Source organism: Nesoenas mayeri (assembly GCF_963082525.1).
Source record: "Nesoenas mayeri genome assembly, chromosome: 2".
Lineage (NCBI taxonomy): Eukaryota > Metazoa > Chordata > Aves > Columbiformes > Columbidae > Nesoenas > Nesoenas mayeri.
Window position 1 is genome coordinate 25974554 of NC_137543.1, and position 66776 is coordinate 26041329.

Below are 66776 nucleotides of genomic sequence, written 5' to 3' on the forward strand. Positions count from 1 at the left end.
AAAACAGTTAAGAAAAAAGGGGGTCATATAAGGAAGACAAATTTTAAAGGAAGGAAAGATTGCAGAGTACTTTCCCAAATTTTCAAAGACTTCCGTGTACTTGCTCAATTGATATAAAAATAGCTATGGAAAATCTGTACCATTATTTATCAATGGTGGTGACTATAGTGTTTTAAATTACAGTTGTGGTACTATCTTAATATAACTACCACATAACAAGTTAAAGTGAATGAATATCACCCATCCCTGCCCATACACACACGTGTGCATACCAGCACACACATGGGGTGGACCTGAAATGCAGAAGTCTCAGTAGCAAACCTCATTGTCCTGCTACACCTCTCTAAAAACAAGTCTGGTGTACAGTTGTATACTGGCCCATTTTACTGGCTGCTCAGACACATATGCATGCACACATACACATTTAGGCATGGAAAAGTCCTGAAGACAAGTTATTTCCAAACTGAAGATCTGACCTTATAAATTCCTAGGTCTAAGTCCAAGCACTTCCACCAACATCTCCAACATCAGAGATCAGTGCTTTAATCTATGAAAGTGTTGTTTAAATAAAATCTTCCTTATTTGATCTATAAAAACACTCTACCTACACATAAGATGTACGAATGTGTGTTTGATAAATACAAAAAAGTTTACAGTGGAAGACAGGAAGAATTAAAACAACAAAAAACTTAAACAGTTTTACTTGAAAAGACTCAGGGTGCCAACCCCTTTCTTGACAGAAAAGCTCTATGACTTAAATGAGATCTTTAAATATTTTTCTGCATTTACTGGTCTACCCACATCAGTTCTCTAACACTAAAGTTAGAAATCTCATCTACATGCAGATAATAGGATTTGTAATGGGAAGAAGAATGCAAAAACATGGAAGACTGTCCCACTTTGTAGAGAGCATAAAAATAACAATTTTTTTCTCTTTGCTTCAAGGATGGCATCTGTGTCTGTTGATCTGTAGTTCAAAGGATTCCAGGTTGGTAAAATAAAGTTGTCAGTACACTCCATGTGCGCACATGTATCTCCAAAAATAACTTTCTTGATCAAAATGAACTTTTCCAACTGAAATTCATTCACAATCAATCCTCGGAAAGAAGCTTGTATGCTTTTTCACGACTGGAAGGATATCACAGTGTTGATTTTATATACAAAGTAGGACCTATTCCAGTATACTCGAGTAAAATAGTTCACATAAGGAGAATAGTTCATTTTAATTTCATGACAAAATCGTCCATATTTTGAGGAGGCATAACTGTCGCCTTCCTCACAAACCACCTGCCAGAAAAGAAGAAGATCTAATTAAAATACAAAGATAAGGGGTTACAGAACGTAATTCTGTACATTTAATTTACTTCTGTATTCTGTACATTTCATTTACAATAGACTTAATTTCCATACTGTATAATTCCAATAAATGGAAAACATACTCCCAAATAACTTAACCATCTAAAACAGCCTTTGTGAACAAATATCTTTGTCAGGATAGCAGACATTAAAATGAGTGTACTTTATTTGTGTAATAAAGAACAATGTCAGTGGAAATTATCCACATACCCCATTTGCCCAGTACTTCAAACCTGACCTACACATAGGGAAGAAAATTCCCAGTAACCTTTCCCAGGCCAAGTAAATTTGACATACCTAGTCAGACTGAAGACACACACATGTATTGCCCTATAAATTCCAAACAATTGACTCAGAAGCAATTTGCATGTGCCTTTTAGCACCTGCTATCTGATATACTTGAAGAAATCCCTTCTCTGCTCCTTCTGATGGCACAAGCTGACATGGGTTTAAAAAAGGTAGTAGGGCAAATTCATGGAGAAAAACCTATTGGTGGCTACCTAACACGAAGGTATTTTTCCTGAGCTACAGTCCTTCAGCAACATACTGCTGGAAAACCTCTCTGTCCTGACTTATCAACAATCATATGCTCTCAGACAGTGCCAGAAACAAGGTATCAGACTAGGACTACGGGACATAGTCCAAGCTAGAAAGTAACATGTACTTCTTAAACACAGCAGTTCGTAAAACACATCCACAGACCTGTCAACAGCATGACAGCTTGTCCACTGTCTCACTTACTCTGGGAATGAGTAAATGCTGCAGTCTCCAACTACATATGCAGTAGCTTTCACTGGTTTGGAAAGTCTTGATAATTTTTCAATACGACTTAAGACCATTTTTGTTAGCAAGCAAACCCAGAGTTTTGTTTCAAAGCTTCCTGAGACAACACACTATATGAAGTTTCAAGAATAAGCCATGTAAACTTTCTGAAAAAACACTTTATTCCTGTTGGCCATTCCAGTACTTTTTCCTCCAACTGGCATTTTTAGCATCCAACCCAGGACAGACTCAGGCCCAGACATGAAGCATAAATGATGTTCATTACTAGCCAACCACTGATTTTAAAAAAATACTGAACACTCAGTTGTCTACATTTAAATCTATATACCAGTTGGTTTGCTACAGATTTAGACAACAGACATTCAGCAGAACAGATTTTAACTGAAACTCTTGCCGTGAACCTTCTTTTCCCGTTTTTAATCTCTCTACTATAAATAGGACAACCCTTGTCACTTTGACAATCCTAATTACAGAAAACAGTAAATGTCCGGTTTTGTGTACGGACAGTGTTGTGGGTGGCATTTATCAAAGACAGGCTCCTTGAACTGGATACTATGTTTTTGTCCACCTCCTTTGATTGAAACGATCATAACAAGCAACAGCTGCTCTGAAAAGTACTGGGAAGTGTTCCTTAGGATGAACTGCTGGATAACTGGGTGTTCGGAATTAAAGGAGGAAGAAATTAATTCTGATACATGAATCAAACAATATCTTAAAAACCTGGCAGTAAAACTGTCCAGCTGAAGTTAAGATGAGATCAGGATTATGTGCGAGAGAAGTATGCAGGAAGCATGGAGATGAGAGATGCAGGAATATGAGGGAATGGAATTCTGAAATTGTGGTTAATTGTTCTGGCTTACATCCTAAGTGTGAAGAGGGAATAGGAACTTACTCATGCAAAAACAGATCTGGGAAGAAACAGAGATAACACGTGCCAATTATCAATTATGAAGGTTATTCATACACACTGTTATGGTATGGTATATTCGTTACAACGTGGAATAAACATAGCATCTGTGATTTTAGCAGCAAGGCAAAGAAAGAAAAAGGACATACTTCAGGAATGATAAAAAAGTGAACAGAAAAAACAAAGGCAATATCCTCCATAGATAAACTGGCCAGGAAACGTACAAGTTTGTAGGGGAAATTAAAGAGTAATCCACTAAAAACATATCAGGCCTGTAATTACTTCCCATAAATGAAAGCAGCTACAGAAATGAAATGCTTGCATTACGAGTTATTTTGAGACATGTAAAATTGTACATGTAGAGCTTGTAAAATACCTAACACATATGAACAGCTTGAATTTTTCCCCAAGAAGGGAACATAAGACTATATACAAGAAACATATGTATCCTTTCCATTAAAAAAACAAAAAGCATTCAAACCAAGGATTAGTTTTGTATCATTAATACACAAACTGTAATGTTAAACAGATATTTAAGTTCTTAGTCAGGAAACCAACTAAATTAAGATAACCTGTGATTCTCAGAAATAATTGGTGACTCTCTCTCCCCTGTTGACCTAAGAATAAGCAACCAAATCCTAAATTAGTTTAGGGCCGCTCCTTCCTTTATAAAATCAAAACTTTTGTTGGATTCCCAGGAAGCAGATGAACAAGTGGTAATGAGATCATGTTATAAACCCCACCTCACTCCCTACTTCAGCAGCAAGAGCAGCACTATCAGCATTTGGAACAGACACAGCATGGCAATGACTGAAGTAGCATTCCTGAATATCTTCATAAGTCTACAGCTTGTTCAGCCAACCTTTCTACCAGCTGTGGCTTAAACTATCTATTGGGGTGCTAACCTATCTGCAAGGGTGAACTGAACAGACTTGTAGCCTGCTCAGTACCAAACAGGCTGCACTGAACTGAATGGTCCTTGTCCCAGGTGGAGTTTTAGAAGAATGGAGTTTATCCATTTCAAAATTTCATCTTTAAAGCTAGTAAAGAATTGCCTCTGAAGCAGAGGTTTTACGCTTTTGTAATAACCAGGTGTTACAGTCTTAAACATTTATATATAAATGGTATTTAATGATTGGTAGAAAAGCAGAACAGCTAGATACTAACATATTAGGAGGGATTAGGGCAGTTAAAGATTAGTATGGGGTAGGATTACAGGTGTACAAGAAACAGACAACCCAAAACCTAATTGATCATTTCTGAAATTTATGAGTCTTTGTCTACATGTCAACTGCAATTAGGAAAATAAGATCAGCATTATAAGAATATTTTTAGATTAATTATTTATGCATTCAAACACGAATTTTTTCTTACTGTTACTTACATGACCATTAGCAATATCCAATAGATCTTTAACTCTACATCCTCTTACAGGTCCCACTTCATTGCAAATTGAATCTTCAATAATCAGAAAATTGGCTTTGTAAGACGTGAGTATCTTATAAATATCCTCTGCTGACCTCTTTGAATAGATCTGATAAATCTATAAATTAAGAGAACATATTCAGGCAATGCAAAAATCAGTGAAAAATTAAATACTTGGGGCTCACAGTACTTGGAATGCCACTCCCATGTAGTGGCAAATAATTTGCATTGTCTGATGGCCTGGGGGGCACAGAAGAGCTATGCAAATGCATGTGTCATGAGGAATGTTACAAGGTCATCTTCTCTGTAGCATTAACATTTATAGTACTCCCACACATTTCAATCAGGCACTTCAGTATTACATGATGGAACATGTAATGGAACATGATGGAAATCACTGATGATACACACATCTTTATGGAGCTGGATACTCACATTTTCATTTCTTTTTAGAAGATCATCATCATTATATAAAGGCAAGCTCGACACCATCCATCCGGTACAAAGCTTAATCACACCCATTAACTGTGGGCTGCCTGCAAACACAGCAGCCACAGGAGCCTGTCGTCTGAAAAAAAACCCAATGTTTTTAATTTTAAACATGGTGAAAATCTTTTAAGGTGCTATGACATGAACTGGAGTGCATGAAGATATAATTAGGAGTCCAACTACAATTGGTGTTAACGCTGCAGTGGCAGTAGTTTCCTTGCCAGGAAAAGCTCAGACCTGCAGCAGTATGGAGTTTGCAAGGAAGGTCTCTTGCGGAGGCAGGGGATTGTGGCCGTTCTCCTCCCCACCCTGCAATCCATGGAGCACCATTCAGAGTGGTCCTGGAATGAATCCAGCTATTGCTTTTCTGAATGGTTGCTGACTTGTGACAAAACAAGCTTGGGAGGGAGGGCAGGTAGAAGGAGAAAGAACACAATATTATCTTGTAAAGGAAAGATTTGTGATTATATTAATTTGATCGCTAGAACCATCTATTTCATCATCTAAGAGTAAATACTGTCACGATACAGAATAACATCTACAGTAATTATGTTTCTGCATTTGGTTTCGTCATTTGAGCATTTGTATTCCCGCATTAGTGAAAGAAAACAGTTACTGTCACACTTTATTAGAGACTTCAGGCAACTTTTCCTGTGGAGAAAACTCAAATTTATTTTATCATAGAGAAATTTTTTAAAAAATATACTATAATAATGACATTCAATTAAAATTCCAATATGGGTATCTAGGTAAGTCCTTAAGAAAAATATCCTTATTTTCATTAAAAATATGAACAGCTGCTACAAATAAGAGTAGTTGAATTGCTCTTAGCTGAGTGAGTCTCAATGCAATTCACCATGATTAATTATGTACTTGAAGTGTAATACATGCAGACTAATGTGAAAGCCATTAGGTACTTGGCATTATTCCACTTGCTGCCTTGAAGAGCTACAGCAGTGACAAACAACATACGCTACTATTAACAGAAAGTAGAAAACGTCTGGAACACCATAATTACCAGCCTTGTCTTTTCTGAAGATGAACACGTTGACATTAAAGACTACATAAATACAGAAAACAATATTCTAAAAAATATATATATATAGTTAAAGGTAAGCAAGTTATCTGAGCACATAGGATATAACTTTCAGAGAAGTGCAGTTCCTAATGACATAGTTCAAAGTTAGAATAAATGAGGCCTGAATCCAGTTCTGAAACGTTTCGTGAGAAGAAAAACACACCTGTGAAAATAGCCTGACTCAGTTTTAACTATGCATATGGCTCAGTATGAACTATGTAACATAGGCCAGTATTTGCTATGCCCTGCCCAACCAGTCAGATAAGAACATCTCCAGTCTCCTGGTCAAATGGGGAGTTTAAATCACACTGCATGTTTCTTGACTGAAGTCTCTAAATCCTCACATTCTGGCATTTCATTTACTGACTCAAACACACACAAAAATGAGTGTTTCTGTCCCCTGAGGAATTATGATCAACACGAATCCTCTGATCTACTGAGAAGTTAGCAGGCAGAGAACCAAGTACTAAGATGTCCACCTTCATCTGGAAATTAGGTCTAATAATAATATTAAACATGATTTGCTTGCATGTTTCAGAATCTTTACCTCCTGTAATCAATGATAAATTCTTGGTTCTTTCCATGGGAATAAAGTCAAACTTTAAATACACATTTCTCCTCTCATCTCTCCCTACATCATGTAATGACCTGGCAAGAGAAAACTCAAGATTCATAGAGGTAGCTTCACAAAATGCTGAGATAAAAACACCCTGTCATAAAGAAGTAAAATAGAAATGTAGGACTTCATACTTACTTTATCCATGTCATGAGTTCTACTGTATCGGGATCATAGAATTCTTGTAGTTCAGAAAGCTCTGTCATTATCCTAGGGAAAAACTGATGGAAATATATTTTTGGTTACTTACAGTTAAAAAAATTAAAAAGATCAACCAAAAAAAAAACCCCAAAACCCAACAAAAACCCCCACAAAATCCAAACCCACAGCTATGTGGTAATAACATTCATAAACTTTAACTGGCCTTAAATGCATCAACACCACAGTGCAGGTTTTGGCATGCAAATACATGCAAATAAGGGCACCGAACCAATAAGTTGACAAATCTCTCATGGTAAACCTGTTAGAGCAGGTGAGGGGTTGGACTGATGTGACTTGATGGAAGGGTGCTGTGCAAGTGGGAAAGGAGAAGAAATTTCCAGGAAGAGCATTATGTGGGTATTCTGACTTCCCTCTGACTTTTACTTCAGTTACCGCAGTGAAAGAAAGTACACTATACTGTATGAAGTAGGATATCTCAGATTATATTCTTGAAAAACATTTTGGGAAAAGGAAGGATTCTGGGAAGTCAGAGAGAATGCCAACTCCTTGAGACCAGCCCAGACTGCAAGCCTGCCCCACAGCTTCCCTGGTCTGGCAGGTTTGGGGGTGAAGGAACAACAGGTCCTTTGGTAAGATAGGCAATTTTAGAATCATAGAAGCATTTAGGCTGGAAAGGACCTTTAAGATCATTGAATCAAATCATAAACCTAGCACTGCCAGGTCTACCTCTAAGCTATATCCCTAAGTGTCACATCTACATGTCTTAAATACCTCCACAGATGGTGACTTAACCACTTCCATGGGCAGCCTGTTCCGATGCCTGACAACACTTTCATGAAGAAATTTTTCCTAATATCCAATCTAAACTTCCTTCAGCACAACTTGAGGCCACCTTCTCTTGTCTTATCACTTGTAATTCGGGAGAAGAGACGAATATGTTCCACGCTACAACCTCCTTTCACTAGTTGTAGACAGTGATAAGTTCCCCCTCAGCCTCCTTTTCTCCAGGCTAAACAGCCACAGTTCCCTCAGCTGCTCCTCATCAGACTTGTGCTCCAGACCCTTCATCAGCTTTGTTGCCCTTCTCTGAACTCTCTCCAGCACCTCAGTGTCTTTCCTGTAGTGAGGCGCCCAAACTTGAACACAGGATTCAAGCTGCAGCCTCACCAGGGCTGAGTACAGAAGGATGTACTAGTTCTGCTGGCCACACTATTCCTGATACAAGCCAGGATGCTGTTGGCCTTTTTGGCCACCTGGTCACACTGCTGGCTCATGTTCAGCCATTTTGTAACTCCTAGAGCCATTTTGAACATTTATCTGAAGATGACTAGAAGCTGGCCAGCCTTGAGGGGCTGGAGCATGTTCATGCTGTTGTAACAACCAAGTGAAAGGTACTGGATGCAGCTCTTTTTGAAAAGGATAAAGTTTAGAGGTTATGCCACATTAAAGGAGCAGCTTACTTTGAGACAGTGACAGTGGACAGACAGATGGAAATGGGAGCCTGCTTTTAACTGAGGAGCTTCCCCCACCACCTGGACAATCCAGCTGTCAAGTGATAGCAGTGTACAAGCAGACATGTTAGGACAGCACAAGAACAGCTGCCATATGTTTGGATCAGGGCAGAAAGCCGTAGCAGTGTTGTTACACATAATGCCTGAACTGTCACCAGAAGGGACAACGACAACAGAAAGAGGAACCACTACTGCCACCCCAAGGAGAACCAGCTTTGGTCATCCATCAGAGCCCTTGAAAAATCTAGTTAGGTGAGGGACTGCACCAGGTTGAGCCAGAAGGCAGCCAAGCAGAAAGATGCTGAGATGTACACTGAGCCGTTTATAGCCACAGTAGCAGATTAAAACCCTCAATGCATTTGCACTGTCCATTTACTATTAATCAAAGTTTCCAAGCTCAGGGATGAGTTATAAATGTGGAGAGCAAACGGTTCACCTCTGCTTAAATTCTGCAATGGATGAAGCCCTCTAGAGTTCAAAACCCCACACTGCTTATATTAAAAAATAATCTGGAAAACAATTATTTGGTCAACTAAACTAGTTCCCTCTACTGTGATATATTTTGTAACTCTTTTGAGCAACTGTACTTTTTTTTTTTTTTCAGGGGAATACCTATTCTTTGGCAGAAATGTGTAAAGAGTCAGATTGCATTGCAACTAAAATTTATCTTATAAGATAGATGTTACAAAAATCTATTAAAATACTGTTGGTCAAAACTGGCTTTTATATTTGCATGCTTTTTCAAAAAATAATGATTTGAGTTCTTATAAAACTACTCTATTTTGAGGCTATGTCAGTACAGCAGAGGCTTATACTTTATGGGATATTTCTTATATTTTTTGTGCTTACAGAAGTTAAAAAAAAATAAAATTCCAAATATCCCAGTCTGTCTGTGACTTGCAATAAAGAGCTAAGTATTTATTTTAAACACTGAAACATATGTAGCTTTTTTCCCTGTATTGTAGTATATACACACCTCTGAGCAGTGCTCTGCACAAAGCGTTTAACTCCATTATAATTTGATGAGAGTTTTTCAAACAGATTATTTGTGTATGGCCTCCCATAATTTTACCTCCATCTAACCTCATTCCCACTCAGTAAAACTAAGATTAGGGCAACACAGTTTTGAGTACCTTGAGTTTTTATTTGGCAGTATATTCTTTGCTGAGTCAGTTTACATATCCAAAGCACAACAGCTGAATATAATAGGCTTCATTTAAATTTAAACATTTCTTAATCATAATAAGTGATTGTTAACAAATTAAATTGTCAAATGCCTCATGCTGAAAAATGTAAACAGTTCTGCTTAAAAAACCAAAATATTTTCAGTGGATGACAGCTTTTATTTCATCATATAGTCAAGTATATTTATTTCCTCATCATTTTGACTCATATTGTGCCTACATATAAAACAAAAATCACAGAAGTACTTTTCTTACCTCTTTCCACAAGCTGAATCCAATTATTGTGGGAACTGCCATGCTCAGAGTAAGAGCCTAGAAAAAACATGTTTAGAAGAAATAGATTATGGACCGTTCTCCAACCTTGGACTCTCTGTTGATTCTGTTTATACAGTAGGCTACTTTTATGCCTGAAGCTGAAAATTTGTGGGTTTGTATCAGCCAAGAACTCTCGGCAAACAAGAATTTTGCCTAATTTAGCATGAAAGAACTTGTTTGACCCATGATAACTTCACCGTCAATCTTAGGGATAGTTAATTACTACTCAAGTAACAATGATGCAATGTGCACATGATGTAGGGAACAGAAGAAAATTAAGTACCTCACATACAAACGCAGTAAGATAATCTGAGAAAGGAATTAAAGTATGAAACAAGCATTTCAAACCCCTGATCTTGTTGATGCTTATGTTCAGATTAGCAATATTGATATGCAAATCCCAGAAACTCATTCTTCAGCACATCATCATTCTAGCTGATATAAGTTTTGCTTTGCAAAAAGGAGAAAATAGCTCATGTGGTACAGGAAACATTTGGTACAGGAAACATTTGGTAAGGAATGTACACAACGCATTCTCTTGATAATAAGCTATTAAAACATCTACTGTGTTAACAGTAAAAAAGCAGGTGTATATAGCAGAAAGCATGAGGTATATAATGTGTTTACCATGTACATGAACATTGTTACTCCTTTATCAGAAGAACACTGTTAATGTTTCAGATGTAAAAATTTTTTTCCTATAAGCCTCTTGAAATTAAGGTAATGTTCTATCCTTATTTTATTAATAAAACAAATGCACAAAGCTGCTAAAAACTGCACAAGCAACTCTTGGCATATTAAGAATAAAGCTCAGGTTGGAGTGGGGGAGTTGTTTGCACTGTAGCTCATCTTTAGTCACACCACTTCCCTGTAATGGACACACATGAACAAATCTTATGCAAAGTAATTCCATTTACCATTTCTTATGAAACAGCTTGACTCTCAGAAATTAAATACACCTAACTACCACATTTTTAGCCTAATTTCCTAATGAAACAAGGCCTACATCAATGCTTGCCTACATGTCTGCACTTTTTCTCCTGCACTCCTCCTAAAAAGTTCATGACCTTGGCCAATCTCAACAGGACAGAGAGCTTTAGGTCTCAAAGATTTGTTAAAAGAAGTTAAAAAGATGAGTGAAAGAGAGAGAGACAAATACAGCTCTGATTCTTATGAAGAAAGGCTGGAGTGTGAACAAAATATTATTGTACCACCTACCAGAGAACATGTGAAAGTGTGATATTAAGAAGAACCAGAAAAAGCAGACTATATGATACCCACTGCTCGCAGAACTACATGTTCTTTTAATGGTTTTTTTAATATATTTTAGGTAGTAGTTTGAAAAGTTACATGCTTGCTATCTGTAATTCACAAGACACTGGCAACAGCAACTCACCAGCAACATCGGATGCACAGCTTTCAGTCGAAGCCACTTGAAAAGCGTCATCCAAAGTTCAGGAGAACACACACCAAACGCAGCAAGTGTGCAAACATAAGGTGTCCATAGATATTTCATTCTGAAAAACATTGCAATAACTTAGTTGGGACCCTGCATGCCTCTGTATTCAAGCTATTTATAAAAATATTCAGATTTTTTTTTCTTATGTTAAATAGTCTGGATGTTCAAGTAATCTGAGATCAAATCTGATGGCACTGAAGGGCAAACCAATGAAATCTCTAGCAGAAGAGCAGGCACCTGATTATCTGCTGCGAGATGTAGGAGCAAGATCCAAGGTCAAAGATGACAAAATCCTTCACAGAGTTCAGGGGAGGATGAAAGGAAAACAAAGAGACTAGTAAAGTCACTTGGCTGTTGCGGTTTTCCAGCCAAGCAAGGATAAAAAGCAGCTATTCAGCAAAGCTGTACAGACACTGTACTATAAGGGAGTTCCTGAAGAAAGGAAAGGAAAATATTTAATAAACAATTTATGATTTGCTGGTATTGTCTGCCTCTTAAGGATAGACAAGTCAAGTCAAGACAACCACATAGTAACACAACAGTCTGCTCACTTTAAGAATTTGTGAATATTCAGATTTTAGGGTGATAAGCATAATACAAACACACAAGGCTGCCACCTTCAAGCTGATTTAGCTGAGAGCCAAGATTAGAACAATAATGTCTTCCAAACATTAGCTTCTGTAGCTTTAAGGACTAACACAATAACTTTTAGAATAGTTTTGCTATTGATTTAACATGTCATGCAAAGGTATACTTGATAAGCAATCTTCTATGTCTCAGTATGCCAGAACATACCCTGTTCCTCAAAACACTATACAAGATCTTGCAAGAATACAATATTAAACAGCACAGTTCTACACTTAAATACCACAAAGAAAGTGATTAAAATTTGCTTCAATTACCATCTCAGATTCTGGCTGCATTAAAGCTTGGAAAATGTGTTAAAAAGACAAAGCACAATTCATCATGTACCTGTGTCCCACTTCTAGTCAAAATCATCTTTGCTCTCTCCCCCACTAACTCGTACCACTATTTGCCAAATATATTTCTGAAAATGGGTGAACTTCAAAGAGGTGAATGGTGTATCATGTCCAATTAGGAACTCACTATTGCTTTCAAAAGAGATACATCAAAATCAGACTTACCCTTCCAAACACATCGCTAGACAACCAAGTAAAATTGTGTGAATTACATGATAAACTATTTCTGGCCTCTCTCCAATGCGACCATCCTCAAGATTAACTGTCTCTTTCAGTGGTTCACCACTGTAGTTGGAGAAAATGAGACATCAACTTAATTCAGACATTATCTCAGGCAAAGGTGCCAATAAAAATACTTTAATGACCGTTAAGTCAGCAGTACACTGAAATCATTCTGTGCCATATGATACAATATTGTTGCACTGCTTATTTGTTTTTTGTACTTCATCAACGATCTATCAGTACCCACTCTCTCTCATTTTAGATCGTAACCTCTCTGGAGAAATGGCTGTGAATGAATACAATGGCATCACTGCCTATGACCATAAATGCTACTTTAAGGTAATTCAGCAATAAGAGACAGTCTAATTTAGGAGCATGCACACTCTGCAAACATTTAGAGGAAGCATGCTGTACACACATTCTAACTAAGTTTCTTCATATCATTAGCTTAGTGAAGAATTATGGAATCTGTAGGACAACAGATGTGTATAGAATGTGTACAGCATATTATGACAAAGTAAGGTAACAAAAACAGGTTTAAGTCACAGTTTTATAAATTTTAGTGATACATTACAAATAAAAATCGAAAGCAAAATCTTACAACAAATGTTTTTCTACAATAAGACAGCAAGGCAACAGATAACATTTTATTCAGCCATGATGTGATTTCAGGATACAACTTTATAATACACTTTTTCATGACAAATGAAAAAATATCTGAGATTATGAACTCTTTCAAAATTAAAAAAAAAAAAAAAGAGGGGGGAGGAGGTTTATTTTAATGCTTTTCTTTAAAAAGCTGTTGGACATATTGGAGTCGTTGCTCATTACAAAGTAGTAAATAGCTATTTCAACCACTAGCAACAAAATTGAAGTTTGTTTTGTTGTTTTGAATATACTATCATACATCCAACCTGACAACATTTTTATTTATAGCAGTATCATCCTTATCTATTAGGAGTCTTGTTCATTTTAAAAAATCTATTGATTTTTTTCTGCAGACAAATGAGAAATTTGCCCTAATACCTGAGCCATTCATTTTCTACCAGGAGGAGATAATTTCCTAGCCATTGAGTTCCAAAGACAAGTTACGCTAGGATCTAGTGCTCTATTCTTAGTCTGTAAACAGACAGCTCTCCCAAGGGAACTGTGAATCATCGTGAAACTAAAAATAATTGAGTCAGTTTTACTTCAGCTCTGTTCTGAACAGCAACGGCTGATGGACCTTATCACAGTAAACAACAGTTACAAAACCCCAAAAGCAAACCCAAAACAAACAACAACAAAACCCCAGGGAAGCACCAGAAATCTCAAATCCTCACAACTGCATCCATCTCATCCATCACAGTAGGTAAACTTGGGAAAAACAAACAAAACAAAAAAACCCCAAACAAACCAAAACCAACACAACAACAACAAACAAAACAAGTAACAAACAAAAAAACAAACCAAACAAACAAAACCCAAAACCCAACAAAACTAAATCCAAACCTCAAACAGAGAAACAAATTATCTAGCAACCATCAGATAACTTTGCTGTTGGAAAGGGAAAACTGACAAAGCATCTTTCTCCTTTGCAATGGGAAGAAACATATATCACAAAACATTACCCAGAGCTCTGTAGCAATTGCACCCATGGGGAAAAAATAAAACCAATGACAACTTCCTGTCTTGGCTGGACAGATGGTCAAGAAGCTCATCGCTAAAGGACTTCTTTTAGAAGCCTCTGGTGGGCCCTTCCACTGGTGCTTACACCCTGCAAACTCAATGGTGCAACAGATTTTGGAGCAGCAAACATCATGACCGTTCACTTAGACATTCACAAACCACTTATTTTTAACTTCTTATTTTTCAGTATAAGTTACTTACCAAATTCTCCTAAAAATGACCTGAGTTACAGAAAAAAGGCAGATAATGAATACAAAAATATAGAAAGGCAACAGTGATGACTGTGTTAGTCGCAAAAAAAAGTCTTGGGAGGGTGTCTGAAGAGATTCTTGACAAAGGAGCCAATTCATTGTAAAATTCCTAGTAAGGCAAAAACATCACATTAAAAACAATAACAATATGCCATAGATTAGGAAAAAAAAAACAGCACACAACCAATCACAGTTTAACCTATTCATATTATAAGAAACTATTTGAAATTCATCTTTGAAAAGTTATCTTTTTATCATTTGAAACCACTTTGCAAGTACTCTTTAGAGTAACTGTCAAAAGCTCATCTTCCAAAAAAGAATCTGTGATCTGAAGAGACCAGACTACAACTGTGTCATATCACAAAAACCCAACCTCCCATATAACTCCATTATGGGGACCACAAAGCACTTCATTGTCATAGTGGATTAAGATTTTGAAGATATTGATGCAAGGTATGCTTGTCCTCATTCCAAACGAGGAGATGAGGATGGTAAAGTGGTCGTACAAGATCATAAACCTGCCTGAGGCACTGCCAAGAATAGAATCCTTATTGCTGAAATTCTAGTTCTGTAGCCAAACCCATTCAGTCATTTTTCTTTCTCAACTAACAAGCAGAAAGATTATATAATCTGCCAAGAAGCACTATCAGTGTGTATTCTCGACTGGAATTGGTGCAGTACATGATGCCATGAATGCACTCATCTTATTTGTTTTGCTTTCCTCCCAAGGGAAAACCAGAGAACTGAACCACTTTCAGTTAGACAGAATTAAAGATTAACAGCCGGGCATGTCCAAACTGGCCTTAAAAGATAGATCTTGAAGCTTCTGTGCTGCAAACCATAATTCCAACCTACAGCTACACAATTTTCTAGATGTAGTTCCACCCAGTTTGTCTCAATCACTGGCTTCATTGCAGAGTTTGACAGCCTGGAAAGTAACATGTAGCAAGCTCCTAGGAAAAAAAAAAGTCCATAATACCTGGCAGCTGAATAAACTGAAATCCTGACCAGAAGCAGTCCTTTCTTTTCTTGCAAAACACTTACGAATGTGCGTGTATGTGTGTTAAACAATGCATCTTAGTCCATGTAACTACATCTTGTCTTTCAAAAATTCCCCAACAATTTCAATTATGTGTGATGTCATTTTACACTTCTTCCCCTGAAAGGCTACAAAGTAGTTTTTTAAGAGAGATGCAGTTCCCAGGAGAGAGTCTCAATTACTGCACAGAACTGCAAGTGTTGGCTTGGGTCCAGGAGGTGTCTCAGTCCTTATCAATACACCATTTTCAGTTTTCCAGAAAATCTGTAGCCATCACGTCTTCTTGTAGACCAACATTCAACTCTTTTACAGATGGAAACAGTTTCTTAGAATCACAACAGCTTCCTCTGACTTTTAAGTTGTTCCTTGTCCCAGTTTCTTCCAAAACATACAGGATATTTTGGGGGGGCTGTTATTCTTATAAAACTAAAGATACCTCCCACCAACCCTGTTTCAAGATACTATTGATAGCTCATTACTCTCTTCATAGCCCTGTCTTTCCCAGGCTATAAAATGTTAGTTCCACCACCTTTACTCTATTATCTTTGCTTTCAAGTCTTATTAGAAACACTAGACAGGGTATAGAAAGTTTTTACTCTTCAACATCAAAAGAAAACAAAAATCTACAAAATGCTTTCATCCTAAGGCATGAAAAATATTGAGGTGCCTAAGAAACCTCAAAATCCTAAGTAAATTCTGTATATGTCTTTTTTTTTAATTGAATCTTAAAAACAGGTGACAGATAGAAACTGCTTCCCTAACTCCTCTATAAAATTCTCACAAGCCACAGAAATTTTATACTTCTCAGAGCAGTTTCAGTTTGGTTATCTTAGAAGGTGTAAAGAGTTTAAGAACTTACTTAGTTGTGTTTAAGCCAAGTTTTACTTCAATGAACTTCAGCAAATGTTCATTTTCTTTATGGGGAACAAACATCTGAAAATTAATTTAGCAGAGAAAAATCTTATAAAGTGCTGGAAGCAGCTTTCACAGTCACTACATTCAGATGACAAAATGGCAGGGAACAATCAACTATTCCAGATTTAGGTAAAACTAACAAATTGGATTAGGTGTGCCAATTATGGTACTGCTATAATATTGTAAATCTTCACTTAAATGAACCTATATTTTGGGTTTCCTTGAGAATATCACTCGCTTAATTTCATTCACATACCCCAACAGGAAGGTAAGTGAAAAGCTGTCAACAAGTTGTCAAAAAACTACTGAGTGGTGTACAAAGGATCATGAAAAACAGACATAACTTACCCCCAAGCAAGCCAAAGAACATTGCATTTGGCTCCACTAAATAACAGGTGTGCAGCCTAGCAAAAGTTATGAGCATCTGTAATCTTCACATAAATTGTCTGAGCAGCCAAAAGTTCTGTGTGCTGTCTATGTAATTTAACTGATATTTTTCAAGGTTAGGTTTTATTTTCCTGGAGATACAGCAAGGCTAGCCAATCTGAATAGCACAAGAAAACAACCATTTCTGAGCATTCTCTCAAATCTTTTAGGCTTCACTAGGTTATATACTTTTAAGTCAACACAGTTAATTAACACAATCAGAGTGAGTTCGAGTCATAGAGGAAAATCACAATAAATTATATAAAAGGCTAAAGCCAGCATGAGGCAGTTGCTAATTAAAATACAAGACCAGGCTGAAATCCTATTCTGTAACCTCAGCTCTGAGCTGACTCCTACATTAAGTGGAGGTTTCTGTTCTCATGTTCTAGTTGAGATTTAATTGAAAATTAAAGCCTACCCTGAGACTACTCAGGGTAGTTTCTGGCTACTAGGTCTTTTCCATGCAGAATATAATTTTAATATTCAGGCCAGTTTGTAGAGGCCATCCAAGTTATAACAAAAACCCACATTTATGAAATAGCAAAAGTGTGATTTAAAGAGTACTTCAATATACTATGCTTTAACCTCAGTCCAAAAGACCAAAACTCCAACAAAAATCAGCTGCTGGAGTTTGTAAAGAATTTTTATATAGATATAAAATGACTCAATTTTCAGTATTCCAATTCGCTATGAATTAAGATATGAACTCTCAGATCAGTAAGATGAGCAACACTTCAAAAGATTTTTCCAAGACACATCTGCAGCTTTCTATTTCAATTTTGACAATTAAAATTACTTTTTACAGAGGAATCTTACCTTTAGTAAGAAGTTTAGTGTCACTGTTATTGTAAGAACCAAATAAATGTACATTATTTTCAGCAATCTTGACATAAATGTACCCTTTTTCATATTCATCTGCAAAAATATTTTAAGAATGCCATATCATTTGGAGTTCAGTTTAAATAATAACAACCACACTTGGAGCTAGAGAAGAGTCAAGTTACCTGAAGGCATTTAGAGAGCATTAAAACTGCTACAAGGCTCAGTAATGGTGACACCAGTAAGGCTGAATTTTCAAACTGTAAAAGGTACCCCAAGAAGAGAGAAAACAAGTAGATTTTGTATACTTCATGCACCTATTGAAGAAACAAAACACAATAATATAAAATTACAGTGGGTATACATCTTGCTTTTTAGAGCAGTAGATCATTCACTCCATCCCTGTGTTCACCTGGGGATTAAGGGATCTCTACTCCCCACCTCACAAATTTAGCAGGGTGCCACCTGGCTCTGAAAAGTGTTCCACATCAAAATGATCCTGGTCAGCCTCAGTAACTACTACACAATTACTTCACAAGAATACTGTAAAAATGCCAAGTAGTAGTATTTTACCAGGCCTTCCCATTCTGTAGCACCTCACTGTGTTGTAGCATGAAGCACTGACCACAATGCAACAGTATGAAAACATACAATTTCTGTGAAAGAGCTGACTACTGTAAATGTGCTTTCCTTGCCCTCACAGTAACTTCTTAATTTATCCTCTCTCAGGAATACACAAACTGTTACTGATACTTTCTGTTATTTATAAATTTATAAGCACATCTTATAAACCCTGAGAGTTGATTCTTTAGACTTTTACCAAAACATCCATCTTTTTCTCTTATATTTTAAATACCTTGCTTTGAACTAAAATTAATCAAACGTTTCCTACTACTGAGGAACAGAAAAAAAGCAACTGAAAGAAGTGACGAATTAGTATTGCACACAGTTTGAAACGGAAGTTACATCTAATAAAACTACAAGGTACACGTGTACAAAGTAGCATATATACCAATGCAAGAGGCAGAGTTAAAATGCCTTATTGTCGCAACATTTTTAAAAAAGATTTTGCAGAATAAATTCAAATACTTTCTTGCACTGAAAAATAAATTTGCCTTCAGAATCTGTCTAGCCTGTTTATTGGCTAAACCAGCACAGGGTAGGCCATTCAGAGTGAAAATGAGCCCCTTAACTGCACAGAGCAACAGAGCAGTTTTTTGGTCAGTCCCACATTACTCTGAATAGGGAAAGGAAAAGAAGACGCAACTAGGCCAAAAAGGATGCATGACTGAGACATGATATTCTTTCATTCATTCATTCATGATACTCTTTCAGGTCTCCAAGGTCTCAGAAGCTTTATTTAGCTTCTGACTCTTTTGCTACGAAAGCTGTCCCAAACACAGTAATCCAAAAGAGAGTGAGTTTAAAGCTGCGTTATTCTTCAGATGGACGTGACATGCACCTCAGCTGGACCCAAGCTGCAAGACATTCAAGTCATCGCTCAGTCTGCGCCCTTTGGAGCTCCTGCCCACTTATGGCAGGCATCTCTGAGGGTGTATTTAAGTCCCCAACTATCAGTAGGTTGAAGAGTTCCAATACCTTCTCTGTCTGTGCCAGGGCAAAGCTGTCTAGTAGAAAAAGAGAAACAGCCTGGACAAACAGGAGATAATGACTGTATTCCCACATCATCATGAAGGTATATGTTGAAGCACTCACCAAAAGGTAACAAAACTTCTAGAGAAAACAAACAAACAAACAAACGCATTAATTTCATACCTATGCATCTCTGTCACTAAGTAACTGACAGGTCATCAAAATAGAAACTATGGAAATTAATTATTATTTTAGGAAATAATTAAAATACTGACTTCATTCATATTTAAAATGTTCTCAGATGGAACAAAGCAATTACTGAAACCTCCAAAAACATTTAAAGCCAATCAGAAGAAAAGCCAATCAGGGAAAGGAAGTTACCACCATCTTCTGTAAGCAACAGGAAGAGCAACAAATAGTTTATATGGTGAGAAAAATTCTCATCAGTTTATTTTAAAAAGACAGTACACATCTAATTAGAACACTGTTATCTCTGAACCATCATGAGGGCATAACAGGACAGGGCACAAGTTGCTAAGCAAAAAGTGCACAGGCCTAGGTGACATCCAAGTGGCTGTTTTGAGAAAAAAATGGAACACCTACTGTTTTCTGACTAGTAGGGCAATAGTGACAGAGGTAACTACTCTAGAGCACAGTTCTACCAGCAACTCTTTATTAAGAAATTAATTTTGCTTTACCTCAGCAGAACAATTTAGGTTTTTTTTTAAATAGCCTGTGAGAGCTGCTACTTGACATGCAAAATATGGCAAAGCCCAATTTTCCCTTGATGGTATGGAGTAATCAATTCTTGTTGTATCTGTCCTAGAATAAAGTACAGACAAACAAAATTATTAAAAGATTTATGGAAGAAAAATATCAAGGAAAGCCTAAATGTCACTTCTAGTTATCAGTGTCGCCTTGCAAGGAAACTATTCCTCTATTATGTGTAAAGTAACAGTGAGACAATTTTGCTGCTGATACAAGTAATAAATTTAATATCAGCACAGAAGGTCCAATCTTTACTCATTTATTCAGCAGGTCTGCTTACTAGGTGACATTTATAGGAGTGAAGCCAAACAGCATCCGCCTCCAACCTTTTCTGACCCACTACAACAACACTGGACACATCACATGCTGCTTCTGCCAACCTGCACTGACAACGGAGCCTTCTTTGGCTGAGAGCAGCACTACATGGTCTCACAGGCAGGGGAACACTGCCATAAGAACAGCTTTCTACATTACAATGAAAATCAGCTCACAGGTGTGAGAAGAAACTCCTTCCAGTTCTCATACAATATGTTTTAAATAAGTGATTTAGGCAGTCGAGCACAACATACTTAGAATCCAAAGTAGTGCTCTCTCATAGCAGCAGCACCAGCAGATACTCTGTCTACAGGGAAAATTCTGCCCAGCAAAACAAGAGATTAAAGATGGATGGGAAGCATGGGCCAAAACAGCAGCAGGGTCTTCTCATGGAATGACTTGACAGTATCTGCACAGTTAGAGCTGTAGGAGAAAGTTTTAAAAAGTGCTAAAGTGACTTAGAAGCACAAGTCACACTTTCAAATGTGATCAAAGGCATAAGTTTCAGAAGTGCATAGTCTTCTTTGTGTCTACTATGCTTTTAAAAAACGAACCACAAGCTCCTTTATAATTTAGATATTTGAAAGCATCACCTTTCATTTTTACCTCTAAAGCCTCTTACAGAGGCGTATTTGGAGCTTTTTAACTACTGGACCTTTCAATTTGTTAACATTGTTTAATCTTTGCTGTTGAAAAGAAATACAGATTCATTCACTATTTTTCCTACTTTTCACTGTCCACACCAGCTTGATGAACAGTATTTTTAGCTACTAATCACAGATTCTGTCACAGCGACTTCACACTCCTAAAAGGCGCTTCCCAACAGCTCAGCTTTAAAGGTACATCTCTAACATTTTGCTTCTCCACAGTTCTTTTCTTTCAAGTGCTCTCAAGTTCATAGAAAGCCCCAAGAGCTACTTGGTGACAAACTAGGAACCTGAACACAAATTCTCATTGCCCAAAGGAGGGTCCCTATTATTCCGGTGTTTCATAAAGGGAAGGGACATTTTCTTGCAAGTGAAATGTTTTTAAATAAATAAAAAATATTTAGATGGGAATCATTGAAGATTCCATTTTGCACAAAAACCCACCACAAAAAGCAGATTAAAAAAATTATCAAAGACTCTTTACAAGAAAAATGGACATGGTCATTTCCTTCTAAGCGACAGAACAACCATCACAATATTCACAGTTGACCACAGACAGCAATTCTGTTTTACAGCAACTTCAGAACTTTGTTTTCATTCTCCACCAGCACAAAACTAAAACCTTCTGAGGAATGTTTTTGCAAAATAGAATGGTGTGAAAATACTCTTATATTCACACACATACATAAAATCAGTTCAACTGGCAGCTGGGCTGGTTTGGACAACAGGAGGCCTTTCCATTAATAAAAGCATCCTGAGAATCAGTGCATCTCTGGGAAATGTTTTGTATTTGGCATAAGAGCTTACCCTCACAATGAGAACACGAAGTTTAACAGAAAGCATTTCAATCCGCTCTAATATTTTAAAATGCCTTATTGACAAACTAGATGGTAAAAAGATGGTTTTCTTACCTGTTAATAATGAACCATGCTACAGTCAGCATTCCTGCCAGCCAAGTCCCACTCATAACCCAACTGGTTACAAACAATGCAGTCACATAAATTCCCTGCAGTCCAAAAACTATACCAATGTAGAAATACACTGGTTCAATAACTTCCTGAAATTACAAATAAAAACGAAGAGACATAGCGGCAACCGAGCTGAAGCTGGAGATTATTACTATTTACTATTTGCATCCTGCTAACAGTGTGCTAGGTGCTTTGCAAACAGGTAAGAGACAGCCCCTGTTATAGAAAAGTATTGAGCATGCTTTTATTTTGAGCTCAGGGAGAACAAAGCAGTGTGAGTTAAGAGCACAGTTCAGGACTCAGCTTGCTAGTGCCATGATTTTTGTATTTGCTTTAGCACGAACATTGTATGTGTCAGATTTAATAGATCTATACTATAGTGAGATACAAAGTTCACAGGACTACTGGAAGAAGCTATGTAGAGAAGGAACTTGGAAAAGTAAAGATGTGGCAAAAAATGGTTCCAAACACACAGAAGCATACAGAGAATAAATAAATAGTAAATTAAAAAAAAAGAAAGATAAATGAGAGAGGACACAAGTATGCAGCATAAGCATAATAAAGCCTGAGTGGAGCTGAAACAGACAAAAGGTTTATGTACAAAAGTGTTTTGCCCATTTATCTATATGGGAATGAGTAGAGACAGCTAGTACTACAACAGACTTCTGTACTCCAAAGGAGCTAACTTCCCTGTGTTTAACAAATAGCACAGACACTCTCCACATTTCTAAGCCCTTTGTAGAAATAAAGAATAACAGATAGAAAAGTTTAGTGCATATAAACCCCCAAAATCCTACACCAGAGACTGCTCAGAATTGAGAAGAACCCAGACCTGGTGAGAGCCTTAGCTGAATTCAGTCAACAAAAATTGCATGTATTTATTGTATACAGCACAGGAAGTCTCATACGTACACTCACATACACAACCATAACCAAAGCACAGAAAGTAGGAGAAATGCACATACTTCGCTACCAGACGCTTGATATAAAACACTGGCAATCAACTCAGGGTACAAAGTCATTTGCTGGACTGCATTTATTGTCTTCAGTGATATTGTCTTATTGTTGTGTGTCAACTCATAAACACCTATAGATTAAAAAAAAAAAAAAATAAAAATCCTGGAATCACTTACTGTTGCTGTTCTTAAATGACGTGAAAGTGTATTCAAAGGTAGGGAGATTTGGTCATTAAAGCTACTGACTGATTCTTCATTCCTAATTTGAAAGGAAGGAGAAATTTCTGTGCCAGATGCCATTCCATCCTACTGATTTAGCAACAAAGTTATTACCATTTTTTGATCTCGTCTATAAAAAGAAGGCCCAAAACTAACCAGCTGAAGCAGTGTCTTTTCAGTAACATACTGATGCTGCCCTGGAACCAGCTACCTACAGATGACCTTCACAGGAGGTTCTTAAGAAATGAGACAAAGGTCTAACAGGATGAGCAGGGTGTATTAAACCTGTCTCCACAAAGAGGTCAGATGTGATGGCCTCGTCACCCTTTTCAGCCTTGTGTTTCTGAGACTTCTAAGAATTACTCAACACAATACGCCTTTGTATGGGATTGAGATGAAACTGAAGCTGGCATATTTGAAGGATACATCTTTCTGAAATGTAGTTAAAGACTTGCTGTTACTTAAGACAATAAAGAGGAAAAATAATCCAAATTAGAGAGGGGAGGAAAAAAAAGAACAAAAATTCCAACAACAATGGAACAGCCAAACAAGATAACCATTTCCAGCTCTGAGCATATCTTGGTGTGTGGTCTGCAGCTGGTTCTCTGCAGGCTAAACCAAGTCTTGAAGGACTTACAACTGGGTTCAGCACAGCTATGATACACCTTTGAAAACTGGGTGCCCTCATCATACCTAACAGACACAAGTCTACCTGTTTGCAGAGGCGGCATACCTGAATGTGGCAGTCCACCTATCCACAGCACAGGTAATCTCCCCAGAGATAATGAGGAACTAACTTTACTAAAGACCTATTATATGTTGCTGACAAGCTACACATCAGCTGCAAAACTCCTCAACCAATAAAACTACACCTACAAAGTTTAACTGGCTTCGGATGAGGTTTCATGAGGTGACTGATGTAATTCAATGACTGCTGCAAGACAGGGCTGTTCACCCCATCTTCTCTCCTGGACTTCTTGTGTTTTCCCCATGCCAGCCCAGGTGTCCTTCTGAACTCACTACACCAGCACAAAGGTGTTCTGTCTTCTTTTCATTGCTTTACTTTTCTGCTGGTCCAGGGACCCAGGGTCAATGAGCTCCAGAGGCAGGATAAAGAGCCAGCCCACAAAGGGAGGACAGACCACTGCCACCTCGTTTGTTCTCCTTCCTTTTGGTTTCTGTCCCCATCACTCAGTGCTCATAAACACCTATTCATCACAGCTAACAGGAGTAAAAACCTTTGGCAAGGGTGGGATCAAGATCAGCTCTTGACAGAAACTGTTCCATCTTCTGACAGAGGATGAAAAACAGCAACTTCCATCCCCCATTCCCAAATTAAACATCAATTACGCTTACATGAGAGAAAATCTACTATGTAGCAGAGGAAAATCCTACGATAGCTTCCATATGGGGCAATATGAGAGCAATATTAATCCTATTCCAGAGTATGGATCAAAGGCAACCCGCTGGAATAGAGGATAATTACATATTGTTTTTCAAAAGGCACTGAAAAGTTAGGACAGCGTGCAGTTTTTAATTAATCTGACTGATATACCTACATAAGAGTATAAAATCAGTCTCTCTGGTCTGCAGGAGTTTTTTACTGTCTCCAAATGGAATAGGATTTTTCAAGGTTAATAGAATAAATGGGTTTTGTACCTCTTTCAAAGGAAGGAGCCTTTAGCAGTTCTTTATAGAATGAGTAATAAATGGCGCTGTCACCCTGAAATGTAATTTCTCGTTCAAGTTCCTAGGGGGGGGGGAAAAAAAATATATATATATTCACCTCCTGCAATACTTTTTCACATAGACTATATATTTCAGATAGACTGCTTTTGTAATACAGCACACAGTTATGACTCCACTGTACATCTTCAAAGTATTCCACAAAACATTAATTGTCACCTCTGTCAGGTATGTAATACTCCATATAACTTAGCAAACATGCTCAGAATTCAGCACAAGCTCCACAGGATTCTTTCATATTCATAAACATGAATTTCATTCAGCTTTCCATACTTCACTAAACAATACAATTCTTAAAAAACAAAGAACATCCATACATTGCTGTTGTTTAACTTATGCAACCCCAGTATGCTTCAGTTTTTTCTCCAGATTTTAGAAAAATCTTTCAATGACAAAGGATGACATGGAGAAACATACAAGGCCTAACAAGATTACTGTCAGTAGGAATTACACTAAAAAAAAAAAAAAAAAAGAGACTATATCAAAGACAGAGGCCTGAGTAGAATGTCATGGGATTCCACAAGCAAGTAGTTCCAACCTGACATGGATCAGCTTTGATTTCAAGGACACAATTCAGCTTTTGTTTCAGTAGTTTAGTCTTTTTCTTTACCTGCCTGCTGGAAAACCAGAATTTCCGTTCATGATATGTTGAGAGGTACACAGCATACATCATTCCACTAGTGACTGCTGCAACACAGCCAAAGAAAAGTTTCGCAAAACGCTGAATTAAGATATCTGAAAAGGAACAGTGAAAAAGCTAAAATAGTCCAGAGGGCTTAGAAACAAACAGTATGCCTTAAATATGACTCACTTCTGAACAGCAAATAAGTTTACTGGCATCAGAATTATCACACCGTCATCAGTACACACACATCAAGAATTGTTTTGGTGTTCCTGTCCTGCAGTTTCCTTTCCCAGATTTTACCACTGCTTTGTAGGACTCTCAGATAAAATACACACTGTACTGCAAATTTCTCTCCATTCTAGTAAGCTTCATTTTCAAATGAATTCCAAGAAGGAAACGTGTCTTCCAAATAAACAGAGCAAACTCTAGATTTTAGCCAAAACACCACAAACTTCTTAAAGACATTAACAGAAAGAAGTGGCAATGTCACATCTAACACCAACACTGAGACATTCTATCCTCCATTCTGTTTTCAAATATAAGGAACTAATCTCAATTTTACAAAACTCTTTCAATCGGTGTCTACTTCACCTGTAGCTTTCTCAAGTTAGCATGCACTTTCAGCATAAAAGGTTTTGGTAGCATAGTGAGCACTTGCCTAAAATTACATCTGGTTTTAGTTTTGTTTCTTGAAAAGCTGTAAGGATTTTCAGCTTCTCAACTGAAAGATCATTCCAGGCACAATTAAAATATATATTTGAACTCAAATAGTAACAACACTAAGATTCTTAACCCCTTTGCCTCTTCCCCTTCCCCTCCACCCCAACCTGAAACAATTCAGGACTACCATTTTAATCTGCAATACACAAAATGTCATTATCAAAGAATTGTAATGTACGTGCCTGTTTTTTCTTGAAATATTCAGAGACCTAATTCAAAATAAATCTGTTGCAAATTACTGCGCTACAAATATCTTCCCATAAAATGTAAAAAAAATAATGAAAAAATATCATAGGTTGGCTAAAATTCTGTAGCTTACATTTTGGCGATCTTCCCAGCTTTGAGTTTTCTTTGTTTCTCTCCTCTGGAGCCATTTTGTCAGATTCTGTGCAGTTTTGATTCTTTCTCTGTCGCAGGTCTGCTGCCCCTGAAGACATTTTTTTTTAAGTTACTGCAACACAATACCTAAAATTGCACTCTGAGAAATCCACACAGCAGCAGCAAACAACCAGTTATTGCTACTGTATCAACCCCACAGCAAATATATTTGACAAAAAGACTCAATTAAAGTCGTATGCATAACTAAAATAACAATGTAGAAATCAACTCCTTAGAAAATCCAATAGATTTTTTCTTGACACCATAATCTGGGATTACCCAGAACCCAAACTAGGAGCTGATTTATTCCACGGTGAATGTATTGCACAAATGAAGTAAAGCAGTAGTTTAGCTGATACCGACACTGTGAGAAACTGGTGCCAATTTCATTCAACTCTCATCCTGGTTTTACATTGCTATAGTACAGTAGTGTACTAGGCACATTATTTTTAATTAAGCTGCCTGTTATCCATATGGTGAAAGCTTTTATAAAGTAAATATAATGTCACTTTTTTCTTCCTGCCAGCTGTACTGGAACTTGCAGATTTATTAATTTTTAATCGAAAATATAATTAAAAAGCCCATTCTGCTAGGCCACATAGATTGCTCCAGTGCTTCTTTGGTTTCTGTTAAGTTTTCTGTAACAAACAACAGCAGTTCTAAGCCCTGGTCCATTTATTTTACAGCCAGAAAGGCAGCCAGGCTAGTTCAGAGTGCAAGTCTCCATACAAAAAGACTCATTGCAAAAACTCTGTTATGATTACTATATTAAAGATGACATCCCACAACATCTATGTCATTTTAGAAGTGTGATGAAAAGGTACAACTGTAACTCACACTCCAGAAATTTTAGCTCTCTGATTTGAACTGCTACACAACATGGTTTGAAATTTTGTAGCCACTGATTTCTTCAGCTCTTTCATAAAGCCATTGAACTTCAAACTTGAAGTGTCAATCTTCACATCCCACAAAGCAGCTTTTAATTACTCTGGTTGTACATTACTTCAAGCCTAAATCAGTCTACTTTTAACTTGCCACTATTAGATTTAAAAGTTAGAAACTAGAGATAGTTAAATAAATAAAAGTGGTGTATGCCTGTATCAGGACACCTGTATTTGTGTTTTAATAGGATTTTCAAACCAATTTATAAATTATTCTGAGCAAACCAGGATCTCAATCATAACACTTTTCATGGGATGAACAGAAAACATCTACCTTGTTAAAGGAGACAAGAATCGGAAAGATATTAAAAAAAGAAGGTTTAAGGTGTTCAGTACCACCTTTATCATTATGTCAATCCATGAAATATACGTCAGTATCTCTTTATGTCATGTATATGAAGTTAATCAGCAACACAAACACCAAGTGCACTGCAATTTAAAATCATTTGTACCACACAAAATAAAATGGAGGGATAAAATAATCTAGATCACCAGAATAGGCAGGTATGTGCTTGGAAAGACAACTGTCTGCCCTTGTCATTCTAGTTATGACCAAAGCAACAGCAGTGAGAACCCTGAAGGAAAAGGCATTTATTTCATTTTTCTGCCAGACAAGTGAGCCACAGTAGAAGTTTAACACACTTATAAAGTCTAGAATTAGCAGCAGTAATAGAAAACTCCCAAAGAAGGAACAATTTAAAATTCTAATTGTGAAACAACTATGTCTCAGTCAGCAAATGATCTTCACCTTGGTTTTGAAGACTGCTCGACAGATTCCTCCCCTCAAAGCAATAACAAAGAAAGATCCAAGTATGCTAACTCTGTTTCATTTGCAGCTCCCTCAATCAAGAAAAATGCTGTTTCTACCTTGGTGAATCCTTTATTTCGGGTGAAATGAAAGTCAAACAAGGTGACAACTAAAAATAATCTACGATTTTGAACTAATGACACAGCCTCTAGTACCTCTCTATTCAGCACACAATTTTTCATCTGAGATTGCTTTCTAGCTTACTTTAAGGTCCTGGTGCATTTTTTTCAACTCTTGTTCAGACAACATGCATTCCACTTATTTTTGTGTACCTGTTGCAGAAAAGCGTAACTCACCACTTCTGTGTGCCACTATATTAATCCATTTTTCCCCTGCAAATTGAGCACTGTCTGCAATTCTTGTTCCCTCATATAAAGAAGGATAAGACAGAGCTGGGAAATATCCATAGAAGGGCCATGAGGATGACCAAAGGTGTGCAATGGTTCCCATATAAGGAACAAAGAAGCAAGTTGAGGATGCCTCAGTCTGGAAAAGAGGATTACCAACAGGAACATGCCAGAGGTCTACAAGCTGGTGAAGTCTATAGACAGGCTGGACAGAGAGCAGTGATTCACCTTCTTTTCTACAACTGGAACAAGAAGTTATCAAACAGACCCAGTGAGTCAGGCTAAAAGGAATGGTTCATCACATGTCACCTTCATGTAGACCACTCCTACTCAAAGAATGTTCTGTAAACAAAGTGTTTACATAGAATCAAGAGAAGATGGACACATTTGTGGAGGTCAACTAAGCAAAGACTATTAAATACACAGAAACCATGTCCAGCTCAGAACAGCCGAGAACGGTTGGGAGGCTGGAATATGCCATGGGACAGTAATGGATGTGTTTGTGTTCTTCAGAGAAGTGCTCTTGCGTTTCTGTGGGTGCCCACTTACAGATATGATTCTGCTAATTTCCCTGAGAGAACTACATGCCATCTCCTAGTCCCTACAAAGGGGATTTAGCACAAAAGAGACCTGGAGAGGAATAATTGTGTGTGAGAGGCTAAATGTGAGAGAGGAGACAGACTAAAACATACAAACTAGGAAAAGAAGGGATGCCAAAGAAAAAGGCCCGGGGGCGCTGAGCACAGGGGCGATGCCGGGCGAGGGAAGGGAAACACCCCAACTTTCTGGGTTCCTACCCGCCCAGTCTCCTCCCGCTCGGTGCTGCAAGCGACGGGCTGCCCGGGGCGGGGAAGCGGCCTCGTCAAGGGGCCCGAGGGGCCGCCGAGGAGGGGTCGGTCAGGACCGAGCCTGCTCCGCCACCAGCCGCAGCAGCGGCGGGACCAGCGCCGTGTCCTGCCGCGGGGGCTTTACCTTCGCACCTGCGGTACTGTCCCGGCGCGGAACGGACAGAAACTCGCCAGCCGCAGCCGCACTGCCGACCTGCGCCAGGGGAAGCGGCCCCAGCCCGGCAGGGCAGGCGTCGGCCGGGCCACAGCGACCTCCCTGCCCGCCCCCCGGCTCCGCGGCCTGAGGCGGCGGCGGCCCGGCCGAGGCGGCCGTTGGGCGCGCGCCCCCTCACACAGTCGCGCCGGGCGCGGGACGGGGCAGCCGCGGCGGAGGGGGATCAGGGTGACACATGCGCCGCCGCCCCCTCACCTTCCTCCATCGCCAGCCTGCGGCCGCTGCCCGCCGCCGTGCCCCCCCGCCGCTCTCTCCGCGGCGACACCGCCCTGCCCGCGCTCCTGCCGCCGCCCGCCTCTCGTCGGCCCCGGGGGCGGGAGCGCTCTCGCATAACACGGCGAGCGGAGCGCAGCGGCCCCTCACTTCCTGCCGCCCCGTTGTTGTTCCCGCCGTCGGGCGCCTTCTCCGGCGGAACTGTGACGGCAGAGCGAGCAGGGGAGGCCGGAGCGCAGCCGGCGCGTACCGAGGCACAGCCGGCCGGCCGCGCTTCCGGCGGGGCGGAGAGGAGAGGGGAGGGGAGGGGAGGGCCCTGCACCCGGCAGGGAGGGCTGGGGAGGGCCTACAACCCTTGCTCGAACTTGCTGTGCAGAGAGACGGTCAAGACAGGTGGTGCAGGACCCAGCCCAGGAGGAAGGGTGCTCATGAGTCAACAACGTTCCCTTGTGGCCAAGAAGGCCAACGGTACCTGTGGTGCATTAGGAAGATTGCGACCAGCAGGTTGAGGGAGGATTTCCTCCTCTACTCTGCCCTGGCGAAACCGCATCTGGAGTACTGTGTCCGTTTCTGGGCTTCCCATTTTCAGAAGGACAAGGAATTACTGGAGGGAGTCCAGCAAAGGGCTATGAAGATGATCAAGGGTCTGGAACATCTTTCTTATGAGGAAAACTGAGATACTTGGGTCTGTTCAGCCTGGAGAAGAGAAGGCTGAGAGGGGATTTCATCAATGTTTATAAATATCTCAAGGGTGGGTGTCAAGAGGATGGGATCAGACTCAATTTCAGTGGTGCCCAACGATAGGATGAGGGGCAACGGGCACAGACTGAAGCATAGAAGGTTCCATCTGAATATGAGGAGAAACTTCTTTACTTTGAGGGTGACAGAGCACTGGAACCGGCTGCCCAGAGAGGTTGTGGAGTCTCCTTCTCTGGAGACATTCAAAACCCACCTGGGCACATTTCTGTGCGATCTGCTCTGGGTGAAGCTGCTTTAGCAGGTGGGTTGGACTAGATGATCTCCAGAGGTCTCTTCCAACCCCAACCATTCTGTGATTCTGTGAAAGCATTGGGGGAGCTTTCAGAGTAGTTTGTGGGAATCGCCCCTTGGGGACTGCATGTCTTTTGACAAGTCTTCTGACATGCAGTTGGGGCAATGGCTGATGAACTGATTTGGTTACTTGTCTAGCAGCTGAAAGAAAGAACTAAACTCATTTGTGTGTCCTATTGTAGCATAAAATTAGATTTATAAGTTTCCTGGACTTTTAAATAAAATCTAAAGTACTTCCGTAATTGTTGATTTATTGGATAGTTAAAAGAGTTTGCTTATGTTTTTAATGATCCATAAATTATCCATTGCATTTTCAATGTAACTGGTTTTGATCTAGTTTATTTTTTACATAACTCAATTCTCTTGTAAGTTACCAGAATAAGCACAAATAATCATTGCAATCAAAACAGCAATAATAATTTTAAATATTTGTACTCAGACCATCAATACATGGACAGGAATAAAACAAATGACTGCTCAGCTATGCTCTAAATTTTGTTTTTCTGAAGCCTTCTTTGTACCTGCTGTTTCATAGTGTGCCTTGTTATATTTCTTGTGCAACTCCAGTTTTCTACTGATGCTCCAGTGTGTGGATCATTCCACACCTTGAATTCTGCAGAACTATAAATGCACATCAAGTTATTTACAGGCGCAGCTGTACTGGTAACAGAAGAGAAAAACCTAGCCTGCTCACTTGGTTTTCATTTTTTTTCCAAGGTCTTCCATGGAAAAATTGCACATTTGAAGGTGGGAGAACCAAAAATAATCTTTTGTGCAAGTTTCTTCCAGAATAAATATACTGAAATAATTTTTAGAGCAATGTAGAAAGTGTTATTATTGCTGCACCTCAATCTTCAAAAATGCTTTCTGTAACTAATACTGTATGAAAGTTATTTCATTTGGCAGCTTATAATGTGCCCTAAACATTCTGCTGAAATACATTACAATTAATAAATACAGGGATGTTGTGTTCCTTTTCCAAGCTTTCTCTGTACAAACATGAATCATGTATCTGCATAATGGCATTTGTTCTCTGTTTACATATTATTTCTAAGCCCTACAGACATAACTTTCCTTTTTGTTTACAAGTCTGTGATATTGATGCTTTCTAGTTTAACAATCTTTTTTTCTCTCTTTTAGAGAAGTGAGAAGGGAAACAGACACAGATGTACCTTAGTGCAAAGCATTAATACTGGGCATATTTGTCATTACTCAAAAGTAAAGTTGATGTACTTGTTTATTTTGTAAACAAACCAAGTTATATTTTTTTGTATGTTAAAAATGCCATATCTAAAAAATTATGTAAAATTTAGTTTCAGTTTTCAGGTAATGACTGCAGATATTTCACCCATTGTCCCAATTTCAGCCTGTTTTGGTGTTGATTTTCTGGCTTCTGACTTGTGGTTTTGGTTTATCAGCATCCCAAGGTTTTGCTTATTTTAATTATTTCAAATCCTTCCCTCCCCAAAGCTGTGTATTTTCTTCTATGATGTAAAAAACTGTCTACATAAGTGTTTGTGAGACTAAAATTTTGCACTGTGTTCTCCCACTTAATCTGGAGGAAAACAAGAAAATACGTGAGGAGGGAGATGGGGGTGACGACAATATGGAAGCGTAACTTAAAAGTAGACTTAAGAAGTAAAAAAATTAAGCTATACAAACCAAATAGAACCTTTGGGATTTTTCCATCCATTCAATTCTCTTCCTACTTTATATCAGCACAGCTTTGAGTGCTTTTGATCACTTCAGCTCTTGCCTGCCTTGCCCAGGATATAAGCAAGTTAGGTTCCATTGTCGCCAGCGTCATTGTAAAACTCAATTAATATCAATTAAATCAGTGAATGTTAGGGATTGAAAGGGACCTCAAAAAGACCATCTAGTCCAACCCCCCTGCCGGAGCAGGAACGCCTAGATGAGGCTACACAGGAATGTGTCCGGGCGGGTTTTGAATGTCTGCAGAGTAGGAGACTCCACAGCCTCCCTGGGCAGCCTGTTCCAATGTTCTGTCACCCTCACCGTGAAGAAGTTTCTTCTCATATTTAAGTGGAACCTCTTGTGTTCCAGTTTGAACCCATTACCCTTTGTCCTACCATTGGTTGTCACTGAGAAGAGCCTGGCTCCATCCTCGTGACACTCACCCTTTATATTTTTATAAATATTAATAAGGACACCCCTCAGTCTCCTCCAAGCTAAAGAGACCCAGCTCCCTCAGCCTTTCCTCATAAGGGAGATGCTCCACTCCCTTAATCATCTTTGTTGCCCTGCGCTGGACCCTCTCCAGCAGTTCCCTGTCCTTCTTGAACTGAGGGGCCCAGAACTGGACACAATATTCCAGATGTGGTCTCCCAGGGCAGAGTAGAGGAGAAGGAGAACCTCTCTTGACCTACCAACCACCCCCCTTCTAATACACCCCACAATGCCATTGGCCTTCCTGAACACAAGGGCACAGTGCTGGTTCATGGTCATCATGCTGTCCACCAGGACCCCCAGGTCCTTTTGCCCTACGCTGCTCTCCAATAGGTCATTCCCCAACTTATACTGGAACTTGGGGTTGTTCCTGCCCAGATGCAAGACTCTACACTTGCCCCTGTTGTATTTCATTAATTTTTTCCCCAGCCAACTCTCCAGCCTGTCCAGGTCTCACTGGATGGCAGCACAGCCTTCTGGCGTGTCAGCCACTCCTCCCAGCTTGGTGTCATCAGCAAACTTGCTGATAGTACACTTCTATTCCCTCATCCAAATCATTGATGAATATATTGAGTAATACCGGCCCCAGTACTGACCCTTGAGGCACTCCACTAGATACAGACCTCCAACTAGACTCCGCCCCATTGACCACGACTCTCTGGCTTCTTTCCTTCAGCCAGTTCACAGTCCACCTCACTACCTGATCATCCAGACCGCACTCCCTCAGCTTAGCAGCAAGGATCCTGTGGGAGACTGTGTCAAATGCCTTACTGAAGTCAAGGTAGGCCACATCCACCGTTCTGCCATCATCTATCCACCTTGTTATGTCCTCATAAAAGGTGATGAGGTTGGTCAAACACGACGTGAAGCCATGTTGACTGCCCCTAATGACCCTCTTATCCTTGATATGCTTTGAGATGGCACCAAGAATAAGTTGTTCTATCACTTTCCCAGGGATGGAGGTGAGGCTGATCGGTCTATAGTTACCTAGGTCCTCCTTCTTGCCCTTTTTGAAGACTGGAGTGACATTTGCTTTCCTCCAGTCCTCGGGCACCTCTCCCATTTCCCAAGACTTGGCAAAGATGATGGAGAGCGGTCCAGCAATGACCTCAGCCAGCTCCCTCAGCACCCGTGGGTGCATCCCATCTGGACCCATTGATTTATGGATGTCCAGATTGCCTAATTGCTCCCTAACCCAGTTCTCGTTAACCGAGGCAAACTCCTCCATTGTCCCGACTTCCAAATCAGTGAAGATGATTTAGATTTGTGCAACGAAACTGAACTGGGGACATGGAAACATGCTTTAGCTCTCTTCTCTCTTTGCTTCTATCTGCTGGCAGTAAATCTATGTTTTGATTCCTGCTATGTCCTTTGTAATACTTTTTTATGCTTTTTAGCAACTTTCCCCCGAAATGGAAGACACGACTGATGTGATTTACCACAACCACCTTCCTCTTCTCTTTTGCCTTCTACTCTGCCTCATGTATTTACCACGTCTTCAATGATGCATTTTCCAATGATGTCATTGAAGCAGCATGAGATCTTGCATGTTCACTTTCTTTAGTTCTTCCTGTCACTCCTGATGCTTGCCTGTAATCTAGAACTAACTCATGTATCAACATGTGTTTAGATTTGTGTGATACTGTACAGCCTCTCATCCTGTCCTCTTTTGCTTTTGCTTCCCTCTAACACTCCATCCCTTTTCTGTACCACCTTAATAACTCCTCACCCTTCTTTGTGTTTTTGTACTCCAAAACTGCATTGATCCTTATCACAGTTGCCTTTATCTGACCTGTAATTTTCTGTACTTGTTTCTTGCTTTTCATCTTTCTTCATAAGACCAAGTCACGTCAGCTGGCTAACTGCTGTATTGCTCCTCTAGCTTGAGTGCCTGTGGAGTATTATATCATTAATGAAGTCATGGTAACAAGACTACAGGAGAAAAAGATATATATTTATTTGTTTGTGTATTTAAACACACATACACCCTTAGTAATGTAACTTGTTTCTGTACCGTTTTCTTCTTTCCACTCATGCTCTAGTTCTTGTTTGTGCTGTAGACAAGGTTCCCCAGGGCAGGAGCGTGACCCTTGTGTTTGTAAAACATGCAGTGTATTATGTGCTGGGCCAAAAATAGCTGTAAGGGAGTGTAACTGGCCGATAGCAGCCTTGCCCTCTGCTTGGCCTCTGCTCTGCAAGGGGGCCCCATGCTCTGCCATTGCCTCTGTTCTTTCCTGCGCTCCTTTTTCCTCCCTGAGCTGCCTCTTTGACTTTCATCCAAGGATAAAGCCCTTTGAGGTGGATGACTCACTGCTCAGCACTTCCTTTGACTCACGCTTTGCCACCCAGGACATTGGTCAGCTCTTACTAAACTACAATTTGGTTTTTTTATTGCTTATGACGATATCCCTTGCAGCTCATGTCTCTGATTTCACTATCACTTCTGCTGGGGCAGAGCTACGCATGTTTTTCTCTGGTTGGTCAAAGCTGTATTTTTCCCTTTCTCCCTCCCCTTGGGTTTGATAGTCTTTGCTTTTTAACCATCCCCTGCAGGTTTTGGAGCCTGGAGGCTTTCTTGTCTCCAAAGCCTGGCTGTTGGGACTGCATTTCTAAGGAAGAAGGTACTGCCCACTGCCTCAGGCTGCCCTGCCAACACAGAAAGGCAGCCTGGTCCCTTGCCTCCCCGTGCAGCATCCTCGCCATTAATCAGCTGCTTGGCCATGAGCAGCGCAGCCTCCCCAGCTCCCAGCGCCATCCCCAGTGACACTTGTGCGATGACGATGCAGTTGGTGGCGTGGCACAGGTGTTGACGATGAGGGCTTAGCAAACTCTTCAGCTGGCGCAAAACAAGTGCCAGAATACAGGTCACTTCCCAGGCAGTGTGTTGTCCCCACGGGGCAGGGCCAGCGTGACTGGAAGTCTCTGAAGCCCCGCCCCTGGCACTGACATCAGCAGGAATGACTGATCACATCCAGGAAATGCCTCTTAGAATATCATGCTTGGTTTTTTTTTCACAAGTACATTTTCACAAATACGTAAGGTTTTTTTTTTTTTTGAGAAGTGGTGCAGTGCTGCCATTAATGTATCTGTGCCTCAGTGTCCTACTAAATACACTAGTTGGGCACATCTCCCTGTCCCAACAGAGCAACTCCCACTCTTAGCCCCAAGCTCTTGTCCGGTCATGTTACTGCTGGCAGAAGGAAGGGCAATATTTGCTTTTGTTAGGTTTTTAACTTTAAGCAGAAAGGAGTTTGGCATGATGCTTTAAGAAATGAAGCAGAAATACAGGCTGAGTGGAGAATGGATTTAGAGCAGCCTTGGAGAGAAGGACTTGGGGGTATTGGTTGCTGAGAAGCTCAACATGACCCAGCAATGTATGCTTGCAGCCCAGAAAACCAACTGTATCCTGGGCTGCATCAAAAGAAGCGTGATCAACAGGTCAAGGGAGGTGATTTGGCTCTCAGGAGACCCCACCCGGAGTGCTGAGTCCAGTTCTGGGACGCCCAACATGAAAGAGGCATGGACCTCTTGGAGCGAGTCCAGAGGAGGACCATTAAAATGATCAGAGGGCTGGAGCACCTCTCCTGTGAAAACAGGTTGAGAGAGTTGGGGTTGTTCAGCCTGGAGAAGTCTCCAGAGAGACCTTCTAGCAGCCTTTCAGTACCAAAAGAAGGCCTAGAAGAAAGCTGGAGACTTTTGACAAAGGTGTGTAGTGATAGGACAAAGCGTAATGGCTTGTAACTAAAAGAAGGTACATTTAGATTAGATACAAGGAAGAAATTCTTCACCATGTGGGTGGTGAGACACTGGAACAGGCTGCCCAGATAAGCTGTGAATGCCCCATCCCTGGAAGTGTTCAGGCCAGGCTGGATGGGGCTTTGAGCCACCTGGTCTAGTGGAAGGTGTCCCTGCCCATGGCAGGGATATTGCCATACTTTCACTTAATTCCCAAAACTGACAATCCCCAAGCCTCGAGTTGTCTGAATTAAACTGCTGCATATTAAATTACTACTTTTACTGGCACCTACATCAGTCCATATAATTGCATTTATGAGACATAGCGTGTTATGAAAAATGCATGGAAAAAATAGACGTAATGCTTAAGCAAAACATTCATCACTGAACAATTATGCATAACTATACCATTACATAAATGCTTTTATTGGGGAGTCACCACTGATGGCAGCAAGCTTTGCCTGTCATGTTTGGGCTAGTTAAAGCACTGATTCATCATACTTTGTTTCCTGCTTGCTCCACAGTAAGTGGATTACTGTCTGCGATATCAATAGTAATTAATGAAGATGAGAGATTGATACAATGATAAAATTGGGTCATCTGAAGAAGAGGAATCATTTACCCCCACGTGTCAAAGCTCACGACATTACTAGAATATCGTTAGCCTGTCTGCAGACTGACTCTTCCTCTTCCTGCCAGGTGCATTTCTATCAGCTGAGGTATCAAATCCAAACATACAAGCCATGATTTGGCTCTTCTGTTCGTCCTCCATCTGAAGCCTCCCCATCCTTCTATGCCACTCACCTTGGACTCATTTTTGCAGTTGCATACTCCTTCTTGAACAGTCAAACCATCTGATAGGCAACAAGTTGATCAAACCCTGAGTGCTGAAAGCAGCACAGCTGCATTGCTGCAACACTCGCCGCACTTGAATTCATGCTCTGCTTCCAGCAAGAGTATTTGTATCACCTCTGGTACCCCCAGTAGCTCATTTAGCTCATTCGCCTAGCTCTGGATGAAACCTTATTGCATTGGATGAATGTGCTTAGATGGAGAGGGGAGCAAAAGGGAGTCATGCCACATGAGAGAGGACCTGGCCAGGAAGGGTTCTTAGCTTATTCCAGTCGAATGGAAGCTCTGGAGGAGACGCCCCACTGATTTTTTAAAGAATGGTGTGATCCCCAGAGAAAAGGTGCTATATTAGTGCAAGATATTTAATATTACTGCTATTATTACTGGTGTTATAGTAGTTATTACTGTAATATGTTATTGCAATGCTTACACAAGAAGCAAATATACATTAGCAAGTGGAGGGAGAGGAGGGAAGGAAAGCTATAGGTTAGCTTCAAGCAAAAAGTGGCTAAACTTGACATTTGATCTGAATACAGTCATCTCCAAACAAAAGCAGATTCTTTGCTTCCTTGTAAATCTTTCTGAGTGTTTCTGAGTTGATGATGCAAGTGCTTTCTGCAGTGCTACCATCCACAACCTGGATGGTAGGTGGATGAGAGATCTGTCATTATTGAGCAATTTATGAAGAGATTAATTTATGGAGAGTTCAGATGAGCACACATGCAACATGTTAGTGCATATTGCTAGTGAAAGTGCCAAATGCTTATATGGTTTCTGTGATGGGGGAATCTGGGAAAACCAGGCTTTGTGGCTGAGCTTAGTTGGCTGCGCTACTTCTTCCTGTGTACATCATGTTACAATCATTCATTAAATATCCTTCCTAGCTTTATGTAAGGTTGACCTTACAGGTGAAGAGTTTGGTCCTGCCCTAGGAATTGCAAAAAGGATGATGTTTGTTGGCAGAGGCAGATAATACCTTCCTCTTCAGTGAGTCTGGATGTCAACAGCAATGACTTGGACAGGAATTGACAGGAAATTTAGACTTAGTCCTTGAACTTGTCGGTTTTGGCAGAGATGTGAAGGAATGAAACACACAGAGATGGAGGGGGAAATCTAGATTCCCTCCTGGAGAGAAAGTTTACTTGAACTGCTTGGTCATGGACTAGCTTGTTTCATTCACAGAAAACACTGTGGATAGTCTCAAGAGAGACTACGGTATCCATTCCAATGACATTAAGCACCCTGAGAAGCAGCAATCACATAACCCTTCTCTGGAATATACTTCAGGGGGTTATAATTAATCACTTTAGGGCCCACTGAATTCATATAGTCCCACAAATACCACTGAAACTTCTCTGGTGAGTTTTGTAAATGGGATTTGACTATAAATTAAAACCAAGTGTAGAGTTGAGTATTCAAAATGTCAGTTAATTTTATTCTGAAACAATTTCTTAGACTAGAGTTTAAATTTTCATTAGTTCAAAGAATCAGACGACTTTCTTTGGTTCATGTCTTCCAGATGTGCAGGATTGCAAATCAATAGCCAGTTTCCTGCAATATATTTTTGTTTTAGACACTTCATGGCCAGGGTAAAGAGCATGTATGTAAATGGGGAGGAAATGGATAGACTGCTAGAAAACGAGTGTGCCTGCCTTTCCTTAGAAAGGTTAATGGAAATATCAGCCTGCGGATATTATACTTGCTCATGGAGTTTTCTTCCCTCCTCCTCCTCACTCCTGTTTCTGCAGTTGGCATTTGGAGAAATACCGAACTAAATCCAAGCTAATGCATATGTCACATAATTCCACTGAACTGTATGGAGGGGCAAGTGGCTGATGGGGCCAGGCCTGGGAGATTCTGGCTGCCATTTGTGCCTGCAATAGGGAGTAGCAGAGAGAGTTCAGGGTCTTATGAGAGCAGAGCCTAAATTAAGGCAGGCCCTGGCATGCGCAGGGCAGGGAGATGAAATTTGATAGAGCCGTTGGGGCTCTGAGGTGAGCAAATGCCACCTACACCGCTCCCAGGAGGCTCCCGTTTCTCAGAAATGTTATGGCAACATGTTGCAACCTAGATATTAGTTGTACTTTTCAGTTTGCTTTGTCATTTTGATCAGTAGCTTTTATTCTGTAACAAAAACACACTAATACATGATGATATAATAATATTAATACGAACGCATGTTTTCAGTTACTCAAAAGAAGTGGGCAGCACTCTGGCGTGCATCCTTGCCGTTTCCAGACTTGGCTGCAATGTTCCTACCCTAAACACTGAATTTCTATCATTATAAAGAAAGGATTCTCAGTAAATGCTAAATTGTTAAGTGCACCAATAATACACAGCATTTTTCCATTGGATTAGACATACAGAAATTGTCAGGCCTCGTAAATGCTGGCCAGGTTCAAAGGTACATAAGCCAGGAAAGCAAATTCTTATAGATTTAAAAAAAATTCCTACTTCTACAGCACTACCCAATGAACATTTCTTGCCCTGTGAAATGTTCAGTGATGAGGTGAATATTTTCCTTCAATGGACTCTGCTGAAGAGACACACATCAGAAGGCTTATTTATAGCTTGCTTGTACATAAGATGCTGCTCTCCTGTTTGCCAGTGCTCTGCTGCTCTCATCTGACCTCGTCCCTGGAAGGCTGGAACTTTATTACTGTAATGAATCTTTGTTTCTCCTTCCTTTCACCTGGGGGATTTAAACATGCTTGTGCCAAGCTGCCGTCTCCTTGCTCGGCAGTTTATAATCTAGGTTACATGCAAGTTGATTTCATGTGGGAATTAGAGAAGAAGGAAGAGATTTGTCACAAGACATTTTTGACCCTTGTTACATCAGCTTTTGGGAACACAGTATATCAGCCAAGGTAAAGACTTGCCCCTTGAAATAGGTTGTTAGCACTGATAAACAAGGCTTCAAGAAAGATGGAGTTGAGGGTCAGGGTAGTAGCTTGAAATACTGAAGTAATTTGGGACATTGAATTAATGTACTTACCCACAAACAGGTTCAGGGTGGTGAAGGGCAAGACAGCCTTTCTCACCTAGCAAACACTATGCCCCATCTGATGCTAACCATTGTGGGAGAACTTTCACCTTCTTTGAATCCTCATTAGCCCTCAAATTGCCAATTAATTTTTATTAAATTGATCAGTGAAGAAGTCAGCCAGTCTTGTGCTCCTCTCTGTTTGATTCCCAATAGCACCAGCTTTCAGTTTTGTAATGATTTATTGATTTAATGGGTCTTGTCATGCCTGATCCAATGCCCTGTGGCAGGGCAAAATGTGTTTCCCATGGAAGCTCTACTCCAAAGGGCAGTGGACCTGTTCACTTTTATGCTACTTTATAAATATGGGTTGCTTAAAATGAGACACAAATGAATATCTTGCCCCATTTTTAGAGCTCAAATCAAATACTTTTCATTGGCAGCTGCCGGTACAATCTGATTTCTTTTTTGGCTGTTCTGGCTCCTCCTTTTCCTTCTGGGCTCTGTAACTCTGGGAAAACCAGGAAACGAGAGTTACTGGGAAAAGGGGTGGGATTCTTCCCGCCTATCTTGAGCCATCTGAATGCCTGGCATGCTGCTCCAGCTCGTCATCCCAGCTCCAGCTGAGCTAATGGACAGACAGACACATCTCTAGGGGCCCTTTGTCCCCTCCTGAGAGAGCTGGAGGTGCGTGAGATGGATCATGCTTAAGTGGCACAGCTTCAGGGCTTAGAAAGGGAGAAGAAGGCTTAAAACCAAGAAGCACAGATTGAAGATAACGGATACATAGGATGAACAGAGGGGAAAAAATGAGATTCTACAATGTGGATTGTCTAGTTAATAAAAAAGTCCACAGAACTTCACCTCTACTAGCATCTTCTCAGTAGTTTCTTTTTAAGATATTAATTATATCTTATTACAACCTATTTTTAATTTAGTATTGAATGTAAATAAATGTAATTTTAAATACAATATTTCTTTCCTTTAGTATTTGTTTCATTTGAAGCCTTTCTTTCATTTTTTTCCAGATTTTTCTTTTTTGTATTTTCAGCTAAAAATAAGGTGAATCAAAACTTTAGCAGAAAAACCTCCTTGGAAAGCTATCAGTTGAATCTGTGTGATTCCCTTTGCATCTCAAAAGTTTTCAGCAACCAGAAGCAGATACTTCCACCTCCACCTGCAACACCCTTCATGCATTATTAACTCTCACCCTTTTCAAAACACATCCCTGTGTACATTTACTGTATGTAAATACAGAGTTTGATTTTTATTTATTCCTTATAGTACCGCAGAGTAAAAGAGATTTTAAAGCACACAGATATTAAGCATAGTTTCTCAGAAAATTATTATCTGCACCAAACCTAGGACTTTTTATAGTTTAGGTCATCATTATTTGCTATGTGGCCACTTAGTTTATTTGTCTGTGTAACACAATAAAAGCCATCCACAAGTTAGTCTTCGCAGTTGTTCTGCTTCTCCTGAGTTCTAAAGCTTATATTTGTTTTATGTTTTGATTTTAACTCACAATCCAGAAGTCACGTGCCTGGGGAAGAATCTTCTTTATCTTTCTGGTTTGCTTTGTGGTGTTTTTTGTTCTGGTTTTAAGGCAAATTCCCAACTTTCATGATTAGATAGAGACTTAAAAAGAGTCAACACAAATGTATCCCAAAATATATTCCTGTGGCCAGCAGGTTGAGGGAGGTGATTCTGCCCCTCTGCTCTGCTCTGGTGAGACCCCACCTGGAGTCCTGTGTCCAGCTCTGGAGCCCTCAGTACAGGAAAGACATGGACCTGTTGGAGAGGGGCCAGAGGAGGCCACCAAGATGATCAGAGGTCTGAAACAGCTCTGCTGTGACTGGGCTCTGAGCAACCTGATCTAGTTGAAGATGTCCCTGCTCATTGCAGGGGAATTGGACTAGGTGACCTTTAAAGGTCTCTTCCATCCCAAACCATGCTATGATTCTATGATTCTATGATATTACTCTCATTAACTCTAAGTTAACCTTCTGATGTGAGGTTTGTGAGTGCATGGGAGGCTCCATGCTATGCTGTTATTTATGAAATCCATCCTGCCACATGAGTAAGCAAAGAAACAACAATCACAGTCAGGATTTGGGGCAGAGGCAGTAGGTTGCTTTCTATGAAGGCTGTGAGGTTGTTTTAAATGGGTAAAAAGGAAAGAAGGATGCAGAAGTCAAGAAACAGAACTGGTGAAGAGAATATGGGCTGGAACAAGGCTCATTGTCCTTTTGCAGCGTGCTTCAGCAGCTACTAACCTTAACTTAAGGCCTGCCTAGGCTTTGTGGAGAAGGATGCTCAAGGCTAGTCAGTGGGTGATGTACTGACTAGTACAATGACAGGGTTGTCCCATATGTGTTCCTGGCTCACTCCAAGAAAGGTACTAGTAAAGCAGTGAGCATCCCATTGCTCACTGAAGGGTTGTTTAAATCCTCTGATCACATCTGAAGCATGAATAGCTGCTTTGTTATTGGAAAGAAGAAAATTAAAACAGTAACATTCAAGCTACAAATTAAAAGCCCACTGCAAATGTAGATTTCACGAGCAAAGTTATTAAGAGCATTAGTATGCATATTAGAAGTAATTAAAATCAAACAAACAAACAGGAAGGATGCCAAGCAAGAACACGCAGGTTGGGAGAGGATTCTCTACTCAGTTACGCAAGTGCAAATGAATATCTTGTAAATAAATCCACCATCATTTCCATGGGTGAAGTTACAGTCACGCTGCTTAAAAGGAGCTTAACCATAAGTGCTGGAAACCAAAACAACAGCATGCTATTTACAATAACAAAGAGACAAAAATGAAATGGAAAACAAACCAAACTTGTCTGTCTGTTCTCAGCAATGCCCTGGAAATGAGGTTATCCTCTCTGAGGATGCTGATAATTTGCTGAGGCCTTTGCAGGGATGGAATCTATCTGATTTTTTCTGAGTAATGTCATAATTGCTCGGCTGCTTGAAGATATTTGTCTGAGAATCCCTTTCTGATACAGTTACTGCTTTTTAAAAATGTTGTTTACAGTCATAGTTGCTCATACTATCAGACTATTTCATTGATGAACTTCTTCCTTTTTGAGTATGCATAGTGGTCCCTATTTTCTCTACATAAATTCCTTATTAATGAGTGTTCTGGGAAGAATTCAAACAACAATTTCCCATTTGAAATGATGATTAGAAATTCTTTATTCGTTGTGTTTTATAGTTAAGCTGTAAAATGCATCATTTTACTTGCTGCTGACTGGAAAATGAAAAGCTTTTAAAACCAGGTGTAATCAACAATGCTCTTTTGATTAAAATAAGTAAAGGGTTTAGAAGTATTTTTAATAAATATTTTAGTATCTGAAAGTTGTCCAACTAGTCAAATAAAAGATGACCCACAGATCCCACTAGGAAATAAAATATCCATCTTGTTTGCCCAAATGCCAGTCAATCTTTTAATCCTCTTCAGCTTAGTTTACTTGTGTGAAATCAATATTTCAAGGTGCTGCAGTACCTGCCAGAGCAAATATGTTACTACCTAATCTGGGCTTTATAAAGCTTCTGCTTTCCATCGAGTTCCATGAGGAGCCTTGACTGATCTTCACCGACTGGGGGAATTGAGGCCAGGTGAAATGCCGAGCTCCTTAGCTCGTCTGCTGCAGAGAACAGGTCTGCAGCGTGCCTGCTCAAGCCTTGTCAGGGAATAAATCCGACGTGCCTCTCTTACTAGGTCAGAGGGAGTCTGCAGTGTCTTGATGCGCGGTGAGCCATGATATCGTCTGTATCACAGAAGCTGAAAGCCACGGTCAGGTTGCAAAGGCAAACACTGGAACATTGAGAAATGCCAGAATTAAGGACACTTACTCAACCAGCATTTGTCTCCCAGTGGCAAATGATTTATGATGGAATCTCTAGCCCTCTGATCACCCACTGGTGTCTTCCCCTCCTCCAGTGTCCAAGATGAGCAGTTTGTTTACTTTGCATTGAGTGTTCCCAGTGCTTGTTTACTGTACGTTCTTTAAACCCTGCTTTGAAAACAGACGTATTTATTCTTATGGGTTTTTCATATGATTGTATCTCTGGAGTAGCTCAGAAAAACGGAAGAAATGAAGGGAGTTCCCAGAATTTCCCATCTGCAGGTGTTCGACCTGGCAACTGCAATGATGCTGCTGTGCCACAGAGCAGAGGGAAAGAGAGTGGGATCTTCACCCATGTGGGGAATTGGGGAAAGCAAACCAAGGGCAATTCCCTTGACTGCTATAGCAGTGAAGCCCACTTGAGTTACCAGTGAAATTCAAAGCCACCTGTCCAGACACTACATCTGCAATTCCTTGCCCTGGTGTAATCCTCCTCTCCCTCTATCTCCTTCCTGCAAATTATTCTACCTACATCCTGTAAATCAGGCTCTAAACTTCCTGCATTCAAATTGGGTGAATTTTTCCTCATGACTGTGTCAGCAGGTCACATTAAGAACCTAAAATCATAATTTCCCCTTAGTTTCAGCATCCAGCCCTTGCTGGACTGACAACACTTCCCACCTGTAACTGCAGGTGAAGTGATGACCAGCCCTGGGCTGGAGCACCCTGGGAAGTCAGGTGTGGTGCCCTAGCATCTTGTCTGGGAATGTTCTGATTTATTTTTCTCATAGATAAAATAATTTACTTGATTTCACTAATTTTCCTATGAAATTGCAAAAAACAGATCACCAAGAAGAAATAACATTGCCACGACAGACTTCTGAGTATAGAGAAATTAGGCTTCCTCAAAGAAAAAGTCACTGATGTGTATCTTAACGCAGACAGAACGATGTTTTTTCCTCTAGCTTCACAGCTGGACACAGCTGTGCTGATCTCCCTGAAATCTTCCACAGCATTTCAACGGGACATGACAGAGATTTAGAAAGAAAAGATTTCGTTCAATTTTGACAAAATCATAAGCAACAGAAAACAAGGCTCCTAATGGGACATGCTGGAGATCTTAATGACAGATGCTGTCAGCAGCTCTGCTTAAAATAAGCTGTGGGAATTGATGGTGTTCATTTAAAAATCATTTTCACATTTAAATTTTGATGGGACTCATTGGTCCGTGTGCAGGGCAGATAAAGAAAATAGTGTTGCTAAGTCATCATCAATCCTGCAGGAGTATATAAGACAAAACTCCATTTTTATTTAAGGGGAGGATGGGGTTTGTCTCCATCACAGCTACAGATTTGGGGCATGTAAGTCTGTTTCCCCATATGATAATTTTAATGCCTTGCTCATAACAGCCCCTGGTGCTGTCCCACACCTCTGCTCGATACTTGCCCTTTCAGAAACTGGTCCCCACATGGTATATAGGCTGAGTCTATAGTCTTGGGTTTTCTCAGCACACTAGTCAGTAAGGTAGTGGTTGGAATGCACCAGTACCCCAATTGGAGTGACTGATGGGCATTTTCAGTTGCCTGGCTGGGCAAACCTAGGCTTCTCTTCAGTGGTTAGAAGAGGGTTATAAACTATTAGGAAGTGACCTCAGCTGACAACTATATTGTGTTCTTTCATTCTATTCACTTACAGCATTTATAACATCTCCCCATTATCGTTTAGACTTTTACAACTCTTAATGACCCTTTTATCAGAGCAGCAATAACCAATAAATCCCCTTTGGCATTTATTGTCCTGTCTCTAATACATAAAAGCCCCAATTTATAACATCTCATGAATGCTGAAGATTATTTTTCAAACTGCTATTACTGTAAAACTTCTTCAAATCTCACTACAAGAGGCTCTGTTTCTGTGTTTTGCTCAGCATCAGCCCAAACGAAGTTCAGCCACAACCTGCAACTCTGTGGACTGGATGATGTATGGCAGAGAGAAACTAGAAGGTCAAAATGCCTTCCCTATAGGGATGTGTTGTATCCTGGGCCTGTGTCCTGCCTCCCACCAGGACTGGTTTAGTCCTTAGCTCCAGGAGGGGTTTCAGGCCTGGGCACATTAAGCAGGAGCTCTGGTGGGGCACAGTTTTCATGGCCAACAGTCATCACAGACAGTACGGGTGGGGCTTGCACATCTGATGTGGTCCATTCACAAGTCAGGTAACTGAAGTCAGTTGTCTGGGCTCTGTCTGAAAATGATGGAGAGAAACAGGCACCACCAGGAGAGGCTTCATCCCATCCTATGCAGGGTGCCCAAGAGGGACGTCTCTGAAGTGTGTGGTCCCAGCTGCCCTCCTCCCTTCATCACAGGTGGAGCTATGCCCTTGACTGACAACATCTAACTTCAAAATAGCTAAAATTAGATGTCACAAATCTCAGGGTCTTAGTTTGCAGTGGTAACATCATAACTTTGAAGTTTCCTCTTTTTTATCACAGGCGGTGACCAGACTCCAAATGTACCTTGTTTACTCTTTCTTGTAATTTTTGCCCAGCAGCCACTAATGCCCTGCACTTCCTGTAGGACATTTAATGAATTACCATCAGTGCAATTTGAAAGTGTGCCTTGGCTTGATGTATCTGGAGGTACAACACATGCAGCCATGGGACCCTAGAGAAAGGAGCAGGATCTCTGCTCCCCCTTTGCTGAAACCCTTCCCTGAACTTCCAAACCACAGCAATCAGAGCACAGCAAATTAGTCCTTAGGAATCATTTCAAACTGAACTGTTAATGAAGGGAACCCAAGGATACTATGTGTCCCTGGCAACGGTTTTAGTTTTACTAACTCTATTTCTAGACGCCAGACTTGGGCTTGATTCAAAGCCCAGCGCTGGGAAGACTTGACGTCAGCGGATTTTGGACAGGCCCATAGATATTTCTATGTGGCGAATGCAATGCTTTATAAAGGTGCCCAGGCTAGATCTAAGTGAACTACTGCCAGGACAGAAGGTCGATATTGCTGTGCTGGTGAGACGCCGTATCCCAGCTAATTAGCCTTGCTGAGAAAATGCCTATTTTGGCCTGGGCAGAGAACTCAGTTAAGGCAGCAGTTTTCCTCCCAACATGAGCGAGCCCAAGTATCTTTGTGCTATGTGCAGATGACTTCAGTGGCGTTGCAGCCGGGTTTGTGGCAAAGAGAGCAGACACGCTGAACTCATCTTGTTTCCTTTCTTCTTGGCCGCCCATTCATTGCTGTACCCAGGTCTATGGCCAGGTCCTCTCACTACCTACTCTCTCATTTCTTCCTGGCTCCTGCTGACCCTCTTCTCCTCTGCAGAACTATAAACCAAACAGCTCCCTAAAGAACTTTTCATTAATATAATTTATTAGTTAAATAATTCCTCTGACCTATTTCCCGTTCAACTAGCATGTATCCCCATCCACTCAATATAATTGGAACAGCACCTGAACTCCGCTGCCGGGGTTTAAATGGCCTGACATATATCACTGAGTCACAGGATATTAAGAGAAAGGTGAGAGGATTATTGGCGCACTGCCACCAGGATCAGATTGGATTTCTTCTCCAACCACTGAAACATGTGGTTGTATAAAGAGGGCACACACAGGCTTGGTTTAGTCCTTACTCAAAACTTGAATACTTGAAATAACATGGGGGTTTCACTAAGGGCTGGGGGCTTGGCCATGTAAGGAAGCCCTCCTTGCATCCATTGTCTCATTGATTTTTGGAAGGGAAAGGTCTGTGTGAGGCTCAGTGGGATGTGGCTGACAAGGAGAGCTGTGCCAACCTGCTCTCTCTGGAGCTGGAGTTGCAGCAACACTCTTCTACTGCCTGGCTGTGCCGGCCGCTATACAAGTTGGGTCGGCCAGCCTGGCCTCACCTGCCAGCCCACACGTGGCCCCATGCACTCCCAGTGCTGTGATTTCTTCTTCAGCATTGTGGTTCTCTCCCTGCTGATCCTCTCCTTTCTAAGTCTAAGGAACTGTAATGTGCTGGGCTGAAGGTTTTCACCGATTATTAATTTTGTTGCATAGTCTTTTCCCCCTTTAGAATTATAAAACGTCAAAGGGTGCAAAACACAGCCACCGTCTTTGCCAAGAGACATCCATTTTGCCTTTTTGTTTTGTTTTGTTTTGTTTTTTTCTAGGAAAAAAAAATGGACCAATGTCATCTGCATTGGTCACGATCTTTGTCACTGGCTCCTGTCTATTTTGAGCTCCTCCTCATCATCCTGTGTCCCTCACTCCATACCAAGGGGTAGCCAGGGAAACCGGAAACCGTGGCAACCCAAAACAACATAATTCGTCTCCTAGGGAAAAGAAATAAGCAGCCTCTTCACTGAGGCTGCTGGTGTCGCAAATCCTGGTCAATGCTTGCCTCCCACCACTCGTTTCACCTGGCCAAAGCCCTCAGTTCCTTCTGCCCCTGCAAAGCCATTACAGCAGCAAGACCCTGTTTTCCATTGATGTCCTGTCCCACCAAGAGCCAGCAAAGCAGTCAGACATGCTAGGATGGCTCCCCGGAGCATCTTGCTCCCTGTTGATGTCACGGGGACTTGGTTGCCTCATCACCGAGTGCTTCTCAGTTTTGAATACATCTCTCAACAGGACTCTTGTGGTGTAGGGAAGCACTTTTATTGCCAACTGGAGACAGCGGGCTCAGGCACAGAAGGTTTAGGGTCAGGTTTTCAAAGGATGGACCAACAGAGCGCTTCTCTGTAGTTCTGGACATCTTGTCCTTGTTGCAAAGTGAATCTGCAATGGAGGAGAGAAAAGTGGGTCTTCCCAATCACACCCAGTTGTTCACATTCAGGTTCCAAACTCTCTGGATGAGGGACAAGGCTTTCTCCCTGCCAGGCAAGGCAAAGGGCACAGAAGTCCAGAACCCAGAATACACATTTTTATTGCTATTTACTATAAACCAATGATGGCGTCAGAGCAGTACTATTGTCACTGTTCCTCTAAAAAGTGGGAAGGGGAGGTGGCTGGCGAGAAAGAACATGATGGCTTCCTTCTCTCTCTTCCCTGCCACGATATGTGTCCTTTTCCCTAAAATAGGGAGCAGGGTGCTGCTGCCGCTCAGTGTCCATCAGCAGGGTTGTGCATGGGGAGAGGAGCTGGTGGCTCTGCCACCCTGCCCAGGGTGGCCTCATCCCAGGACAAAGCTCTCGGGACTCAGCCCGTTCCCCGTCCCCTCACCCCACAGCCAGGCCAGTCTCCTCAGGGGATGACAGTAAGATCCCAGCCCCTCAGAAACCCCACAGCCACTCCTTCTCCAAAGGGGTATCACAAATGCTGTGCTTGGTGGGGTACAGGAGGTTTTTGGTACCAGCTGTGGGAGCATCAGGCAGCATTGCGCAGCACTGTTCAAAGGCCAAATCAGCAAAGAAATAACTGACAGCTTTTGCTGCTGTAAAGGAATGGAAGAGACAAACTTTTTGACTTCTAGCTTATTTCCAAAATAGAATGCTGACTATAAGTTGCCTTCTTTAGGAGAAGAATGATGACAGTAGTAATAAATTGTACACATTTATTTTTGAGTTTGCAGATGGATGAATGTCAAGCAATGGTTGGGAAGAAAACAAACAAACCCTGGCAAGCAGCTATTTTTATAGGATAGTTTTGTGTTGAAATTTCTATAAGTTGGCAACAGAGTCATCATGAGACCTTTTATCCAGATAAGACCATGCCAGAATCTTCAGGAAACATCTTGTGTGTTTAATTTTTTACTTACAAAAACGGGGGGAGGGAGGGGAGTGAAAGCTCAGGGGAATGTTTGCAGACGTACAGAGTCTGCTCTGTAAGGCACCGAATACTTCTTATTCTGTAGATGTAAGTGGGACTTCTTCCAAACCTGCCACTTGCAAAGTTCAATCTGGGGTAGCTCCACGTCAGCCCTTGTGCCGGAATTGCTTGCAGGCTGGGGAGGGAGATGTCACCAGGCAGAGTAAGCAAAGCTCACGAACGTTAAGGACCAGTCTGGGATATCCTTTAAAGTTAATGAGCCTGTTAAGACTGGCACTCCAGTCTCTCCAAGCACAGTCATTTTAAAAATAAGTTGTCAAATCTCTGTCAGTCCTGTTGTCCCTGCCTCCTGCCTCCCTGCCAGCACCCAAACAAGGTCTGTTCGTGAGAAGCACTGAGCCAAGAGGACGTCTGCTGCCTCCGTGACTGCAGCTTCAGGCCCAGTCCTCTGCGAAGTGACTTCTTTATCAATGTTTGCTGTTTGTGTTTAATGTCTGGGAAATGTGTGGACTTTCTTAGACTTCATGCTATATCTTGAAAGTGTTTCTGTGTGTACGCATGCATGTGTCTGTCCCTAAAACCTGCACTATGAAGAAAACATTTTAGAATTAAATGTTGGCTCATAAAGAAAAGATATTTTATGCTAAAAAAAAAAAAAAACCAAACTAGAGCCCTCAACACTACCCCATATAGTTTCTCGTTAATAGGACATGTCAAAATCCTGTTTATTAGAGTTGTTCTATTGAAACCTGTCATTTAGTCTGCCTGCAGAGGGGAGGAAAGGGTTACCTACTCTGCGAGAACGGAAATCTAAGACAGGAGCTTTATAACTGGCTCTGTGGTGTGAACATTAGATAGTGGTGTCTCAAAACTAAACTATTTAAGCAGCTCCACTTTCTATGTTAAATTGACTTGTATCAAGTTTGTAACCAGAGGGACGGCTGCTTCCTGAAGAGTCTTTCTTACTGTTTATAAGGATTAACTGGTTTTGTGTTGAGATTCTTGAGATCATCTTGATGCATTTATTTGATTTTGATTTGTTGTCTCATTTTCTTTCTAATATTAATAACTTAGTCTTAGGAGCATCTTTTCCTTAATTTTACTCCCTTTGTTTGAACTCTGTTAGTAAATAGGGGCCAGAGGAGGGGTCAGAAATGGATGCCAGTTTGCCATCTGAAAACTTGACCACCTCCTCTAAATATGCCCACAGTTCCCTCCTTAAAGATTCATAGTGGATTCCACAATTTTCGCACACGTGTGTGGTTGCAAGTGGCGCACCAATGTTCCCAATGGAATTTGTTGCCAGTTCAAGCACTGAGGGAAATTTTCAAAGCGGTTTGTGAGTAATGCACTGTAAGTCTTCTGAGTGTTTCAGAGGTTATTTGCAGAGGTCACGCCTGGGCCTGGGCAGCAGGTTGGTCTGCACTGAAGAGCTGTCAAAGGACCCCACATGCTCACCCAAAAGCATGTGTCTTACTTACACTCAAGGCATGGCGGTATCACGAGGTTCCAATTAAAACCCCAAACCCCAAGGCATCAGTTACTAATTAGCTTCTGTGCTCATTGCGTACCCATGGAGCCCACTCCAAGCAAATGAAAGACTTATGCCAAGCACTTTGGAGAATGAGAGAGAGGGAGAGCAGAGAGAACAGAAGTTGGGGCGAAGAAGGAAGAAGAAACATCATTTATAGCCAGGTCTTCAGGATGGAGAGGGGTCAGGAGCCCTGAGGGAGGAAAAAAGGCTGTATGAAATGGTCAGCAACCATGAACAACCACTATAACCCCATCCACAGTGAAGGGCCATAGAGAGCAAGTGAAGAAAAAGAGAAGGACAAAACAAAGAGCCTTAGGAGATGCCCATGTGCTCCACCAAGGAGCCAAAGAGGGTCCCACTTGAGCTTGGTGCTAGGGAGTCTTGCAGTATGGATGCCTTCTAGACAATAAGGTTCACGTGTGAGGCACAGGGGTAGCACTTGTCTTGTCTCTTCCTTCTTAGGACAAGAGAACTGCTTTGACAACCTGACTTCCAGCCTTCACAATAGATCTTCAGATGAAGCTTCATAACTTTAGCAGAATGACACCAAGATATTATTTCATTTTGTGGCACAGGTCTCAGCTGCCTCTGAGGGACTTGTGTTTTAGCATAATATGCATCCTCCTAAGTATGTTTGTTTCTTTTCTTTAGGATGTCTGAATGTCTTCCTTTGACGCTCCATTTCCCTTACAATCTCCTAATTCCATTATAAAATATATCTAATAATTCCTTAAGTTGCTGAAACTGCTTGCATCCAGGGCTAATGTGACTGTATTATGTATCTAGGTACAACCAGCTGGGATACACTAATCTGTCCAATAGCCTGTGTGTGTAATCGTTGGTTGGGTGTTTCTGTCGTGTGGAGAAGACACGGGTGTTTACCATGCAGAGGACTCAAGAACATGCTCTTGAGGAGGAGGAGGAGGAATTCATCCCTTGATAAGAACTCCTGGAGCTGTGGTGCTGGAGCTGGAAGGGGTGAGAAATGATAAGACACTGATCGGGTCTCTGAGTCAGTGGCAGATGCACCCTCACCACGCTCTCTGCTCACTCTCCCACTTGTTTGTTCCCTGACATGTCTCATTGACTGGCTGATAACAGAGCTACAACAAGCCACACACCATGCCAGCCTGTCGTACACCTTCTGCTGCCCTAACTCACACTGGGAATTACAACACAGCAATGAACTTTGATACATCAGAAGAAAAAGAGAGTAGAGTGAGGAGAGGGAATCCAAAGAGGAAAAGTGAGTTACGAGAGCTCCTGGGAGAGGAACAGCTTTTTGAAAAAGATATTTTTTTGCTGTCATGCTCTTCCACTAAAAATGTGTCACATTGGCACCAGTCCCATGTTCCAGTGACGGTGATGTGCTCACCATGAGTGAAGCAGCAACCTCTGTAGCAGCACGGGCATAATATATGGCACGGTCTTTCAGCTCTCTCTGGATATGACAGGGTTCCATCAATGCTTGCTTTTATAGTATTGTTCTAATGCCAGGTTAACATTTCACAGTGCCCTATTAGAGCAAAAGGATCAGCATGGTGCCAACAGGAACCCCAGTCCTGGAGGTCCACAAGCATCACCACTGCAGCCAAGTCCTGCTCCCTACTGGTTCTGAGCTCAGCCATTTGGACCCAAAGTAGACTCCTAAGCTCCTCTGCAACAACTACTTCTTAACTAAGGTTCTGTGAGGCTGGTGCAGTTGTAGCGGGCACAGAGATAAAAAGGAAGTTGGGGAAGGGTGCAGAACATGTCCATCTTCTTCCCTGGGATCAAGTAGCCTCTAACAGTCATGGGTATCTTTGGAAAATCACATAATTTCCCTCTTTCTCTGAATTTGCAAGGGGAAAACAAGAGAGACACTGTGTGCTGCTGGTTGAGAACTTACTGTCTCATGGGGAGCAGATCTCACCTCCTAGCACACGCTGCAGGAGCTCAGTGAGAATTTGATCAAATCCAGGGAGGTCGCAAAAGGAGACAGGCTTTGGTGGGACTTGACAGCAGATGGAGGTGGGTATGAAACTGATCCAGGTTTGATTACTGGACCTGTGACAGAAATGTCCTGGGGCAGATGAGTAGCAGAACAGGAGTTGTGGAGCTGGGATCCTGCACTAAGAATCAGGGCATGTTGGGAAGGTGGGGGTAGAGGATTGAGATCTTAGCAAAGGAGGGTGAGTTGGATAGTGTCGCTGTACCTCCTCCTAAACACATGCACATTGGCTTGCAAAGAGGTAGCCAGAACTCCTGCTTTTGCTCCAAGGGACCCTAGGCTTTCCTTTCCACCTTGGCCTGAGGACCCCTGATGCAGTGGCACCTCCCATGGACCCCTTAGCTCTCCTGGAAATGTCGTCTAGGTTGTGGTGACCTCTCTGTAATGAAGCCAGGAGAGAACTGATGTGCTTCAGGATGTTGTCTTGGTGGGGCAGAGTCAGGACATTCACAGGTTATGGGGTACCAGGTGTGACCTGTCACTCACCCTGTCCCACACTCACCTCTTGGTGTCACACACTCACCCCATCAGCAAAATGTCTACAGCTAATAGTGCCTAATTCCAAATAAACCTAATTCCAAATAATACCTTGAAGTCTTTACTTTCTAAGATAAATCCAGTGTCTTAGCCGTGTGCTGCCTCCAGCCCTCACTTGGGGTAGCATCATGCACAACCATCAAGACTTCTTCTGTCTGATGGTCTCTTCTGCCTTCATACTGGTATGAGAGTTGAGTCTCTTCTCCGAGAGGGTGACAGGCTCTGCTGGAGTGCATCATCCCATTAAAAAAGGGCTTTTCCCGTGGCATTTTATACCAGGCACAGCATGGATGTCAGTCTGTTCCTTCTGGCCTTCCTTTTTCTTGCCTAGGGGCAAATGCCCCCAAGTCTCCTTTCATGTTTGAATTTTGACAAGGACTTCCTCAGCAGCATATCTTTGAGGCGGCTTCCCTTTCCTGCTGCTCTGGCGCTTCTGACACCAACACAAAGTGTGCATGAAAGGCCTGGCCTGAGAGTGTGCACTGCTGCTATTGCGAATTTAGAAACTGGATTCGTTGCAAAGCTCAGAGACTCATGGAGAAAGATACCTGCTTTCATTTCTGCTCCCCGCTGCTGCTCTTGGAGGCAGAGACATTTGTTAAGTGGAACCATGAGGCGTAGCTGGAGGGCTGCAGACTTTCTTGCTTACCAGCTCACACTCATGGACAAGGGCTTTGGGTCACAGGCTCTGCCAGGGCTGGCAGAAACCTGTGTTGGCTGGGCAGAGGTGAAATTTCAGCTTAAAGTGCTGTTAAGGCACATGAGCTCTGCTTTATATTTTGCAACTTCAAAAAAAGAAGGGAAATCTTTCGTTTTTCAATGTCATTCCTGGTGCAGTCAGTGGAGGTTGAAGACCCATGATTAAAAACTGCTGGAAGGGTATTGTAGGTGTGTGATCCTGGACCCTTGAATTTACCACCTTTTACCAACTTGATCTTCACCTTTATCTTCACCTTTACCTTCACCTTTACCTTTACCTTTACCTGTACGATTTTTTTGCTTTCTTTACCTCTCCAGCCATATTAGAAAGCCACCATTTTTCTACTCCCTCTACAGCTGAAGGCACACAGGAATTCCCATGGATAAATATTCAGGAGACTATTTAAATAGGCGACTATGTCTTGCAGATCATTTGCTATGTTGCAGATGTTGCATTTTTATTGTGTAGTATGTGTTGTGGTTATGTGTTGCATAGAGCCTGGGAGAGGCCCCTACTTGTTATAAATGGCAAGATATAGTCATGCTGGACCAGATTTACTTCTTCCATTTCCTCAGCAGGGCTGGATTTTTTTGTGAAAGCAGTAAATTTGTACATTATTCTTAATTACAGGGGTATCCAACCTAGAGCCAGTAAAGAAGGAATTGTGAGGACAATTGCTAACATTTGAACTCAATCTTTATTGATAATGAGGCTGAAAGAGAAGTGCTTAGATGGCTGTAGCTTACCCTATTCCTCATGACCTGGTCAGTTGTATTGGTAAGTTAATCATCTGGATCCAAACTATTCTACAGCCTAGTGTGAAGGAACATGCAAAATTCCAATTCGGATTCCAATCAGTTTGCAAATGGTAAGTTTATTTAGTAAAACGCCAAACTAAATCCTCATATTCAAACAAGCCTTCCACTTGTACATTCAAAATCCTGGTCCAAACTGAAGGGAGGTTCCGGGGCACTGAGCAGCACTGTGGCATTTCCAGAAGTTGCTCAAGGAAGCTTCCTCCAGAGAGTGAACCCTTTAGGTGCCAGAAGATGCTGGGAGCCGCATCTGTTTGCCCACCTCTTGGTGTGAACCCTTCCTTGGTGGGACGAATTAGGCCTTTAATGGCTACAGAAAGGCTTTGGAAAGAAAAGTTTTTATTTACATAGTACATTTCATCCCAAGGGACCCTAAATCACACTGCAGAAACTTTACATAAACAAAAGAACTGAAATGAAGCTGCGTCAGGAATGGAGGGTGGCAGCCAGCTGGCATACGTTAGCAGGACAAAAATAAGAGAAGTGTCTATTTTTGGCCAAGGACACCAGGGCAAACCCCTCTATTGCAGAAGTGCCTTCAAAACTTCAAAGTGCAGTTTTACTCTAAATAGTGATTGTGGATAAATGGATCTTTTGTAGTCAATTGACTTTTTCCCAGGCACATCTGCAGAATTCACTCACTAAAACAAGGTTTTGCTACATTTTGTGCCTGCTGAGGCTGCAGAACTTCCTCAATGAAGACAGCACATTCCTACTCCAACTCCAGCCCCATTCGCAGACATGTAAGTCTTTCTTACACAGCCCTCACTGCTGAGGGTGGGAGACCCAGAAAAAGCTGCTCCAGGTTTTGCATCTGATCTTACCCTGAACTAGCAAGTCTGTAAATGCCCATTTTCGGTTATCAGCTGGGCTAATCTGTGGGTTGATTAGAAATACAAATTTCCACTGGGCCCTTTGAGGTAACTTTTCAGAATTCAACTGACCTTCAAATACCAGCATGGAGTGGCCAGGACATTTGAAGGTCTTGCCCCAAAGCCCCTCACAGACCAGGCTGTGCAGCATCTCTTGGATCTCTTTGGGCTACACAAATGCTTCACAATGCTGAAAGGCACAGTTCCTTACAGCAAAGTCACTGATTAAATGCATGGTATTTTTACAGACACATATTTACTTTGGGGACAGCGGGGTGTCTATACTTACAGAGTGCATTGCATCTCAGGGGACCCCAAATAACCCTTCTAGATAAGTTGACCCATGGGAGCTGGTGAGTCCCTGTGTGCCTCCTCTCGGATCTCCATGTGGTGTTGCAGCCAGTTGTCAACAACTGGATCCTTTCATGTTAGCCTTCCCCTGCTCCAGCATCCACCTGCCTGAGCCATCCCATCGTACTGTCATGCCACTTAAGTGCTACTAGAGTACTCCCTGGCATTATTTTTGCTCCAGACTACAATCCAGCCTGGTTTCGAGGTTATGAACAATACAAGGACCATTACCCAAGAGGCAGGATGGATAAGGAGAGTTTAGCCATGCCTCTTGCCCTTAGGGCCAAGGAAGAAGCCTCCAGACATTTGATTTATTAATGTATTTGTGGCCTCTGAGAGTAGAGCACCCCTTCAGCAGCACAATGCACGTTGGATGGATGGGAAGAAAAAAGTCAACCAGGAGTCAGATGTCTTTCAAGGAGCCTTTCATGCTAGGACACAACTCTGCTGGACATCTGTTTGATGTAATTTGGGACTGCAGCCATTCTCCCTGTTTCCCATCCCTAGCATCAGCACTGGCACCAGTGCAACCACACAGTGACTGGGTAAGGGAGCTGGTTTGCCTGAAGACTCATAATTTTATCCCTGTGGTGTTAGCTTTCATTCAGCTCAGCTCACTGCTCACATCCCTGCGGGCCCTGGATGCATGAGGCCAGTACAGCTATGGCTGGACAGAGGGACAAACCCCATGGCAGCCCCATTTTAGATTGGCTTATGCCACTGTGGAACAACCCCACATTAAAGTCTCTCTGCCTACAAATGTGGGGTGCAAGAGGGAGCCTGCCTGCCTCAGAGCCAGCTCTCCACCCTCCTCCCTGCCTACTTCTCACACCATCCTGCTGCTGTGCTCAGTCCTCATACAGCCCATTTGCCTGCCAACCACCCACCTTCTCCAGTGCAAAACCATGTAAATATCAGACGAGCATTTCCTATCACTAACAATCCTGAAGTGGCATTTCTCTATCAGAAAAACACTAGGAAGTCCAAGCAGGACATACACTGCACACTGCTATTAGTAAGGCTTTGATATGGTTAATTCCCTCAGTCTTCAAATTCATCATAGAGTGGCGTTAAAGGCCCTGTGGTCTCAGAGCAGGGTTACAAGGGAGGCAGATGGCATTTCAGACGCCTGAAGTGTGAAGCTCCTGACTGCCTCCTCTAGGATCCCAAATCCAGAAATAAGGATCTTAATGGCTTTCCTCCAGCCTTTGTAGTAACTTGCTTAGCTTGTCCTCTCATGGTTTGTAGGTCCTTCAGCAGAGTCTGCAGTGCAGCCCCGTGCAGCTGGACTGCAGCCAGCATGACCCTGTGGCAGGGGCGACTGCCCCTTTCCCCTGACAGCTGCGGATCCTGCTCTGAGGCCTGAAATCACGTGGAAGGAGAGGTGGGAAGGGTTCACGGTTTCATGAGGCTCCCAAAAGTGGGGCAGGGCTCCAGGGCTGGCACCTGAGAATGGGGCAGTGAGTCCTTTCCCTTAGCTTGGCTGCCATGGGGAAGGGACAAAGTCTGTCTTTGACATCTCTGACTCTACAAGATCTGTGCCTGAAGCATCCTGAGAGGACCTGAGAGTAAAGAAAGGGAAAACACAAAGAAGGAAACATTTGGTGGCCTTATTTGAGCTTTGAGAAATGTGGAAATATGCAGGAATGGAGCATGATGCACCAGGAGGAGCAGAGGCCAGGGAATACAAGACAATTCTCTTCCTGATCAAAGAACTGGTGCAAAAATGGTTCATGGAGGTGTATCCACCTTTGATGTTGTGAGCAGATTATAAAGCCACGCCATAGCAGTTCCCAAGATTCCTAGATAGGGAAAGCTGGTCACACACACTGGGAGACTCTACAACATGCCAAGAGCTCCCAGGTCTGTATACTGAAATCTCCCTTGTCCTTTAATTTAGCTCCCCTTGCCTTTGCTCTGTTTGCACATCATTAAAGCACTACACTTTCAAGGAGGGGGAAGAAAAAAAAGTTTTGTCTAATACTTGTCTTCATTTCAAAGCTGAATATATTTTTTTTAATGCACCAGCACTATCCAACTAGTAGTCCAATATATAAAATCGATAATGACCTAGAAAAGGCCTACAAAGCTTTTGGAATGATGCTGCAAGCAGGGAGGGAAGCCTCCCAGGCCAGCATTTAGGTATTCAGACTGGTTATGCACAAGTTCCACAATTTTATACATTCATAAGTGTACCCAGGCGCTCAGGAAAAAAAGTCTCACCGAGCAATAAGACAGAGCCTCTCCCTCTTCTCCACCCCTGCCACCCAACACAGGGCCCTGCAGGGAAATGTTCTACTGTTGACATTTCCCCCAAGCAGAATCGCAACCATGACGGCATGAAAAATTAATAAAGGTGTACAGAGGGCATTAACAAACGCTGACATATCTCCCACAGTTAATTGACATCAACCATTCTATTTAAAATTAATAAAGGCTTGCCGAGCATGCAGAACTCGCACCTCATAGCAAAGGAAATGTCCCACACAGCTCAGCAGGTCATGTCACTGGATCAGTGATGCTATGTACCACAAATCATGACAAATACTCCAAGTATTATGTCAGGCCTGTATCCAAGGTGTTGCTCTCAGTAGCAGTGTAGGAGGGCTGTCTGACGCATGCTCTGGAAATTGCCACTCTAATGGTTGCATGACACAGGCTGCTAAGACAGCCTAGAAGCGTCTGAGCCTCTGCTCTCCAGCTGAGGTGAGTCCTTCTTTCTTTCTGGTGGATTGAGGGGGCAGCTGTGGCTGTGGACTGGTTGTGCTTGGTTCACACAGCTCTGCTGATGTCTCTGTGCAGTTTGTGACGATGGGGATCTGCACTGCAGTGCTGTCCCATCACTGCTCCTGCTGTCATTAAATGTACTTTTCTATGATCCAGATGTCCCACCAATGTCTTAGCCACGCAGAGAGGGTGCGGACAGGATCTTCTAGAAACTAAAGGAGAAACTCTGGCACTGATAATTACACTCTTAAGTGGGATGGCAGTCCTTTTTACATTTCAGCAGTGGAGGCAGGTGACAATCTGCTGAATTGCTTATGCTGTAAAGACCAAGACCTCTGTAAGCTTTTCGCAAGGCCTGAAATAGAGCAGACAACCCCTGGATGAAGTTTTCCTGGAAAGCCACAGGGCCTGAGGTACCACCAGTGGCACAGCCAGAGAGGGGACTGGTCCAGGTGAGCAGGAGTGACCCTGCACTGGTGTGGTCTGCCCCACTGAGGCCAGAGCTGCACCCAGCTATGGGTACTGAGTCGTATTTATTAACTTCAGGACTCAGTTCTGGGATAACAATAGCAAGGGGTGTTTTGCCAACACAGACAGTGAATTTAGGGACCCTCACAGGTGACACTAACACCTTGGGACCTGGGGACTTTCACAGGCTGCCCTGATGACACCTTTCTGGATAGTGATGGCTGGCTGCTTTTGGGTAGGCTGGCTGAAGTGTTGGCTCTCAGGTGAACCGCGTGTAGAAAAGTGCCTCTTCTCACCTTGGAGCAGGTCCTGTGCACCAGTGGTGGCCCTCAGTATACTCCTCTCCCACCAGGGGACAGAAAGCATATGATGAGAAGACATTTGAGAGGGAGTTCTTCCAGGAGAGAACCTTGCTCAGACATATTGAGCTCCTTATGTTCCTCCTCTGCATCCTCGTTCTTCTGGCACTGCTGCCAGCTAGGAAGAGGAAGCCAGAAAAATTACAGCCAAAATTGCGTGGGAGAGTTGTGCCTGGTTGGAAAACTTGCAGCTGTCTGGCACTGACACGTCTAATATCCCCATGCTGATTGCCACCTACGCCCAGTTACCTTGGGGAGAAGTGGTTTGTGAGCAGTGATGTGTTGGGAACTTGAACAATGATACCACCCAAAATGTGATTCACAGGGGTTTGATGGTGTGGAAATTTCTGGTTGGAAATCAGGGACTTCTGGCTACGCTCTGTCACCCACCCCACTGGTGCCACAGGAGCCATCCTGCAGCCCAGCAGCTCCGCCAGGTGCCGTGGGCACCCAGCTCAGGATGAAGTGTTCTTCATCCCTTTCTCCAATCGGAAACAAAGACTTGGGAAGTAAAAATGGTGTCTTCATTAAGAGACTGCTCCTGCATACCAGTTTTTATGAAGCAATTATGTTGCGACACCAGACTTCAAAGTAAACTCCTTTGTGTAGCCAGCTCTGAAAAGAGAAAAGAGCTTCTCCCTACATCTCAGCTGCGTTTTGGACCTGCGCTTCTGAGGGAGCTGCCAACTCTTTTCTTCCAGGCCATGGAGCTACTTCCTTGAAAAAGGTACCAAGACCCACTTTGATTTTCAGTTTCTGGTCTCTACACAGGCCCTGAATCAAAGCAACTTAAATCGTGGCTTTGATTCACATTCCCAGAGCTGGCTTAAGATGTAATTTCATAGGCTTCCTGCTATTTGTTTTCATCTGCTTGATGGAGATTCACACCTTCCCAGCAGAGCTGGTGGACTTGGATGTGTGTGTGCACGCATCTCTGGGCTTTGATGTTCACAGCTTCCCAAGACAGTGTTGAAACGCAAGCACTCATGATCAGGAATAATGGTGAGAGCTGATGAATTAACATATGCCTTGAAATGCTCTCATTCTGTTCTCCAGGATAACACATTCAGTATTCTGGTTCAGCAGTGTTTACACATACCCCTACCCAGTTGTTTACATCATACTTGGTAATTACCTTCACAGAGCTGTTTGTTTGTTTCTAGGGATGATGTAATCCTTGCTTGTACTGCTTTGCCCACACAGTTTTCTGTATTGAAGGGCTTTGGAATACTTCCTCTGGTGATTTTATTTCACTGGCTCTTTAGAGAAAGCCATAGGTATTTTCTCATCCAGCAGTGCCCAGCACTTTTGTCCCAGAGAAGAATATGGGAACAGCCAACTTCCTGCCATTAAAGAAGCCTCTCATTGTACAACTGGAGTTGAGACAGATTAATTCAATCTACACTTGCTCCAAAATGGGTTGGATTAGCTGTGCTAATGCACTACTGAGTCTGAAAAAGTGAAGGGACAAAGGTTTAAAAAAACCTTTAGGCCCTTCTTCAGCTGTCTTATTTCTCAGAGGTCGTGGAGGCTTCCATTGCAGCCCATGTGTAACGTTGCACCAGTTTAACCAAAGATGTCACATTAATCTGGGCTGGATAAACTGATGTGTCTCGAAGCCTGGATGCATTCCACCACACTCTTCTGGGGTGGGTGTATGGGTGCAACTGGGGTCATATAAGTCCCCTCGTGCACAATCTGGGTGGTGGAAGGGGGCTTAGGAAGGGGTAGGACAGATTCGGTTCAGATCTGATGCCTGGCCAGGGGCTGGGAAGAAGATGCAAGCATTTAACCATGGTCTGTCTCTGCCAGAGAGGTTCTTAGTTGGAGGCACTGTCATGAAGTGAGCAAGTCACTGGAAAGGATCTAGGGTGACATATTTCCCGGTTCTGTCATTTGCTTGCTAAGTGACCTTCAGCATATCAAGCACCTACTCAGTGCTATTGGTGCAGTGTCTATGCAATGAGCATAAAACTATCTGCCTCACTTTGAGATCCACCAGTAGTCCTCCCTTTGCTCCTTCTGCCTGAATCTTGATTTCTTTTTTATCAGCAGATCACAAATCATGAGATGAGACAGCGAGTGTCCCCTTCTCCTCCAGCTGTCCCTCAGCCGCGTGGGTCGAGCATGCTGCTGGCGTGTGGGAGAGGAGGATTTGAACTCCGTGGGGCTGTAGAAGCAGCTGGGCTGACTGACAAAGGCTGACAACCCTCACTGCTACATTTGAAGAGTCCCCACCCCAGGTGTTTACTCAGTTCTTGTGCTGGTCATCATCATCCCACAGTGAGCTGGCAGAAATGAACCTCCCCCTGCCCCAGCTCATCTGGGGCGAAAGTTCAGCATCCTCTTACAAGGGTTGGATGGGGACAGGTGAGGTGCTTGGGAAACTGCTGGGTTTTGTACAAAAGCAGCTGAGATGAATAGCTGCAACAAGGGTCACCAGCTCCACTGGGAGGGACAGACCTCTGGCAGAGGGATGGGAACAGAGAGGTAGTAACCTGTGACACCACACCTTGAACTGGCTCTGGAATGGAAATCAAAGCCATGATATAAGTTAAATTGGTGAAGCCTCTGTGTTCAGATGAGTCCTCTAATCTCTGAGTTGCCAAAGGCCATGAGGGACCATAACATTAGGTAAAGGTTACCCAAGGGCAGGTTGCTCTCTTGGGGAGAGACTACACGGGGATGGCAGGGGTGTCTCTGGCTCCCTTGTATGAGGGCTGCCTTCCAACAAACCGCAGAGGCATCTTTCTGACCCTTTTCTTCCATCAAAATGGTGCAGAGGAGTTCTATGGGGACCAAAAGCTCACCTGGGCTTTTCTTTAACTTTTAGAAGGATTAACACAGATTTATGCTTGAGAAATCAGGCTAATTCCAGTCTAAAGTGCAGGACAATTCCCCCTGGTGCCCAGGAGGGTAACATCATAACCCATTATTAGCTGTGCCAGTTACAGTTATTTCCTTCCCACATTTCCTTTCAGGTGTCAGACTAGAATGCAATTGCTTTTCTTCCTGAGAACACTATTTTTAAAACTGAAGAATTGAGTGTTATTAATATAGTAGGTGTTGTACTGTGCAGCCCATTATATAATGGGGTGTTTATAGCGCTGATACTCTTACCCAGTCCATTTGTAATCAGAAATAATAGTACCTCTTCACCACTTGCTCTGCTTGAGGATGCTGCAATAAATTCTGATGAGGTGTAGCTTGGCTGCAGCTGAGGGGTGATGTAGAAGCTTTGTACATTTTTACTTCTTTAATGTTTATAGCTCTTTTACATTATATGAATATTGCCGGTCCCGAGGATTCAGCTGTCATGAATCAAGCCTCAAAAAATAATGAGACTTTACAAAATGTGTACATTTGAAGCGTGTTTTATGGGGATTCAAATGCTTCAGCCTTTGTGTCACATTGTCAGGCTTCCCTCGTTTTCCTGCCACGAGTTTACTTTAGAAAAGTAAAAAGAAAGCTGAGATTCACATAGGATTGTCTTATTCCAACAGCTGGACTGTAACAACATCACCTGATATCATGGAACTCAATATTGCAAGAGCAGTCAGTACAGTCAAACAGATCCTCATCTGTGTGATGGGCCAACATAGCTCTACACGAATGGATACAAAAAACAGTAAAGCAATGTCAGGTAGAGCTTAAACACCCCCGGTTTTCTGTGGGAATAAAAGCTCTCAGCTCCATCTGCTTGATGCCCTGAACTCCCTGAATGGAAGGAGGAACTGAAGGGTTCATTTTTGAGGTGCCTGCAGTAGAAGCCACTGGCCAGCATGGCACAGGCTGAGCAGAGCACATGCATATGCCACCCCTGCCTTGTTGGCAAGGAGGGCTCAGCAGCACAAGCCCCAGCCACCAGCTCATTGCCATTGCCTGCTCCACCAGCACAAGATTTTACAAGATTGCAGCATGAAGTGGGTAAGGGAATCGATCCAGGTTAAAAATCACCATGCCTCTCCCACCCTCCCTCCTCTCCTCCTCCCAATTTTAGAACACGACTGTAAACCTGGATGGGTTTCCTGCTCGGCGGTTGCACTGCAGCAGTGGTGGTGACACGGCTGAAGGGGCAGTGTGGTTGCACAGCGTCATGAGTGGGAGGCATCACTCTGAGTGACAAAGAGCTTTCTTAGGAGTGATTACAGACCAAAGGGTGCATGTGTAGGGGAAACGGAAATAAAGAAGAAAAAATCAGAGAATGGGTGATGTGTCATCTCTAGTGGAAGAAAGGAAGAAACTAAGAGTTGAGAGTGGAATTTGTTGGAAAGGCATGATTTGCTTTCTTGAAGTGTTTGGGGAGACATGAATTCAAAGAGCTTTTTTGTAAATGAGGAAGACTGAATCTAAGAAATGCCTGACCCAGGCATCAGTTCCTCTTAAAACCCAAACATAGCCCCAAATTTAGTTTGGAACTTCACTGGAACGAAGGACAACTGCAAATGGATTCGACTCGGTATTTCGCACATTTCTTAGCATGGGGGTGCAGGACTGCTTGGATCAAGACTTGTGGCTTTAGGAGCAGCTACTCTAAGAGCAGATCTAAGAAAAGGATGCTGATAGGGAAGCATCATGGGAGGGGGTGGCAGCATCCTCTACTGTCCTGCTTGGGCAGGGTCACTGCCTCAGCCCCAGTGGTTGCTGGTTCCCTTCTGATGCCTCTAGAGCTCCTGAGCCCAACATTTACCCATTTGAAATTTTGGCTATTTTTCACTCTTTTCCTAAACTACCAATGGCAGTTTTCTCTCCTTTATGGTGCTCTTCTCCTAACTCTGCACCCTGTCATGTCCCCATGTTAGCATTCTCCATCTGTATGTTTTTCCATTCCTATTAAACTCATATTATTTCCTTCTGTTCCTTTTTTTATCCACATCTCCATTTGTTTTCTTATCCCCTTATTGATTAGCCCCCCATAAAGGCTCTGATGAGCCTTTCCTGACTCAAAAAAATGATTTCTAAACAAAACACAACAAAGCAGGAAAGCCAAGATTAACAGTTCCGCTGGGAGTATATTTCCCTTGATGTGATCTATAAATGTGTGTGAGAGCTCTCATCATTACCTTGGTATATGTTTGTAAGACAGAATACCTCTTTCCCTCAGGCTCCATCTCCTTTATCTTTTAAAAGTATTCCCTAGTGACAGACACTATATTTCCCTATCAGTATGTACAATTACTAGCACGCCTGATCTCTCCTGCAATATAAATGCCACGTAATCATCAAAATAATACATAAAGTCCTCATTGCCCGCAATCGTGGGATGCCTGGAGTTGTGCACTTCATAAGCATCTCTCTCTAGTGATTGCCTATGTACCTAGTATTAGGGCAACTTGGAGCATCCTCCAGAGGTGACAAGGTGCTCTTATCCTTATACCACACACCAGCAACAGTGATGTGCCACAGGACAGGTAACGTGTCCCTAAGGACAAGGTGAGGGGACAGCCAACATCTGCTGAACCCTTGTGCTATGCTTTGAATGTTTGGCCTCATTCTTCTTCCTGCACAGCAGTGGGAAGCAGGATGTGACTTCAGAGAGGAGTGGAACCAAAGCCTCCATGGGCCAAGTGATTTTATGGTTCCCCTGAATGCAGCCACAGCACTCAGTGGAATGGAAAGGGGAAAATGAGAAGGGAATAATATAAAGTCTACCTCTGTTTGCTGACTTCCTTTATTTCTTTTGTAAATAATGCTCTCAGCCAGTGTTTCCCAAGGGGAGATCTAGAGGGAATCACCATCACCACATAGACTCGTGTAAGAAAGGAAGCAGCTGGTCCCTGACATTTATTGCTGTACTTCAGCTTGGAAACTTTGGTTAAAACACTGCAGAAAAACATATTTATCTGGGTTGTTTTTGTCTTCCCTCTTCTTGTTCAATCAAGTAATTAATACTTTAAGGAAAAAAAAAAATCCTCTGGCAGCTCATTTCACCCAGGACAGGGACTGCCGGAACGCAAGTGGGGGTAAGGCAGAGGTGTTGTCAGACGCAGGTTTATTCGTGTTCTTATTTTAGCTGAACCAGTTCATCCACCGTGGTAAAGAGGCAATAAGGCTGTGTGTTTACAGTGAGTATCCTGCACAGCACAGCTGTACTA

At 41.9% G+C, this 66776-nt stretch overlaps 1 protein-coding gene across 1 annotated transcript; it reads right to left on the bottom strand.

Moving 5' to 3' along the window:
• Positions 1-1122: 1122 nt before the first annotated feature.
• DPY19L4 (dpy-19 like 4) lies at positions 1123-30029 on the bottom strand (the record flags this gene model as incomplete). The annotated part of the gene is made up of 19 exons (XM_080340075.1): positions 1123-1287; positions 4431-4589; positions 4907-5039; positions 6793-6875; positions 9767-9823; positions 11223-11343; positions 12431-12550; positions 14357-14515; positions 16305-16378; positions 17603-17701; positions 17791-17922; positions 19205-19339; positions 19897-20020; positions 21840-21985; positions 22862-22983; positions 24731-24821; positions 25428-25552; positions 26482-26589; positions 29894-30029. The coding sequence occupies 19 exons, from the start codon at positions 30027-30029 to the stop codon at positions 1123-1125; spliced, it is 2289 nt and encodes a 762-aa protein (XP_080196201.1).
• Positions 30030-66776: the final 36747 nt, after the last annotated feature.